The 72,089-nt window shown below is 35.1% G+C and overlaps 2 protein-coding genes across 2 annotated transcripts; both read right to left on the bottom strand.

Annotated features, from left to right (window-relative positions):
* Window positions 1–13,262: 13,262 nt before the first annotated feature.
* LOC134477580 (olfactory receptor 56B1-like) lies at window positions 13,263–14,222 on the bottom strand. Its single transcript, XM_063255680.1, has one exon. The coding sequence runs from the start codon at window positions 14,220–14,222 to the stop codon at window positions 13,263–13,265; it is 960 nt and encodes a 319-aa protein (XP_063111750.1).
* Window positions 14,223–57,908: 43,686 nt separating this feature from the next.
* On the bottom strand, window positions 57,909–58,886 carry LOC100726098 (olfactory receptor 56B1-like). The gene has a single exon (XM_003465330.1). The coding sequence runs from the start codon at window positions 58,884–58,886 to the stop codon at window positions 57,909–57,911; it is 978 nt and encodes a 325-aa protein (XP_003465378.1).
* Window positions 58,887–72,089: the final 13,203 nt, after the last annotated feature.

Below are 72,089 nucleotides of genomic sequence, written 5' to 3'. Positions count from 1 at the left end.
GAGTTTAATTTCCCAAATAGTTAATGACATCAAGCACATTTTCATGAACTTTTCGGTCATTGTGTATCTCCTTTGGGGAAAATATCTATTTCAGACCTTTTTTTCCCATTTAGAAACAAATGGAACATTACAGCTCAGATAGAAAAGTGATAGAACTGGATCCATGCTTCTGAGTAATAAAAACTGATACAAACGGATTAAATTTCCCAAACTAAAAGCTAAAACAATTTTTGACATGTTTGCTTGAGCCAGTTCTATTCACCCTCTTTTGAAAAGTGTCATCCAGCCAATTAAATAAGAGGAAAAGAAGTGATATACATTCATTCAAATAAGAAAGAAAAGCCTAGAGTTATCTCTGATCACTAACGCAATATCCTATATATAGAAAATGCTAAAGAATCAAAAATAATCTTATTACAAGTTATAAACATATTTAGAAAATTTTATTGTATAAGATTAACTCATAAAAATCAATTTTATCCCCATATACTACCAATAAGCATTCCATAAAAAGAAATAAAAAAGCAATTTCACTTAAAACAGCATCAATGGAGTATATGGAAATAGATTCATCAAAGACAGTGAAAGACCTGTCCACTATAACTAGCACACATTATTGAAAGAAATTAAAGAAAATCAAAATATGCTGAAAGTCATTTCATATTCAAGCATTGGAGGGTATCATATTTTTCCAGTGAATATGTTGCTCCAAGTTATTGACAGATTCAAAGCAAAGATTATCAGGTTTAACAACTTGTTTTTCAGAAAAGAAAATACTAAAACTCAACTTTAAATAAAATGTCAAGAAAGATGGTAGATAGATAATAGGCTACTACAAAGGCTCCCTGAGACAGTCAACTTAGAATTCAACATAATACAGCCTGGGAAGCCCGAACAGAGGGAGAGGAATTCTTTCATCTCAAGAAGAAACTAAAGTGAGAAGAACCAATCAAACATGCAGTCCCTGCCAGCGGTGCCACCTTGCAGCCCTGAGCACCTCTGGGCTGCCCTTGCTAGACCATGATAGGCCATCCCTTTGGTCCACACTCCAGCTGTGGCCTCTGACTCTGTTGCTGCTGGCTTGCCAGAGGCTGGGGTAGTGGCGTGACTTGGCGCCCACCAGCTGCCCCTGCCCCTGCCACTACTGCTACCATCACTGCCACCGCCACCACCATGGCCTCAGCCACCTCCAGGGATTTGGGCTGCATTGGAGCGCCAGGAGGAGGGCTCAATGTGCTGTTGCAGGCACAAACCAGACCTGCTGGGATGCATCGCCCTCTTCGCCCTCACTGCTGTTGCGAGGACCCGAGACTGTGGGCTTGTGCTGAGTGAGCCCCCACCCTCAGAGCGCCCTGAGGTCCCCAGGCAGGTGAGTGTGTCTTTCTCACCACCAGGCCCGCAAGGCCAGAGCCCAAAAGAGCCACTACCATGGGCGGAGCCCAGAGAATCTGCTTCTGAAAACACTTCTTCAGACAGTAATCAAAAATGCAGAATCAGAACTTTCCGGTTTCCTGCCATGTTTGACCAGCTTCAGGGAATTGGGTTTGCATGCCTGTGGCCCTGAACTCTAGACTGGGTGGCCTAGGGTGCGTGTAACCACAATGTCCCGAGCCCCTGGGAGAGAGTTTAAGATCTTAACTAGTGCCAGCAAAGGAACTTTATGGCTTCCTGGCACACTGAACCACCTAAGCAGGGCTTGGATCGGACTGCACCAACTTTCTCATTCCCTGGGGTGCTCAGCCACCTCTGGGGAATTGGGCCAGCCTGCCTGCACCCTGAGCTGGGTGGCCTGGGGTGAGTGTCCCCACACCATCCCAAGTCCCTGGAAGGGAGTTTAAGATCTTAGCTGGCACCAACAAGGGAACTTTATGGCTTCCTACTGCACTGAACCAGCTCAGGGCTTGGATTAGCCTGCACCAATTTTCTGGTTTCCTGCCATACTGAACTGGCACAGCAGGGCTTGGTGCTGCCTGCCCCACCCCCATTGACCTGATCTTCTCTCGATCCAAGGAACTGGGTGGCAAGAGTCCCAGAAGCTGAGAGCATAGAAGAGGATTTTCAACAGGCCCAGGAGAAGCCTTGGAATAATACTTGAAGCACGGAAATATAGGAAAATGACAAAACGAAAGACCACAGTACAATCTCAAGCCTCCAGCCCATCCCAAAAATCCTTAGGAGCCATGTACATAGAAGAAAACATATGCCATATTCCTGAAATACATGAAATAATAGCAACTGAAATAAAGAAGCAACTCCAGGAAGTTTTAAAGAAATTCAAATTAGAAATAATTTCCTAGGTAAAAGAAGAAATGATAAAAGAAATGAAAGAGATGCTGAACATATCTCAAAAGACACAGTTAAAAAATTGGAGGAACTAAATGTAAAGGTAGAATCCCTGGATGAACAATATAAGAAACAAACAAAATACATGAAACAGATGCAAAGAGATATACAGGAAATCAAAAATTCCATTGAAAGTTGTAAACACTGCCTCAATGAAAGTGAAGACAGAATTTCAGACCTTAAAGACAAGATTGTAGCTAGTGAAGAGGAAAAGCAAGATCTTTTAAAAATAACAAGGAATCAGAAAATAACAATTCAGCAACTGCAAGATGATGCAAAGAAAAACAACATGAGATTGATAGGGATAAATGGAAAACAAGGGGTCAATGTAAAAGATATCAAGGGGATATTTAGAGAAGTAATAGTTGAAAATTTAACAAACAAGAGAACGGAAACTGAAATCAGGATCAGTGAATCATACAGAATTCCAAATAGCCATAACCAAAATAAAACTAAATCCAGACATATAATAATCACCATCCCAGAAATCCAACATAAGAATAGAATATTAAAAGCTGTCAGAGAGAAAAGACAGATCACCTATAAAGGAAAAACTTATCAGAATCACAGCAGACTTCTCAGCACAAACAATAAAGTCAAGAAGAGCATGGAGTAAAGTATTTCAGATCCTAAAGGAAAATGATTTCCAACCTAGACTGATGTACCCTGAAAACTGCCCTTCAAGATTAATGGAGAAATAAGATACTTCCATGACAAAGAACAGCTGAACAACTTCATGAGCACCATGCCAGTGTGCAAAGAATACTGAAAGACAGTTTAGATACACTCGGGAAAAAATCACTAAGCAAGGAAAACAACTAAACAGAATGGAAACATAAACATACAACAGCAGAGAGATAACATACAACAACAAATCAATATATAATAGTTATAAACATTAATGTAAATGGTCTCAATGCACCAATTAAAAGAAACAGACTGGCAGAATGGATTAAGAAACAACATCCAACCACATTCTGTTTACAAGGAACCCATGTAACCCAAAAGGATACTCACAGACTGAAGGCCAAAGGATGGAAAAAACAATACTTCATGAAACAGGAACCCCCCACCAAAGCGAGGGTAGCTATTATGTTTTCAGACAATGTGAACTTCAAACCAAGAGTGATCAGAAGAGATAAAGAGGATCATTACATACTGGTTAGGAGAAAACTTCAAGAGGAAGAAATAACAATCTTAAATATATATGCACCAAATTCCAGGGCTCCAGTTATATAAAGCAAGTATTAATAGAAATGAAAAACCAAATTAGCGATAATGCAGTTATAACAGAAGACCTTAATAAGACCATTGACACCAAGGGACAGATCAACTAGACAGAAAATTAGCAAAGAAATAGCACAACTGAATCACACCTGTGAACAAATGGACTTGATAGACATATACAGACTGTCTCGTCCAACAACATCATAATGCACATTCTTCTCAGCAGTACATGGGACATACTCTAAAATAGAGCATATACTAGCCAGAGAACATATTTAAATAAACTAAAAGGAATTGAAATTATCCCATGCATGTTATCTGATCATAGTGCCAATGAAATTAATAATAAAAGATACTGCAAAATTCTCACAAACACATGGAAACTGAATAACACACTCTTGAGTAAACATTGGGTCCCCGGGGAAATTAAAGAAGAAATTGAACAATACCTACAAGCAAACGAAAATACAACTTACTGGAATCTGTGGGATGCAATGAAAGCTGTCATCAGAGGAAAATTTATTGAACTGGGTTCCCACATCAGGAAAACAGAACAAATACAAATAAAAAACCTGATGCTACACCTCAAACAGCTAGAAAAAGAAGAGCAAGTCAAGCCCAAAGCCAAATGAAGCAAAGAAATTATAAAAATCATAGCAGAAATTAAGGCAATAGAGACTAAGAAAACAATCCAAAGAATCAATGAATGAAAGAGTTGGTTCTTTAAAAGAATACATAAAATTGATAAGCCCCTAGACAACCTTATTTAAATAAGGGAAGAAAAAGCACAGATTCAAGCAATAAGGAATGAAAAAGGTGAAATAACTACAGACTCTTTAGAAATACAGAAGATCATCAACACCTATCTCGAAAACCTCTACTCTCATAGGTTTGATAATACGGAAGAGATTGACAGATTCCTAGATATATATGAAGTACCAAAGGTAGGTCAGGAAGATTTAAAACTGCTAAATAACCCAATTTCTATAAATGAAATTCAAAATATAATTAAGTCCTTACCTACAAAAAGAGCCCAGGCCCAGATGGATTCACTGCAGAATTCTAAAAGAAATATAAAAAAGACTTAAAGCTGACACTCCTCAAACTCTTCCATGAAATCGAAAGGGAAGCAATCCTTCCTAAGTCATTCCTGGAACAAATATTGATCTAGTTCCAAAACTGAGAAAGGCCCAACTAAAAAAGAGAACCACAGGCAAATCTCCCTAATGAACACAGAGGCAAAACTCCTCAATAAAATGTTAGCAAATAAGATGCAGCAAATCATCAAGAAGATTATACACCATGACAAGTGGGATTGATCCCAGAATTCAGGAATGGCTCAACATATGTTAACACAATAAATGTAATCCACCATATCAATAAAGCCAAAAGTAAGAATCACATGATCATTTCTATAGATGCAGAAAAAGCTTTTGATAAGGTCCAGCATTCATTCATAAGAACCTTACAGAAAATTGAAATAGATGGTCTTTACTTCAATATGATAAAGACCATCTATGACAAACGAACAGCCAGTATCATACTAAATGGCCAAAACCAGGAGCCCTGTTACTTGAAATCAAGCAAAATACAAGAATGTCCCTTATCCTATTTAATATAGTACTGGAAGTACTAATCAGAGTAATTAGACAAGAGAGAGAAATAAAAGTGGGAAAGTTAGGAAAAGAAGTTAAAATATCATTGTTTGCTGATGACATGACACTCTACATAGAAGATCCCCAAAACTCAATTGAAAGTCTCTTAGATATACTAAATACATTCATCAATGTGGCTGGATACAAAATCAATACTCAAGAATCAATAGCATTTCTATACATTTCTATACATTAGCATTTCTATACATTTCTATACACATTGAAGAGGGTCTCTGAAGGTGGAAAGACATCATTTGCTCATGGATAGGAAGAATAAATTTTGTGAAAATGGCCATCCTTCCAAAATTGTTATACAGATTCAATGCAATCCCAATCAGATGAGATCAGGCACGTTCAGAGTGGTATGGCCGTAGACAGCAATCCCAATCAAAATACCATCAACATACCTCAAAAATCTAGAGAAATCACTCCTAAAATTCATCTGGAACCAGAAGAGACCTAGAATTTCAAAGACAATTCTAAGCAGCAAAGGTAAGACAGGAGGCATCACAATCCCTGACTTGAAGTTGTACTACAAAGCAACTGTAGTAAAATCAACATGGTACTGGAATCAAAACAGATCTGAAGATCAATGGAATAGATTAGAAGGTATAATCACAAGAATGACAGTCTCTTTAATAAATGGTATTGGAAAAACTAGCTCTCTATATGCTGAAACCTAATACTAGACCCATGCCTATCACAATGTACTAAGTTAAAATCTAAATGGATCAAATATCTGAATATTAAAACAGAAACACTACATCTATTTGAAGACAAGTTGAGTAAAACCTGTGGGGGCTTTGGGGTAGGTGGAGAGATCATGAACAGGAATCAAACCGCAAAGGAAATATTTCCAGGAATCAACAACTAGGATCATGTCTTATTACAAAGTTTCTGCACGTCAAAAGAAGTCTCCAGCATTGAAAAGAAAACCCACAAACTGGGAAAAAATCTTAATGAACTCTCCCTCAGACAAAGGACTTCTGTCTAAATCATATAAAGAATTAAAAAAAAATCAGACCCCGAAATTTAAGGATCAAATCCAAAAATGGGCATCCAAGATGAATGCACAATTCTCAGATGAAGAAATAAAAATGGAAAATAAATACATGAAAAAATGTTCATTATCATTACTTATTAGAGAAATGCAAATTAAAACCACACTGAGATGCCATCTCACTCCTGAAAGAATTACCAGGATCAAGAAAACTACCAACTATGGATGCTGGAGAGGCTATGGGGAAAAAGGAACTCTCCTGCACTGTTGGTGGGAGTATAGACTAGTGCAATCATTGTGGAGGTCAGTCTAGAGATTTCCCAGAAACCTGGGATTGGAGGTTCCATTTGTTCCAGCTATTCCACTTCTAGGCATATTCCCAGAAGAACTGAAGACATTATACCACAGTGATATATGTGCACCCATGTTTATAGCAACACAATTTGTAATAGCCAGATCTTGAAAACCACCTAAGTGTACATCAATTGAGGAATGGATAAAAATGGTGGTATTTTTATACAATGGAGAACTACTCAACTATACAGAATGGTCACATTGAGATACTTATAAATAAATGGGTGCAGCTTGAAACCATACTCATAAGAGAAATAAGTCAAACTCATGTGTATAAATATCAAATAGTTTCTCTAGTTTAAGAAATGGGTAAGAATACATAAAAGTATGTGATAAATCATGGTTCCCCATTATATTGGTTTGAAGCCTTATAATGTTTTCATCCTTTAATTGGAATGGTTTTATTCTGGGTTGTTTGATTTTATTGTCTGTGATGATATGAACAGCTATTTTGAAGAAAACAAGACATTATAATAGCTAGTGATGATTTAATATGATCTCATTTTGAAGTCCCACCAAGCTTTTGTTCTTCTGTCTCCATTGGTTTACCATGTTGTACCATACTGGATTTTATTATATGTGATAGTATAAACATAATTTTTATAGACAAGGAGATAATATAGTATCCTTTATTTGTTTTTTGTTAATTGATTCTGAATACCCTGTAATACTTTCATTCTCTTGAATGGTTTTTATGTTTAATACTGCAGTATATAAAGGTATACTCAAGGAAAGAGACACTATGGTAGCTACTGTTATGTCGGATGGTCTTGTGAAACACAATGTTGCTTAAACTTTTCTGTTTTGAACTATTTTGTTATGTCCTCTTTTATATTAATCTTTTTAAAAATAAATAAATAAATAAATGAAATGTCAAATGATCCAAAATAAATAAAAGAAATTCATAAAGAACACAATTGCATAATTTATACTTTCTAGTTTCTAAATTTATTACTGTTATGCAAAGAGTATAGGGTTGAAATAAGGGTAAGTACATAAATTAATGAATAAACTCCTCATCTGTGGTAAACTTTTTGACCACAGTAAAGACATTCAACATCATTACTCACCAGGGAAATGCAACTAAAATCTACAGTGAGACTATATGTCACATCTAGTAAGAGTTCTGTAATTAAAAAAAATAAAGATAATGTGGAGTAATTGAAATTTTCATGCATTGCTTGCTGGTAAATAATAAAAATGTTGCATCCGCTATGTAAAATAGTTTGGAAGTTCCTTGAAAACCACACAAATATAATTATACAACTTATGAGTTTCCATTACAGGTGCATAACTAAAGAAATTTGAAAAGAGTTGTGACATAATATTTTAAACGGTGTGGCTCAAGTGAGTGATGGATGAGCCAGGAAGAGATCAAGTCAGCATCTCCCCTGAGCCTACCGGTGTGCGGGGCTGAGAATCAAACATTCCATCCTACCCCTCTCCCTGCTCCATTAGCAACTGGAACCAAAGGTGTGAGAAACTCTTGGGAGGTTAACCCTATGCAAATATGAGGGATTTCCTTCTATCATCTTTTTGAAGGCAAATATTGTTTACAGTGTTTTTCTTTGTTCTGATTAGTTGTTTTGCCCTCTTCAATATTCTGTTTTGATAGGTTTTATAATGTTCTATTTTTGGTTTGATTTTGCTACAACTGATTGAATGGACAACTGTGAAGATAATGAGATATGCTATGGTACCTATTGCTATTATTGCAGTATCCTGCTGTGAAGTTCTGTACCAATTTCCCTGCATTGTCTCAATTGGCTTTGTTCTGTCTTGTTTTGTTGTATTTTTACTACCTTCAAAATAAAATTTATAAAAAGTAAAATAAAAGGTAACTATGGCAAATTTTATATTATGTAAATTTTACCACAATGTTGAACGATGTTACAAATCTTTTTTCAAGAAACTGAGAATTTTTTTTTGCTTTGAATCAGGATTTCCCTAATTCATAAAGCTTTTGATTAGTATCAAGAATTCTGAGAAAGTTGATTCTGGCAGCTTTCCTTGGCCAAAAGGAGGGAATTGCAGAAATCATAAGGAATCTTCCAAAGGTTTAAAATATGCTCGCTTACACTCACAACTCACATGCACACACACACACAGACACAAATTATTGTCAGAGGGTCCTGCAAGTTGAGTGACAGACAGAAACTGAATATGCAAGTATTCTGATGTGAAATAATTATGTCTATGGCCTGCCTACCAGAGTTCTATTAAACCTAATATAATTTCAATGAGATTTTTAAGGTTAAAATTCTTCATATAAGTGATATTATGGGATACATTCTATCTATGTCCTCAGTAAGAAGTTAATTGAAGAAAGAAGTATCGTGGTAATAATGAGAAACATACAACACATATTACTGCAGGAAAGTAACAACTGCCCATTTATCTGAGATTTCAACTACTTGAAAACACTTGAGACTTATTATGACTTCTACTTTATTCACTGTTCATTAGGTTTTGTTAAAGAGCACTTGTATATTGTATTAGATTAGATTTTTACAGAGGAAGCTGGGAAACACACAGTAAGTTTGGAGATCATGCTAGTGATGTTGAATTCTTGACATATTTATTAGGAACACAGCAATCAGCAAATTCCATTATTTTGCTATATGCAATGCTTCCAGAAGGATTGTAGTAATTTTTGCCTAAATAGACAGATTTAATTATTTATTTTCTTCTCTTCATTTGGCAAATATTTACTTACAAACTGTGAGATTTTATGTGATTAGAACTTAAAAGGATAATTATGACTTAGTCTTCTAAGTGCTTGGTTCTCACCCAGTAGATAACAGGGTTCAAAGTAGGGAGCAAGAGGAGATAAATATAGGTCAGAACAATGTGGTAAAATAGAGGAATGGGCAATTCCCAAAGCAATGAAAAAAGATACAAAAGGTGGTTGGGTTATGGCTGTAAACAAAGGCCAGATATGGATAGTGCAGATATTGAAGGTCTTCTGTCAAGGGACTGCTGAGGAGAAGATGACCTTTGGCTGGTGGGATAGGCATAGAAGACTGATGTGCAGAATGTCAAATTCGTGGGCCAAGCTCTGGTGTAGATTATAAAGGGTCTTCGTATCTGGACACTCGGCTTCTATAACAGTGCTCACTCCCAGCTGCCATGAAGACTGAGAAGATTCGTAGGTTGGCACACCTCTAATTCATTTATTGCCACAAAACATGCATCATGGCAGATAACCTAAAGATATACAAAGGGTATAAAATGTCCTTAGAGCCAGGGATATAGCTCAGTGGCACAGCACCTGCCTGGCAAGTGCAAATTCCTGAGTTAGATTCCCAGTACCTAAAAACAAACAAAAAACAAAACAAACAAAAATAAAACCAAAAATGTCCTTTACAACACTATTTTTGAGAATCATGAAGTTAACACATGTGAAACAGAAAAAAATTGTAGCATATAAAGAAGATTGTATGGTATGCTATGCCACAGTTAAATACAGATTTTTGACATATTCTGAATATTACATATTCAGAATTTGCTATAAGTCAAGGAAGCAGTTTCCCCTTTACATGCTCCAAAAGATGCATAGCCCTACCAACATCTGGATTTGCTCTACTGATACTTTTTCTAGATTTTTGACCCTCACACTTGCAAGAGAATCAGTGTGTGTTACATTAGTGAGGTCTTGGCACTTTTTAAATGGCAGCAATAGAAAACTAACACAAATGCAAAATTCCGTATGAAAAAGTTACGGAGTACATCCTCTACATTTAAACTTGCCTACCATGTAAGATAGTACATTCTAATAGTTCTGTCCATAGTTTTAAAGAAACAAGTACACCAGAAGAATATGTGTTATATTTATCTGATTTGATTCAGAGATGAAAAAGAGAATTTTCCCTCTTGACATTTACTGAGCAGAAGCCAGAGATGATATTGTTCTGCATAGTGAGAATTTACCTGAATTCCTTGCAAATATTGAAGTGTGTGGAAAATATTTTGATTGCCACCAGGGTTCAAACTTAAACAAACTCAAAGTACTTTGCCTGTAATGTCTGTTTCATGATATTGTTGCAAAGAAAGCAACGCAGAACTCAGTGGTTTTCGTAAAATCCAGTACAAAATCACTCTACCTCCAACCACCCCTCAAAAAAAGAGATTCAGTGCATGGATTGAAATTCCTTTCTCTAACTCCAAGAGAAAAATAACATGACAGAGAGATGTGGTGGAGCAAAGGAGTTCACTATATGGAGGCCAGGAGGCAGAGCAGGCGAATGCTGCCAAGAAGAAAGGAAACAGAGTCATATACAGCCCATAAGGTCATGCTTCCATGGCCCACCAAGACACACACAGTGGTGCACATTGTTAGTGCCATGGACATTTCTTAAGCCAATCAAATTGACACAATTAATATTAACTTTTACAATGGGTGTTAAACTTGCTTGACATTTCTGAACTGATTATCTCCTCAAAATAAATTCTTACTTTTGTGCTAGAATCTCCCTTACTTCATGCAAATAATTATTTGACAATTTAATAATGGATATGTAATTATCATTTAACTATGATGTTGCATATTTACCAAGGATGCTATTTAGAAATTTTCTATTACTAGTCATGATACACTGTGAAGGAAGTTGCTTATATTATTTCTTCTGTGGGAACTTATTGATCCTGTGTATGTGTCTTCATTAACAAGAATATGATTTGGTTTAATAATGATTGACATATCTGGATAAAGGTGAATACTCTTTGGTTAGGTGACATATATGCTACTTGGCATGATTTTGGTTATCATTTCAGAATGTAGTTATACATAAAAACAACATGTTTTATACCTTAAATAAATGCAGTTGGCAATTATATGTCAAACTTTTAAGAAAATCAAAGGAATATCAGAAATACTATATTGTATATAAAGACATGATAATTATATTAAATAAATGAATCTGAAACCTGGAAACAATTCCCACAAAGGATATTACAGAGTTAATAAAAAGATCTAAATATGCAGTAAGGTTTAGATTATTCTAAAGTGTCAGTGCAATTTCTTTAAATTTGTAGACTATTTTACAGTGATGCAAATCATTTTCTTTTTTCCTAAGAAAATTCACACTGAAATATTTAAGTGTCGACAGACATGATGCCCATGATTTATTTTCAATTAGCTGAAAAACATTTCACAAATGCATATACATATGTACATATCAAAAGAGAGAGAAAATCATATAGTTATTGGCCCAAAATTCTTTAAGAATGTACAGAATTTCTTTTTTCATAGTTGCAATGTTTCTGTAAATTTGAAATTATATCACAATGCAAACTTATTTTAACCTGTATTGCACATAATTTTCCAGATAGTAAATTATTTTAAATGCTGCATAATTTTTTCAGGATTCTTTTGTATCGGAAAATTATCAGCCTCTATAGTGTGTTCCTCTTCATTCTAAATTATTACACATTCTGGCACATGGCCACTATTATAAATTTTGATATGAATGTAGACTACCATGAGGTCTGGGGGAAGACAAGGCAGTCCAGGCCTGCTGCAAAATGAGCAGGCCAGGAGCCTGGGGACTGCCACAGAGATGTGCATGACTGAGCTTCGCAACGGAAAATAAAGATGAATTCAAATATTTCCACAATTCTTTGTCTCTTCTTTAGGTTGCCCTAATCCCTAGCAAACTTCTCCAGTAAGAACTAGTGACAATATCCTATAAATGCCTCAAATATTTTAGAGCTTACTAAAGCATGTTAAAAACAGATCGATTTATTGTGTGTGAAGGTAAAGGACAATTTTTTAAGTTTTTATTTTAAAGAGATTAACATAAAAGAGGACATAACAAAGCAGATCAGAACAGAACAATTTAAGCAATGCAGTATTTCACCACAAGACCACCCGATATAAGAGTAGCTAACACAATGTAAGGACAACTATTTTGAAGAAAGGAATAGACCTTATGGTAGCCACTATTGATTTCCTGTTGTCTTGTTTTGAAGTCCTGTGTTGCTTGCATTGTTCTGCTGTTTTGTTTTGTTTTATTCTCTTTAAAAAAGACAGACCAATAGCTTTGACTGAAAAAATATGTTACGCCTTGTACTGTTTGTGCTACCTTTACTTGTAGGCATCTTTGACTATGTTCTTGTAAGCAAATCTAAACTGCTCAAGCTCTTGCACCACTGCAGGCTGTGCTAGCAGCAACAGAGACATAGTTTTAGCAGAGGTGATAGAGATTTACAATGGAAGCGAACAAGTCAGTCAGGGACTCAAGAAACACGCAAGTAGAATTCTGAAGAGATTTACTTAATTTAATATTAACTTGCTGTTAACTGAGTAGTCAGTAGGATTAATAAAACAGAAATGTATTTTAGGTAGCCAGAGACTAATATTGGAAAATTAACCCCTTTACCCTTGGGTAACGGAAAGATGGAAGTGTCAGTGGATGACTGCTGCTATTTTCTAAGCCTTTTGCTTGAGTTGCTACACAATCCTTCCATAGGCTTGCAACTATTTGTATATTTAACTCTTGCCAATTTTGTAGTAAGTGAGATGTGAATATTTTTTATTTATTTTGAAAACTCTAACAGCTGCCTATATATAAATATAAAAGGCAAAGTCAAAGGTATTCACTTATCTCTCTTCTCTTTGTGGAATTCTACATAGATGAAAGAAGCTGAATTTCAAGTGCCTCACAGTCAGTGTTTCATTTATATTATTTCTTTTTCAAACCCAAGCAAAACAACCTCCAGAAAGCTTCCCTCAGTTCTTTGGTTCGAAGTGCATAAACCATAGGATTGAGGGAAGGAGGGATGATGTTGTGCAGTACGTTGAGCAGAACTGGAATCAATGCAACCTTTGTCTCTGAGAGGTGAGTTATTGAAAGTACTACAACAGCAGTGTAGAAGAAAAGAATGAGGATAAGATGGGAGCTACAAGTGCTCAGAGCCTTGGATACAGCTTCAGGCGAGTTCAGTCTAAGTACAGAGCGCAGAATCAAGGCATATGACAACATAATAAGACCCAGATCACTCCCCATTCCAACCCATGCCAAAACCAATTGGCAAATGCTGTTTGCTCTCCTATCATCACAGGCCAGGCTGGTGACCCCAAGGTTAGAACACAGGCAATGTTCAATTTCATTCCTGAAACAATAATTACGCTGGGCTGCAAGCACAGGCACTGGAATGACAAGCAAACCATTTCTAAGCACCATAAACAAGGTGGCTTTTAAGATGAAGGAGTTGGATACAATTGATGCATAGCGAAGAGGGTGACAAATAGCTACATATCTGTCAAAAGCCATGCAGAGAAAGATACCAGATTCCATTCCAACAAAACAGTGAATGGCATAAATTTGAGCAAAACACTCAAGGAGACTAATGACCTTGGCATTGAACCAGAAAATGGCCAGGATCTTTGGCATGATGGTAGTGGCCAGCCCCATGTCCACTATGGAAAGGATACCCAGGAAAAGGTACATTGGCTGCTTCAGAGAAGGGTCCTGGAAGATGGTGATGAGGATGAGGATGTTCGCACCAATTGCTGAGAGATAGAGCAGAGCCAGTGGAACAGAAAGCCAGTGCTGCCAGCTGTGGATGCCTGGGAATCCCAGCAGAATGAACTCAGACACCTGGAATTTTGAGCTATTGGAAACTTTCAGAGATGCAGGCATATTTTCACATGAGGAAAATGTTTTCAAAGATGTTTATCTGAGTATAATCTTCATGAAACATTATTTAAAAAGTGTCTTTAGATAGTACATTTTGAAGGTACAATAAAATGGATTCTGTATCCCCCCGCCCCGTCATAGTTTTTAAAGATGATTCAGGTAGTTCTGGAGTAGTAGCAAGCAGAAAGTAAAACTAAAGTCACAATCATCTCTTCTGGGATGAAGCTTAGTGGTACAGATTTGCCTAGAGTGTACCAGGCTCCTGGAGTTGGTCCCCAGCACTGTAGCCAAAACAACAAAGGGGGATAGTAGAAGAGACAGAGAGGAGAGCCAGAACCAGAAAGGGAAAAGGTGAGGAAAAAGTTTGGGATAGGGACAGGAATGGAGAGGGAGAAGAGAGATGGATCATATTCAACACTGTTGATAAATCAGGAGAATTTAGGGTGAATATTGGATCATTATTTTTATTTTGTGCAGTTATGCCAGGTTTGAATTATGACACAAATATGGTTGACCTGTTTCCAATATTCTCTTCATCTTTACAGAAATTCTCTGGAATCATGTGGATATGCAAGGAGCTTCTTCATATATTTCTCAATTTTGGTTGATGCAACAGTTATTAACTAGAAAGAATTAGATACTTTGACTACAGAATTACGAGAAATTCAACTGTATAGATAAACATTTTTCAAAGTTATTTTACATGTCCATTAATGGTATACGTACACTGCCAAACATTTTTGTCATGAATTTTAAAGATTTTCAGGAATAAACTATACTGTAGATTGAGGGATAGACATATTTTCTTTGATATTCTCCTAAATGTGCACTTTCAGAAATGATGTGAAAGAATATCTTAACAGGAATTTAAGCAATATGGTTGAATTTTTCAACCTAAGGGGTCATGCCATGCTGACACATCTTTTGATTTTTTTTTCCTAGTTGAATCCTAGAGGATCTACAAAGACAGGATTTAGGAGTAAGTAATAAGATGCTTTTTAAAATTAGCGTGGTAAGAATATTTAACATGAGATGTACTCTCCACACAATTCATACCTACACAGGATAGTATTTTTAATAGTATGTACAATATTTTATAGCATATATGTAAAACTTATACTGTATAACTGAAACCCTATGATCAGTGAACAGCAATTTTATTCTATTTAATAAATTAGAATTTACTACCCATAATATTGAAGGAACTTTCATGGAATCCCCATTGTCATGTTGAAAATTAGACAGTATTTTTCATTATGCTTGGCTGCTTTTCATGTACTTTTTTATTTGCTGTAGTAGTCCTACCAGCCAAAACTGGAACTATCAAATCAGTCTGCTCTGTCTACAGGCAACCTTTTTACTTATCTTAGTAATGTCACTCATCTGTACACCTTCTGTTCAGTACTACTGTTTTGGTAGCGTGTTTCTCTGTGCTTATTTTCATTTTGCGTGTCTTCATATTTTTTCTTTTTCTCTACGATGTGATCTTTCTAAAATTAGTTTGCCTTGTTTCGAATATGTTGTATCTAAATACTTTGATTTGAATAAAGTCACAGTCTCTGAATTGTTAATTCATGAGAGTCCAACTTAGTATTTTCTTTTGGCTTTCGGAAGTGTATTCTGTGCTATAAATGCACAGAACATCTCATTATATTCTGAATATTTGCTTTTCACAGAAATTATTTACTTTGCAAGACTTTCACTCTTCATATTTTAACAACATGGCAGAATACCTATTAGAAACCAAGAGGGAATACAAAATGACAAATCATATTCTAGTTTTTAAATGTTACATAAAGTAAGGTGTAAGCAATCAAATTATATGTTATAATTTATTCTTGTTATTGTTAACATTAAATGTAAGAAAAGCTGAAAGAAAATAAAATTTTCCTGTAGTAATACCAACAATGTACAATTATTTACAAGTCAGTATATTTCTTTTCAGATAATCCTTACCATGTCCATGCTTGAGTAAACATATACCTCCTTATGATGCAATAAATCATCTTTTGCTTGTGATGAATCTAATTTGGCCTTGAAAAGCATAAAATTATCAAAACATAGCCATAACATACTTTAATAAGTTAAAGTCATAAAAGGGCTTGAAGATAAAGCTAGGGTCACTCTGGACTCTCAGATAGAGTTCCAAAGAGTTAAGTGAAATATCTCCATCTTAGGGGCTTGAAACCATGCAAGTCATTTGATAGTATTGCCCTGGTATTTCTATGAAACCTCAGTTTCTTACTTTACAGCATAGCATCGCATAGCCCTTTCTCTTTGAGCTTGCTCTGTTCTTCCTTTTTAAGCTATACTTTTTATTTATTTCTTTTATATTGGCAAATAATAGTTATGTATACAGCATTTGTGGGTATAAAGTGATACTACAGATTTTGAAAACAAAGTTAAGTAATTACATTTGATTAATTAATGCACCATCACCCCAAATATTTAACACTTTTTGTGATTAGAGTATCAGAAATTTATTTTCTTAATGAAATGACATGGATAGCTTGCAGTTATTAGTTATAATCAGGATTCTGTGTGATTTATCTTAACAAACTTTGACTTATTCCTCTGACTCTTCTTAGGCTTTCTTTCTTTGGGCTATAACCTTTTCATTTTTCTAATTTTGCACACTCTGTTAACCATCGTTCTAGTCTGTGTCTATGGTTCAATTGTCTTAGATTCCACATATATGTAAGAACATGAAATATTTGTCTTTTTGTGTTTAGCATATTCAGTTAGAGTAAGAATTTTAAATTTCATTCATGTTATCATAAAAGCCATTTTTTTTTTACTTTTTAAGGCTGAATGACATCTCAGTGTGCCTATGTGTGTCTGTGTGTGTCTGTGTCTTGTGTGTGCGTGCGTGTGTGTGTGTGTGTGTAGGCTTTACATTTTCTTTGTCCATTTTTCTAGTGATGGATCTTTAGGCTGATTTCATAAGCTATTATAAATAATGTTACAATGAACACGAATGCTCAGACATCTCTCTGATGTGCTGATTTCCAAACTTTTCATAAATTCTCAGAAGTGAGATTGCGGAATCATATGGCAAATTTAAGTTTAGTTTTATCATTTCTTTTTAATATTTTTCCTCAGTTGACATTCCTGTGATATAATTAGGATAAAGTTTGTTTTAGCTTACAGAAAAAGAATTATTTTTGCTATTTTAAATATTAGATTCTAGCATGAAAGAAAAATGTTTTCTATTAAAAAGTAGTTAACATATTAATATTATAGCTAACATAGAAGTTTCTTTAAAAGGCAAACAACTTCTCAATTATTGCATGAGCTTAACATTTTTAGAATTTACTCTTAACATCTTTGGCAAAGTCTTTACTATATCTGTATCTTGCTTCAGCAGAGAAAGAGTCATTCTCTTCGGTAGGATTTGCCAATGTGATACTAATTTTAGAATGAGGTAGCACTCTGACTGTGAGACTTAACCAATACAACCTTGACAAAACTTTAGAACTTACTGTGCTTGTTATGAAGAGATTAGTTCCGTCTGATATGTTTGCAGCAGGAGTTTCCTCCGGGGGAACACACAATACATTTTGATAAAGCAGCTTTAGGTTTAGAAGATGATATGTTCTCAGCAGAGTTATGACAGACAGATTATGAACTTCAGGAATTTATAGAGAGTTTCAAGCATTTTAGTGAGCTAAGAAAAACAGGCTTCCCTGAGCTGCGTGAGGAAAGAAAATCCAGAGTCTTTCTTTGCTGAGTCCCTAGGATGGTAAATCCCAGAAGTATAGCAAAGCGATTAACTCTGAGATGTATCCTATTCATGTCATCTGAAAATAAAAACAGGAAAATGGTCAAAACATATCTTCCATTTTCCTTTTTGAACCCTGCTGTAAGTGGTGCAATGTGAGCTTCTTGCCAGTTAGGTTACAGTTTTTGCAATTATGACCTATATATTCATGTGATAGTAAACTGCATGTGTTTGTCTGACTACATTTCATTTTGTCCTTTGACACATTCACTTTAACTTTTGCATTGTGTTAAGTAGTGAAGTCCATGTTTTCTGTATGGATATCAATGAATTTTCATGATATTTGTTGAAAAGATTTCTTTTCCCTATTGAGTTGTATTCGCACAAGTGCCATAAATAATTGCCTCCATGTGCATGCCTCTGGAATGGGTAATATGTATGCCACATGATTCATATATCTATTTGCACAGTAATATACATTATTTATATGATTATATCTTCATTTTTATTTATGATGCTCCAAATTTTCCAGTTTGAATCATTTTTTTCCAGATATTGGTGCTGTTTTCAATACTTTGTATTTTTGAGTGTGTTATACCAGTGGCTCTTAATCTTCTGATGATGCTTACTGAGATTTTGTTTGGCTTCATTGTACATATAGGTAAACCTTTGAAGAACTCAGCATATTAAAACCTCAAACCTAGAACTTCAAATCTATAAACATGATTTTCTACCTTCTTAAATTATCATACTGTACCTCAGCAGTATCTTGAAATATTATAATATAAACTATGTTAATTTATATCCAAGCATTTTATATTTTCTGATGTTATAATTAAGAAAATTTGTTTCGCTTGTTGATTACAAATACAGTTGAACTGGGCCTGGTGGCACATGCCTGTAACCCCAGCAGTAGGAAAGCTGAGATAGCAGGATTGCTGTGATTTCAAGACCACGATGGGCTACAAAGTGATTTCAGGGCCAACCTGAAATGCATAGTAAAACTGCCTCAAAAAGACAAAAAGAAATACAATGGATTGTTAAATGCATATCTTAATTGTGTAACCTTGCTAAAGGGTAATGTTTCTAATAGTTGCTTAGCATGTAATCGTTCTGAAATCTTCCATTTATTGTCCCTATACTTCCACCATTAAAACCTGTTTTGTCTGCAATAATCATACAAATTTTCTTGTATTTGCAAAAACAAAATATATCATTTAAAATTTTTAACTGAGGATAATTTTCTTTCCATTGGTTGCTTAGTCAACTTGTATTAATGTAATTACTGACAGGTCTACAATTTTTCTATATTTGTTTAAAACTAGTCCTGTCTTTTGTTTTTTTCACTTTTCATACAAATAAAATTTTTCTTTTGTTTTTTCACTTTTCATACAAATAAAATGGGTATTATTTTGATGCTAATTTTTTCCAATTCAGTTTTTGTTACTTAATGTTTCCTTTTGTTTCTTTTTTAAAAAATTTTATTTAAAAGGAAAAAGAGAAAAAACAAAACAAAACAAAGCAGTGTAAGGGTACAAGTAATACAGAGCTACAAAAAAAAAAAAAAAAAAAACAGTAAGAAATCACCAGTTAAAAGATTACACATTATCATCTTAGCGATAGTTGCTCAAGTCACAGTATCAAAACATACAAAGTGAACATTCAAACAGAGAGACTGCAAACAGTTGTGTTCAATGATACAACCAAAAACATTAATATGGTCAGCTATTTAACACTCTTAAACACACTTGCAATTGTATCCTTTAGAGCATTTTTCCCTCTCTTTTTTACAACAAAATTTACACAATTTGGGTTTTATTACTCCTTAGTTATTATTAGTTTTTTTTTGGAAGAGAATAAAGTCAAATATGGCAAAACAAAGCTGTCAGTCAAAACCAAGGATAGACATAGTACATGATGTAAAAACAGAGTACAAGGTTATCAACAATGGTTACCATAATGCCTCTTGTTTCCTTAAAAAGAATTGTCTATCTATTAGGTATTATAAAGTTGAACAAAACTGTAGAGAACAAGACCAATAAAACTTAAACATTGTAAACATTACAGGACTTCCAAAGTAAATAATAGTCAAACCAGAATGGGCATATTAGTGAATCTTATTGCCTTCAAATAGTTGCCTATTACCCCCAAACTTGATACTATCATACAGAATGGAACAGAGCCTAACCAGTCAAAACAAGATAGTGGGAGTATTACAGGACTTCAAAACAAGTTAATAGGAAAATAAAAAATGTTACTATAATATATCCTGCTAAATTTTTAATTTTTCCCCTTAATTAAAAAAACCATAAAAAATAACTAAATTTTTTTAATAAAGAAGGGAGAGATTGAGATAAAAGAGGACATAACAACATAACAATACAGGTCAAAGCATGACTGTTTCAGCAACTTAGTGCTTCACCACCAAATAATCTGATTTAATAGTAGTTACCATAGTGTCTGTTTTTTCTTTGAAATATTTGAATAAAACTTCATATACTATAGCTTCAAATGTTTCCATATCAAGAAGCCCAGAAAAGCCTTTCCAATTAATAACTGAAAACTTTATAAGGCTTCAAGGCCACACAATGTGGAATAATGATTACCACATACTTTTATATATTTGAATCATTACATACATTAGGGAAAGTATTCGGTATTCACACATGCAAGGTTGATTTATTTCACTTATGAGTATGGTCTCAAGCTCTGCCCATTTATTGATAAATATCTCAATGTGTTCCTTCTTTATAGCTGAGTAATACTCCATTGTATAGAAATACCACAACTTTTTTATCAATTCCTCAGTTGATGGACACTTGGGATGTTTCCAAGATCTGGCGATTACTAATTGTGCTGCTATAAACATAGGTGCACATATGTCACTGTGGTATGATGCTTTCACTTCTTCTGGGAATATGCCTAGAAGTGGAATAGCTTGAATAAATGGGACTTCCAATCCCAGATTTTTGAGAAATCTCCAGACTGATCTCCACAAATGTTGTACCAGTCTACACTCCCACCAACGGTGTAGGAAAGTTCCTTTTTCCGCACAGCCTCTCCAGCATTTGTTGTTGATTTTCTTGATCCTGGCCATTCTTTCAGGAGTAAGATGGTATCTCAGTGTGGTTTTAATTTGCATTTCTCTAATGACCAATGATGAACATTTTTTCATGTATTTATTTGCCATTTGTATTTCTTTATCTGAGAAGTGCGTATTCATCTCAGATGCCCATTTTTGGATTGGATCTTTGAATTTTGGGGTCTGAGTTTTTTAATTCTCTATATGTCTTAGACAAAAGTCCCTTGTCTGAGAGAGAGTTCACTAAAATATTTTCCCAGTTTTGGGTTTTCTTTTCACTATGCTGGAGATTTCTTTTGACATGCAGAAACTTTTTAGTAAGAAGTGGTCCCAGTTATTGATTCTGGGAAGTATTTCCCGTGCGGTTTGAGTCCTGTTCATGAATTCTCTATCTACTCCTATGTCTTCAAGTTTCTACCCCATTTGTCTTCCAATATGATTTAGTGTTTCTGTTTTAATATTCAGATCTTTGACCCATTTAGATTTTAATTTAGTACATGGTGATAGGCATGGGTCTAGCTTTAGTTTTCGGCAAATGGAGAGCCAGTTATTCCAGCACCATTTATTAAAGAGACTCTCGTTCTTCCAGTGGACCCACTTGGCTCCTTTATCATAGATAAGGTGGTGGAGTGTGTTTGTAGTTGTGGTTGTATCTTCTAATCTATTCCATTGATCTTCAGCTCTGTTTTGATTCCAGTACCATGTTGATTTCACTACTGTTGCTTTGTATTATAACTTCAAGTCAGGGATTGTGATGCCTCCTGCCTTGCCTTTGCTGCTTAGAATTGCCTTTGCTATTCTAGGTCTCTTCTGGTTCCTGAAGAATTTTAGGAGTGTTTTCTCTTGATTTATAAGGTATGTTGATGGTATTTTTATTGGGATTGCATTGAATCTGTATAACATTTTGGGAGAATGTCCATTTTCACAATGTTTGTTCTTCCTATCTATGAGCAAGGGATGTCTTTCCATTTTCTGAGATCATTTCAATTTCTTTTTTCAGTGTATTATAATTTTCCCTATATAGGTCTTTCACTTCTTTGGTAAGAGTAATTCCTAAATATATCATTTTTTTTTTTTGCTTGCTAATGTGAAGAGTGTGGTTTCTCTTATTTCCCTCTCTGTGATTTTGTTGTTAGTGTATAGGAATGCTATTGATTTCTGAGTATTGATTTTGTATCCAGCTACATTACTGAATTATTATATCTAAGAGTCTTTCAATGGAGTTGAGGGGGTCTTCTATGAAGAGTATCATGTCATCTGCAAACAATGATAATTTAACTTCTTCTTTTCCTATCTTTACACCTTTTATTTCTCTCTCTTGTCTATTTGCTCTGGCTAGTACTTCCAGTGCTATATTAAATAGGAGTGGTGATAAAGGACATCCTTGTCTTGTGCCTGATTTTAAAGTTAAGGCTTTCAATTTTTGGCCATTTAACATGATGCTGGCTCTTGGTTTGTCATAAATGGCCTTTATTATATTGAGGTAAAGACCATTTATTTCAATTTTCTGTAAAGTTCTTATCATGAATGAATGTTGACCTTATTAAAGGCTTTTTCTGCATCTATAGAAATGATCATGTGGTTTTAACTTTTGGCTTTATTGATATGGTGGATTACTTTTATTGATTTACGTATGTTGAACCATCCTTGCATTCCTGGGATGAATCCCACTTGGTCATGGTGTATAATCTTCTTGAGGATTTGCTGCATCCTATTTGCCAATATTTTATTGAGGATTTTTGCATCTGTGTTCATTAGGGAGATTGGTCTATAGTTCTCTTTTTTAATTGGGTCTTTCTCAGGTTTTGGTACTAGAATAATATTTGCTTCCAGGAATGACTTAGGAAGGATTGCTTCCCTTTCAATTTCATTGAATAGTTTGAGGAGTGTCAGCATTAGGTCTTCTTTGTATTTCTTGTGGAATTGTGCTGTGAATCCATCTGGGCTCAGCCTCTTCTTTTTAGGTAAGGACTTAATTACATTTTCAATTTCATTACTAGAGATTGGGTTATTCAACACTTTTACATCCTCTTGATCTCGCTTTGGTACTTCATATGTTTCTAAGAATCTGTCTATTTCTTCTGTGTTATCAAACCTTTGAGAGTAGAGTTTTTCGAAATAGGTGTTGATGAACTTCTGTATTTCTGTAGAGTCTGTTTTGATTTCACCTTTTTCATTTCTTATTGCATGAATTTGAGCTTTTTCTTCCCTTTTTTAAAATAAGGTTGGCTAGGGGCTTATCAATTTTATTTATTCTTTCAAAGAACCAACTCTTTTATTCGTTGATTCTTTGGATTGTTTTCTTAGTCTCTATTGCATTGATTTCTGCTCTGATTTTTATAATTTCCTCTCTTCTTTGGCTTTGGGCTTGACTTGCTCTTCTTTTTCTAGTTGTTTGAGATGTAGAATCAGGTTATTTATTTGTATTTGTTCTGTTTTCCTGATGTGGGAACTCAGTGCAATAAATTTTCCTCTGAGGATGGGTTTCATTGCATCCCACAGATTCTGGTAAGTTGTATTTGCATTTTCATTTTCTTGTAGGCATTGTTTAATTTCTTCTGTGACCCACTGATTACTCAAGAGTGTGTTATTCAGTTTCTATGTGTTTGTGGGATTTTTGCAGTATCTTTTATTATTAATTTTTAATTTCAGAGCGCTATGATCTGATAACATGCAAGGGATGATTTCAACTCTTTTGCATTGTTTAAATATGTTCTGTGAGGTAATAAATGATCTATTTTAGAGAATGATCCACGTACTGCTGAGAAGAATGTGTATTCTGATGTTGTTGGGTGGAACAGTCTGTATATGTCTATCAAATCCATTTGTTCACAGGTGTGATTCAGTTTTGTTATTTCTTTGCTCATTTTCTGTCTGGTTGATCTGTCCCTTGGTGTTGATGGCATATTAAGGTCTCCTGTTACAATTGTATTACTGATATTTTGAGTTTTCATTTCTCTTAATAGTTGTTTTATATAAGTGGGTGCTCTGGAGTTTGGTGCATATATATTTAAGATAGTTATCTCTTCATCTTGGAGTTTTCCCCTAATGAGTATGTAGTGATCTTCTTTGTCCTTTATGGTCATTGTTGGTTTAAAGCTCACGTTTTCTGCAAACAGAATGGCTACTCCTGCTTTTTTTTTGGATTCCTGCTGCATGAAGTACTGTTTTCCATCCTTTGACTTTCAGTCTGTGTGTATCCTTCTGGGTTTCCTGTAAATAGCGTATGGTTGGATTTTGTTTCTTGATCCATTCTGCTAGTCTGTTTCTTTTGATTGGTGTATTGAGACCATTTACATTAATGGTTATTACTGTTAAATGCTGGTTTTTGTTGACATGATATCTCTAAGCTGTTGCATCTTTATCTTTCTGTTATGTTTAATTATCTGCTTTGCTTAGTGGTTTTTTCCTTTGTGTATCTAAACTGTCTTTCAATAATTTTTGCAGGGTTGTTTTGGTCTTCATGAAGTTCTTCAGCTGTTCTTTGTCATGGGAGTATCGTATTTCACCATCAATTTTGAATGATAGTTTTGCAGGGTACATCAGTCTAGGTTGGAAACCATTTTGCTTTAGGGTCTTGAATACTTCACTCCATGCTCTTCATGACTTTATTGTTTGTGCTGAGAAGTGTGCTGTGATTCTGATAGTTTTTCCTTTATAAGTGATCTGTCATTTCTCTCTGACAGCTTTTAATAATATACTCTTGTGTTGGATTTCTGGAATGGTGATTATTATATGTTTGGGTGTAGTTTTATTTTGGTTATTACTATTTTGAGTTCTATATGCTACTCTGATCCTGATGTTGGTTTCTGATCTCATGCTTGGGTAATATTCAGCTATTACTTCTCTAAATTTCCCTTGACATCCTTTATGTTGTCTCCTTCTTTGTCATTAATCCCTATCAATCTTATGTTATTTTTCTTTGCATCATCTTGCAGTTGCTGAATTGTTATTTCCTGATTTCTTGGTATTTTTAAAAATCTTTCCTTTCCTGTTCACTAGCTGCAATCCTGTCTTCGAAGTCTGAAATTCTATCTTCACTTTCATTGAGGCAGTTTTTACAACTCTCAGTGGAGTTTTTTATTTCCTGTATATCTCTGTGCATCTACAGTATATATTCTGTTTGTTTCTTATATTGCTCATCTTGGGATTCTATCTTTTTGTTTAGTTCCTCCAATTTTTTAACTGTGTTTTCTTTAGACATATTTAGAATCTCTTTCATTTCTTTTATCATTTCTTCTCTTACCTGGGAGATTATTTCAAGTTTGAATTCTTTTGAAGCTTCCTGGAATTGCTTGTTTATTTCAGTAGCTATTATGTCTGATATTGGAGGTGTATGGCATATATTTTCTTCTACTAACATTGCTCCTAGGGATTCTTGAGATGGGCTGGAGGTTTGAGGTTGTAATTTGGTCTTTCATTTTGTCATTTTCCTATATTTTGGTGTTTCAAGTGTTATTTGAAAGCTTCCTCAGTGTCTGTTGGAAATCCACTTCTATGTTCGCAGCTCCTGGTACTCTGGCACCCAGTTACCCCAAGTCACTGGGCCTGTAGAACCAGTAGCCCTCTTCAGCCTGTTTAGAGTTCCATAATTCCAGATGAGCTGGGCTTCAGGGACACTGTGAGCCCACCTGCTTGTTTGAAGCTCCACAGTTCTCCAAGTGCAGCCAGAATGGGGAGGCGGATGTAGATGCCTCAAACCCAGTTATGCACTTCCCTGCACCTGGAATTCTGGAGTGTCCCGAACAGTTTGGGCTTGGGCCAGAGTGCACTGAGCACTTACTGCAGGCCAGGGGGCCTCTGGAAGCTGCAATGCTTGCCTGCTTGCTGAGAAATCCACAGTTCTCCAGACACATGGGGAGGCAGATGCAGGTGCCCCAGAACCGCCCAGCCCTTCCTCTGCACCCAGATGGTGAGGTGCAGGAGTCCCAAATATCCTGGGCTCCAGGGATAGTGTGTGCCTGCCTGCTTGCTGGAAATGGGGAGGTGGATGTAGATGCCTCAAACCCACTTATCCACTTCACTGCACCCGGAAGCCTGGAGGGTCCTGAACTGTCTGGGCTTTGGGCAGTGTGCACTGAGTACTTACCTCAGCCACAGGGCCTCTGGGACCTGCGATGCTCCCCTGCTTGCTGAAATATCCACAGTCCTCCAGACACACGGGGAGGTGGGTGCAGGTGCCCCAGATCTGCCCAGCCCTTCCTCTGCACCCAGATGGTGAGATGCAGTAGTCCCAAATAGCCTGGGATCCAGGGATAGTGTGCACCTGCCTACTTGCTGGAAACTCCACAGTTCTCCAAGAGCAGCAGGAATGGGGAGGCCTCCTTTTGTTTCAAAGCTGAACATAAACATTTCAATATATATTGATCACCTATTGAATTCCACTTAAAATACTATATTTATTTTTCTAAAAAATCTAGAAGGTTATAGCTCCATTAATCCTTTTTCTGATGTTTTGTGATTACTATCATCTATTTTAATTTTAAGCATATTTAATCATTACATGATCTTATTTCTCCATTTCTAAGAATATTTGTTCATAATTGCCCAAGTATTTTTTATCTTCAGTGTTTGCATCATATCTGCAGTTCTTTGCTTACATTAGTCATTTATACTATGAATAATATTCTTTAGTATTTTTTCTTTTTGCATAAATGTTTTCTTCATCTTCTTTTTTTGAAAGATATTTGAGTTACATATCAAAATCTAAGTTGAAAGAATTTTTTCTCAGCACTTCAAAACTATGGTTTTATTGCCTTCTGATTCCACCATTTAAATTGCAAAGTTGCCCACCAGTTTAAAGGCTGCTCTGCTAACAATAATGTGTAGATTATCATACCAAAACACCACTTCTATGTGCAAATTCTAAATATAAAATATCTAAACCTCCATAATGCAATATTTGTTTGCTTATGCCTTCTTGTGGTAAAAAACTAGCAGTATACTTTCTGATTTCATCTTTAAGAAGAAATTGTTGAGAAAATGGAAGCTTTTGATAGCAATGAGACTATATAGTGAAAGTTTAAAGAGCAAAATTACAATCAGAGAACAGGAAAACTTTATTTTTTGAAAACAAAGCAATTTGGATCATCTGGCTCTAGTCATTAGTTGTACTAGGTTCAATTTTCTAAGTAATTGCTCCAGCACCTCATGAGGTTTTTGTTTTTCTTGTGTAGACACAATACCTGATACCCAGAACTATAAGACTGAAAGGTTTATTTTTGGTTAACAGATTGTAGAGGTTTTAGTGCAGAGTCGGCTGTCTTGAAAGGAAGAGGGGCATCACAGAGGAGAAACAGTCCATGCCATGGCAGGCATGGATCAGCAAGCACTCAAGGGAGGAGGAAGAATATATATATATATATATATATATATATATATATATATATATATCCAGGCCATCCATACAGTGATCAACCACTTTCTACCATGTCTCATCTCCCAGAGTTGCACCCAACTCTAAACGCATCACTGGACTAATCCAATACAAGCATGTGAGATCCAGTGACTTACCAAGAGCCCCACTTATGAGTGCATTGGTTTTGGGAGAACATCTAGAGATAAACCATAACACAGACACTGAAAAGACTTGAATTATACAGAATATGGGATAAAAAATTCCTGTGCAGAGTGATTGGCATTCAAATAATTGTGATGCATTTTTAAAAATTCGTGAGGTTGGACCACACCGAGTGTGCACTTGACAAGGCCAGATGATTGTTCCTAGAAAGCCTCTTGCTTAAACTGACAGAGAAATCTGTGTTTTCCTTTTCCATCCCATTACAGACAGTGACTTTTTATCACATATTTTAAGATTTGATGTGCTTAACACCTTAAAACACAGCCTTGTATCTGCTTGGTTTTCACTCCATAGACAATAGGGTTCATGGTGGGAGGCAAGAGTAGGTAGATATTAGCAAAAATGATGTGGCAAGATGGAGGAATTGTGTGATGTCCAAAGAGATGGGAAAAATGAGAAGAAAGCTGGTCTATAGGAGAAAACTATGGCACAGATGAGGGCAATGCAGATGCTGAAGGCCTTCTGCGGAGCATCCACTGAAGAGAAGTTGACCACTGCCTGCAGGATCATGGTATAGGAGACTGTGATGCACAGAATGTCAAAGCTTCCAGTAAGGAGGGCGACCAACAGACCACAGATAGCATTGACCCTGGCGTCACCACAGGACAACTTGGCCACAGACATATGTAGGTATGAGGGATGATATTGCCTCTGCAATAGGGCAGGTGCTTATTGAGGAAAGTAAAAGGTATAACGAGCAAAACTGCTCTTAGGAAGGTGCAACACGGACCTTAGAATCCCAAAAAACATGATAAGAATTTAACAGTGGTTGTTATTCTGAATATCGTTACCTTCAAAATGGTTGCTTGGGAATAACAAACCAGTAAAATGGAACAAAACACTGGATTTCAAAAATAGGACGAAAGACAGTCCTCCACAGTTGCCACAATGCACACTGCCATGCTCCAAATAGATACCCAAACACCAGCCCCAGGCCTACAAAGTCAATCAAATAACACAAGCATCAAGATATTCTTTACACTTCAGCTGCTATCATTCCACCCTGAGTCCCTAAATCAGGCAGCTGCTCACCAGAGATATGGGGAAGGCTTCTTCTGGTTTTTCAGCCCATGCCCTAGCCCTAGCCTGCTCACCAGAAGACATGGCTCAGCTCCTTGGTGAGTCTCTTCCCACTCCCCAACAAAATACAGATTTCCAAAAGTTAAATATCTGATGAAAAATCACTTGCAATATTGGGAAGATTAACTTTGGAGATGCCTCCAAAAAACTTTAGCAATTTACACCGACTATTTTTTCTGCTTAAAAATGCAATTACTGTGGTCAGGTGAGGTGGCACATGCCTGTAATCCCAGCACTTGGGAAGCTGAGGCAGCAGGATCATTGTGAGTTTGAGACCACTTTGTGCTACAAAGTGGCTCAAGGCCACCCTGAACTCATAAAGACAAAATAACTAACTAAATACCCAGCTACTATCTGAACAACTACTTTGAAGGTAACCGTATATAATAAATTAACCATTGTTAATCTTCAATTATTCTGTTTTCAAGTTCTGTATTGTCATTTTTATTTTTGTTTTAAAATTTTAAAAATTGCAGTTATTCTGTTAACTTTTATCTATCATATTTACCTGTCTCTGTCAGTCTGTATTTTCCAGTTCTTATTTTCTTCTTCCATAAGAATACCATGTTCTGCTTTATGGTCTTGAAATTTGCTGTTCTTTGTTGTGCTCATGGTCCCTACCAACTCCCCCTTCAGTCTTCAGTCTCATCAGAAACATCAGCGTGTTCATGGAAAAGGATGGATAACCACCCTTGAAAGTCACAGTAACATGATGTTGGTAGGAAAGTAGCAGATTTGTAGCATGGGATGTGTTAGTTGATAGAATCCATCTCTGTGATTATTTTAACATCATGGTATCATAAATGTTTGTGAGATATATTCACAAAATACAGTGAAGGCTTAAATTTTAAAAAGAAGTCATTTTGCCATCAATCCCCTCAAAACATTCCCTCTCACTTTAAATCCATTTACCTCATAGATATCTATGAGACATCTCATAGCCCATCTTTGTCACTTTCTGTAGAGTTCTGGTAGTTCTCTTTGTGAGAGTTTTTAGTGGTGCTGACGTGGCTGCCTTGATGTTCTGTATTAATTCAAAATGTCTGCTTTTGATGCTCATTTTGACCTTCAAGAAGAGTCAAGAGTCTATACTGTATCTGTCAAGACAGTTGGATAAATATGACCCGTAATGTGTTTATTTGGCAGCAATGGCTACAAATATTTGGAATCAACTCAGGTTATCAAGGCATCATGCACAGGGACACTTGTAACACTGGATTTCCTGAATACAGTACTTCAAGGCAACAACGAGGCAAATTTTGACTGTGTTCAAAGTTTGTGGAAGTATTATTACTGGATTAGTGGTGATGTATTTATTTATTGAAATAATTTTATTGTTTTTACTTTTACTTAAATGTTCAGTATTTTGAAAACTGCACCTCCTTAATCCTTGAAAGACCCATAAAGAAACACAGCACTGAATATTTGGATGTTGAATTCATATTTATATTTGAAAGAACAAACTAGACTTTACAGATAGATATTTAAATGCCAATAAATCTTTCAAATGACTGCACAGAATCAATCAAATGAATGAAATTCATAGTAAATTTTAAAAATTATTAAATTTATCCACATATTTATATCTGACAAAGTAAAAATGTGTGCCTCATAAATCAGCACAAAATGTAAGTATCTAAATAAAATTCCCATTGTAAAATATATAAAAAAAACAAGAGAAAAGGAAAAAATCATGCCAGAAAAAACAATTAAAAAGCAGATGTTTCAAAAATCATAAGCAGAGAATCAGAAACTTTGGAAAATACCAACCACACAAACATATTAATATATACTAGAAAAATTGGAAGGAAATATCAGTATAAGTCAAATTAGAAACCAAGAGTAGTAAATGTTGGCTCAGTTTCGCTTTTAGAATCCATAAATAAAATTTTTGGCAGACGGTAACAAAAGATCATGGCAGCAAGTTGTTGCTATGCCTTTTTAAAAACAGTTTTCATCAGGTAAATTATAGAAAATGTGTAAATTTTATTCTAAGCTGTTTTGGGGGGCTTCATTTAATCATATTTTATGAGCGTCTCTTCAGTTTTCTATTTAACAGACAGCAAAAGGCTTCATAACCAGAAGATAAACACAGCCCTTTATTTATATTATGGATATTAACATGAGTTAATAAAATGAAAGTAGGGCAGGGCCCATCACTGAAAGTATGCTACAAAGCTGTTGTGATAAAAAGAAAATGGTATTGGGGAGGAAAACTTCTGAGGCTCTATGGAACAGAACAGGTCATCCAGAAATAACTCAATCACCTTCTCTTTGACAAAGAGACTGCACACCTCCATAGGAAGAAAGATGATTTCCTTGATAAATGTCCAGGGTAAACTCAATTTCCATATACTGGAGTTGAAACTTAGATCCATTTCTATCACCATGAACTAAATTAAAATCAACATGGATCTAAGATGTAAATATGAAAGCAGAAACATTTAATCTCCTGGAAGACAGAACAGATAAAAACTCTTAAAAATATAGGTACAGGTAAAGACTTTATGAATGAAGCCCTAATTACACTGGAAATATTTGAAACAATCAATAATTGGAATACCATCAGAGTAAAAAGCTTGTGTACAGAAAAGGGAACCACCAACGGAGAGAAGACACAACCCACATGGTGGGAAAAATTTTTACTAGCTAGTCCTCACACAAAGGAATGATATCTAGAATATGCAAATAATTAAAAAATCAATCCCCCAGTTTAAAGACTCAGTCCATAAATGGGCAATGGAAATGGGTAGATACTTCCTGGAAGCAGCAGTACTGGCAGGAAATAAATACATGATAACATCCTAAACATCTCTGGTCATATGATAAATGCCAACCAAAACAACACTGAAGTTACATCTCACTTGAGAAAGCATGATTATTACCAAGAAATGCTGGTGAGGCTGTGTAGGAAATGGAGCTTTTCTCCACTACTTGTGTGAGTAAATACTGGTACAACCACTATGTAAATCAGTATAGAAATTCCTCCAAATCTAAAACTACAAGCTGCATTTGACCCAGCTATTCCACTTCTTGATACTTTCCCAAAAGTTAAAATATTATATCACAGTGATCTATGAACACTCAGGTTTAGAGATCACATCTTGGAATAGCTAAATCTTGGACTCATTTTCAAAATTATTGCTCTTTTATTTTTTATTTTTGTTAGTACATGCTTGTAGTATGTCATGATTATGTTCATTACAGATTGTGGGTATATAGATCTATCTATCTATCTATCTAGATATAAGATGTGAGATATATATATATATATATATATATATATATATATATATATATCTTAATGTTTTTATGTCCCCTTTCTTCACGTTCTCTCCCTCCAACTCTTCAAAGTGTAAAAGAAGAAAAAGGAAACGAGAAAAGGGACTGTCAGTCCAAATTCTATAGAACAATATATAAAGAGTTTACAGAATGAAAGACCATTCAGGTACTTGAAATAAATGATCAGACATGTTAGGGAGAAATTATAAGGATACAATCTCTGTGAAGTACAAAGGAAGGGTTTGTGATGAAGGATCAAATCAGGTACATTTTTGTCAAAAGAATACTGATAAAAATCACAGAATATAAGCAGCATGCAGTGAATAAATATTTTTGTTCATGTGCTAGAAATCAGTGAGAAGTGCCTGATTTAAATGAGTGCTATCTTGATGATTTCAGATTGGCTTGGCATCTGGAGTCAGCTACCACGGGCCAGGCAGACTAGAGTAGAATAGTCTCACTGGAGATCCTCACTTCCGCAAGTTCAGTCAGATATTCTCAGCCCAAACTTCTCAGGATGCCCCTGACTGGTTCAAAGACAGAAGTGGAAAACATATATATGTTTGCAAGCTTTTGCTTGCACCATTTGTTAATGGCCATTCAGCAACGCAAGTAATAGAGACAAGCTCAAGACAATAAGAGGAATTTCACTCATAGGACAAAAGATTTAAGTAGAGGAAAGAATCACTAGTTGGTGGTCAGAGATGCAATTGATCCAGCACAGAGACTGAGTTAATAAAGCATCAGAAAGTATTTGAAAAAATGAAGTTGTGAATGTGTATCTTGAATTTAAGTGCAAAGAAGTCATTTGTAAGGTAGTTGAAATACAAGAATGCACAGAGTTAAATTTAACAAGTAGATTTGGAACAGAATCACTAAATTTACAAAAACCATGTCTCTGATACAGAGGAGAGTATTATATTAGTTTCTTTTAAAAATGATTGAGAAGTAAATATATTTAAGTGTATGCAAGAGAAAGCAAGCAAAAGATATTCAGTGTCAGCATATAATACTGCATTGAGTCTTCACCAAAGCAGAAGGCCTATGAAATTAGTAGTATTTCTAAAATCAAAATGCTATTTGAAGGCAGCAGGAGTGAATGAACTACCTTCAGCATTTCAGAGAGGTTCCATTAGATGAAAGTATAGAGTGACCTAGTCAGTTTAACATGGCAGGTGCTGGAGAAAATGACAAAAACTGTTCAAGATAAAGGGTGTGTAAGCAAACTATGGGAAGTACCATTTTGCGTAGAGGAAGCTAGTGTTGACTATTGTTTTATAAAGTTTCCTTTAAATTGTTTAGGGAAAGGGATGATACAGGAAAGTAATTACATTTGGGGGTGGAGAAGGTTACTTTGTAGGATTTTAAAGTGAGGACAGTGGAAAGAGACAACACAATCAAATAGAAAACCTTGAGTACACATACACTGAATCAAGAAGAAGACAGGATTTCTCATTATTTGCTCAGGGACATTAAATACTGAAATTTACAGTCCTTCTGAAAGTGTTTTGGTGCAGACAGCACAGTGTAGCCAGAAAAACCTCGATGGGAACCAGGAAGCCCCTATCTCCCCCACCCCTAGGAATTCACCTGTGATGCCATATTCCCGCCCCTGGAAATTTACCTATGGCGCCAAACCTAGGACCAGTGGGCTACCTGTGCATCCCTAATGCCCTCCTTAAGTTCCACCCCAAACCAAGGCTACTTACATACCCCCACGCCACATGTCTGCCAAAGAGATTGCCAGATGCCTACGGTATGGGGTGCTGGTCATCTCTCTCCATGTTCTCAGAATAAAGGCCGCTGTTTGTTTTACACTTCTCATCTTTTGGAAATATTTTTCATCTTTTGGAAGTAATCCTATCACCTTCCACATTTAATGTTACTGCTAGGTTCTTAACAGAAAATCACTATTTTCTGAGGCACGGAATCCCACCCCATCTAGGGGAACTCTCTTTGTCCCCTGAGACCAGCATGCTGTTCCCTGCTGGGACCAGCAAATGGGACTTAGGCAAGGAATCCTGCCCCAGGAATCCCTCCCTGGTCTGGGGGAACTCTCTTCATTGCCTGGGGACCTGCCTGCAGTTTCCTGCTGGGACCAGTGAATCTGGTAGGCACAGAATCCAGCCCCAGTCTAAAGGAACTCTCTTTGTTGCCTGGGGACCAGCAAGCAGTTTCCTTCCAGGCCCAGCCAGTTGGGCCTAGGCATGGAATCCTGTCCCAGTCTTGGAGAACACTCTTCCTTGCCTGAGGGGCCAAGGCACGATTTCCTGTGGGCCCAACCTATTGGGCCTAGACATGGTCTGGGGGAACTCTCTCCCTCACTTGGAACAACACTTGAAGCTCAAAACTATAGGAAAATGACAAAATGAAAGCCCAAAATGCAATATCAAACATCCAGCCCATCCCCAAAAATCCTAGGAACCACATGCATAGAAGAAAACACATTCCACATACCTGAAATACCTTAAATAATAGTAACTGCAATAAAGAAGCAACTCTGGGAAACCTTAAAGGAATTCAAACTAGAAATAATCTCTCAGGTAAAAGGAAAAATGATAAAAGAAATGAAGGAGATGCTGAACATATCTAAAGAAGACACAATTAAAAAATTGGAGGACCTAAACAAAAATATAGAATTCCTGGATGAACAATATAAGAAACAAACAGAACACATAAAGCAGATGCACAGAGATATACAGGAAATCAAAAACTCCACTGAAAGTTGTAAAAACTGCCTCAATGAATGTAAACATAGAATCTCAGACTTCAAAGACAAGATTGCAGCTAGCCAACAGGAAAGGAAATATCTTTAAAAATAACCATAAATCCAGAAATAACAATTTAACAGCTGCAAGACAATGCAAATTGGAACAATGTAAGTTCATTAGGGATAAATGTAAAAGAAAGGGACAACATAAAGGATGTCAAGAGGATATTTAGAGAATTAATAGCTGAAAATGTCCCAAACACGAGATTAGAAACTGATATCAAGATGAAGCACATAGAACTCCAAATAGCAATAACCAAAATAAATCTACACCCAGACATATAATAATGAACATCAAGAAAGTGAGCAAAAGAATAGAATATTAAAAGCTTTCAGAGAGAAAAGACAGATCACCTATAAAGGAAAACCTATCAGAATCACAGCAGACTTCTCAGCACAAACAATAAAGTCAAGAAGAGCATGGAGTGAAGTATTTCAGATCCTAAAGCAAAATGATTTCCAACCTAGGCTTATTTACCCTGCAAAACTGTCCTTCAAAATTCATGGAGAAATAAGATATTTCCATGACAAAGAACAGCTGAAAAACTTCATGATCCCCAACCCAACCCTGCAAAGAATACTGAAAGACAGCCTAGATACATTTAGAAAAAAAACACTAAACAAAGCACACAATTAAACAGAGCAAAAAGATAAAGATGAAGCAGAAAAAGATAACATGTCAACAACAAACCAGTATATAACAATTATAACCATTAATGTAAATGGTCTCAATGCACCAATTAAAAGAAACAGACTGGCAGAATGGACCAAGAAACAGAATCCAACCATATGCTGTCCACGAGAAACCCATCTAACCCAAAAGGATACTCACAGACTAAAAGTCAAAGGATGGAAAACAATACTTCATGCAACAGGAACCCCCCCAAAAAGTGGGTGTAGCTATTCTGTTTGCAGATAACCTGAATTTCAAACCAATAATGATCAGAAGGGATAAAGAAGGACACTACATACTGGTTAGGGCAAAACTTCAAGAGAAAGAGATAACTATCTTAAATACATATGCACCAAACTCCAGAGTACCCTGTTATATAAAACAAGTACTAACAGAAATGAAAAGCCAAATTAGCAGAAACACAATTCTAACAGGAGATCTTAACACACCATTGACACCAATGGACAGATCAACCATACAGAACGTCAACAAAGAAATAAAAGAACTGAATCATACCTGTGAACAAAAGGCCTTATTAGACATATACAGAGTATATCACCCAACAACAGAATACACATTCTTCTCAGCAGTACATGGGTCATTCTCTAATACAGACCATATATTAATTCACAGAACATATTTAAATAAATGCAAAAGTTTGAAATTATGTCTTGCATGCTATCAGACCATAGCGCTGTGAAATTAGAAATTAATGATAAAAGATACTGCAAAATTCTCACATACACATGGAAACTGAATAACACACTCTTGAATAATCAGTGGGTCACAGAGGAAACTAAGAAGAAATTAAACAGTACCTTCAATCAAACACAAATACAACTTACCGGAATCTGTGGGATGCAATGAAAGCTGTCCTCAGAGGAAAATTTATTGCACTGAGTTCCCACATTAGGGAAACAGAACAAATACAAATAAATAACCTGATGCTACACCTCAAACATCTAGAAAAAGAAGAGCAAGTAAGCCCAAAGCCAAATGAAGGAAAGAAATTATAAAAATCAGAGCAGAAATCAATGCAATAGAGACCAAAAAAAAAAAAAAAATCCAAAAAATCAACGAATCAAGAAGCTGATTCTTTGAAAGAATCAATAAAATCAACAAGCCCCTAGCCAACTTTATGAAAAAAAAAAGGATAAAAAGCTCAAATTCATACAATAAGGAGTGAAAGAGGTGAAATTACTACAGACCCTATAGAAATATAGAAGATCATCAACACCTATTTTGAAAACTTCTACTCTCAAAGGTTTGATTACACAGAGGAAATAGACAGATTCCTAGAAGCATATGAAGTCCCAAAGCTAGGCCATGAAGATGTAATACTACTGAATAACCCAATTTCTATTAAAGAAATTGAAAACAGTTAAATCTTTACCGACAAAGAAGAGCCCAGGCCCAGATGGATTCACTGCAGAATTCTACAAGAAATACAAAGATGACCTACTGCCAACACTCCTCAAACTCTTCAGTGAAATTGAAAGGGAAGCAATCCTTCCTAAATCATTCCTAGAAGCAAATATTACTCTAGTACCAAAATCAGAGAAGGACCCAACTGAAAAAGAGAACTACAGACCAATCTCTTTAATGAACACATATGCAAAAATCTTCAATAAAATATTGGCAAATAGGATGCATCAAATCATCAAGATCATAAACCCCGACCAAGTGGGATTCATCCCAGGCATGCAGGGATGGTTTAACATATGCAAATCAATAAATGTAATCCACCATAATAATAAAGCCAAAAGTAAGAATCACATGAACATTTCTATAGATGCAGAATGTCCTTTGATAAGATCCAACATTCAATCACGATACGAACCTTACAGAAAATTGGAATAGGTGGCCTTTACCTCAATATAATTAAGGCCATCTATGACAAACCAACAGCCAAGATCATACTAAATGGCCAAAAATTGAAGGCCTTTACTTTAAAATCAGGCACAAGACAAGGATGTCCCTTATCACTGCTCCAATTTAATAGAGTAATGGAAATACTGGCCAGAGCAATTAGACAATAGAGAGAAATAAAATGCATAAAGATAAGAAAAGAAGTTAAATTATCATTATTTGCAGATGACATGATACTCTATATAGAAGATCCTCAAAATTCCATTGAAAGACTCCTAGATATAATAAATTCAGTAATGTAGCTGGATACAGAATCAATAATCAAAAAATCAATAGCATTCCTATACACTAACAACAAATTCACAGAGAGAGAAATAAGACAGGCAATACCCTTCATACTAGCAATCAAAAAATGAAATATTTAGGAAATACTCTCATGAAAGAAGTGAAAGACCTATACAGGGAAAATTATAATACAATGAAAAATGAAATTGAAGATCATCTCAGAAAATGGAAAAACATCCCTTGCTCATGGATAGGAAGAATAAATATTGTGAAAATGGCCATTCTCCCAAAACTTTTATACAGATTCAAAGCAATCCTGATAAAAATACCATCAACATACCTCATAGAACTCAAGAAATCACTCCTAAAATTCATTTGGAGTGAGAAGAGACCTAGAATAGCAAGGACAGTTCTAAGCAGCAAAGGCAAGGAAGGAGGTATCACAATCCCTGACTTGAAGTTATACTACAAGACACCTGTAGTAACATCAACATGGAACTGGAACCAAAGTAGAGCTCAAGATCAGTGGAATAGATTAGAAGACACAACCACATCTATGAACACACTCAACCACCTTATCTTTGATAAAGGGGCCAAACATGTTCACTGGAAGAAGGACAGTCTGTTTAATAAATGGTGTTGGAAAAACTGGCTCCTCACATGCTGAAAACTAAAACTAGACCCATGCCTATCGCCATGTACTAAAATAAAATCTAAATTGATCAAAGATCTGAATATTAAAACAGAAACACTAAATCTATTGGAAGACAAATTGGGTAAAAACCTTGAAGATATAGGAGTAGGTAAACAATTCATGAACAGGACTAAAACCACATGGGAAATACTTCCCAGAGTAAATAACTAGGATTGACTCTTATTAAAAAGTTTCTGCACATCAAAAGAAATCTCCAACATAGTGAAAAGATAACCCACAAACTGGGAAAAAATCTTAGTGAACTGTCCCTCAGACAAAGGACTTCTGTCTAAAACATATAAAGAATTAAAAAAAAATCAGACCCCAAAATTCAAAGACCCAATCCAAAAATGGGCATCTGAGATGAATAAACAATTTTCAGATGAAGAAATGCAAACGGTAAATAAATACATGAAAAAATATTCACCATGACTGGTTATTAGAGAAATGCAAATTAAAACCACACTGAGATTTCTTCTCACTCCTGAAAGAATGGGCAAGATCAAGAATACCACCAACAATAAGTGCTGGAGAGGCTGTGGGGGAAAAGGAACTCTCCTACACTGTTCGTGGGATTGTAGACTAGTACAACCACTGTGGAGTTCAGTCTGGAGATATGTCAAAAAGCTGGGACTGGAAGCCCCATTTGACCCAGCTATACCACTTCCAGGAATATTCTCCAAAGAACTGAAAGCATCATACCACAGTGATATATGTTCACCCATGTTTATAGCAGCACAATTTGTAATAGCCAGATCTTGGAAACAACCTAAGTGTCCATCAACTGAGGACTGGATAAAAAAGTTGTGGTATTTTTATACAATGGAGTACTACTCAGCTATAAAGAATGGTCACACTGAGATATTTATAAATAAATGGACACAGCTTGAGACCATATTCATAAGTGAAATAAATCAAACTCACATGTATAAATACCAAAGTTTCCCTAGTGTAAGAAATGATAAGAATACATAAAAGTATGTGGTAATCATGATTCCCAATCATATTGGTTTGAATCTATATAATGTTATCACTCATTAACTGCAATGGTTTTAACCTGGGTTATTTGATTTTAGTATCGGTGATAGTATGAATAGCTATTCTGAAGAAAACAACACATCATAAATGCTAGTGATTATTTAATATCATCTTGTTTTGAAGTCCCATCAAGCTGTTGTACATCTGTTTCCACTGTTTCTTTCTTTTTTTTTTTTGTCTTTTTCCTTTTTATCGATACCAGGGATCAAACTCACAACTGCCTGCTTGCAAGGCAGGCGCTTATGCCACTGAGCTAAATCCCCAGTGACATATTACTATATTTTACTGTATGCGATAGTATAAACAAAATTTTTTATAGGCAAAGAGATAATATAGAAACCATTGTTCGTTTTCTGTTAACTGGTTCTAAATACCCTGTAATTTCTTCATTCTCTTGAATAGCTTCAGACTGACTTGATATGCTTTATGCTATAGTATATGAAGTTGTACTCAAATAATTCAAGGAAAGATGCTCTATGGTGACTACTATTATGTTATATTATCTGGGGGTGAAACACAATGATGCTTAAATAGTTCAGTTCTGACCTGTGTTGTTCTAATACAATGTCCTCTTTTACCTCAATCCCATCCTTTTTAAAAAATTAATCTATTTTTTCTTACTTTTTTTCAATTAAAGGAAAACTGAATTAAAAACTAGCGGGATATATTATACTAACTTTTTGTTTTCCTATTAACATGATATGATCCCCAGTACTGCTCTCCCCATCTTGTTCTGTCAGATTTTACTATAATCTATTTTGTTTGATAGTATCAAGTTTGAGGGTATAGGCAACCACTTTGAAGGCAATAAGATTCACCAGGATGCCCATTATGCTTTGACTATTATCTTCTTTTGAAATCCTGTAAGGTCTCCAGTATAGGTTTTATTGGTCTTGTTCTGTACTGTTTTGATCAATTCCATTATACCTGATGATATAGGCAGCTTTTAAAAAATAGCAAGAGGTACAATGGTAACTATTTTAGATCACCTGATATTCTATTTTTACGTCATGTATTATGCCCATCCTTTTGTTTTAACCAAATCTATTTTGTTTAGCTACGTTAGGTTTTATTCTCTCCAAAAAATAATAAGAATTCTAGGAGTAAAAAAAGCCCCCAAACTGTAATTGTTATTAAAAAAGAGAGGAAAGGAAGATGGTCTAAGGAATATAACTGCATGTGTGTTTGAGTGTGTAGGATAGATATCCATATTACCGGACTTTTGTTGGATCATTGATCGGTACTGTGTGCAATCTCATTGTATGAATGTTCACTTTACATGCTTTAATTTTATAATTTGGACAACTATTTCAAAGATGACAATATGTTACCTATTAAGTAGTTATATCTTACTGTATTTTTCCTTGAAATTCTGTATTATTTGTACCCTTTTACTGCTTTGTTTTTTTTATTTTATTTCTTTCTTTTTTCTCTTTAAATTAAAAAAATCACTATGTTCTTCAGTATTTTTTCTAAACACTAAAACGTTATAACCTTGCAAATTTAAGAGAGTGTAGTTTATTTCTTTACTTTCACTGTCAAATAATAGCAAAGCATAATATTAATACTTAAAAAACTTAAAAGGAAGCACTACAAGATACAAAACCACAATGTCTGTCTCATAAATCAGCAAATTTTGTAAAACATATCATAAGTTTTAGAAAATAAGGAGAATTCAAAGAAAGTAGGACAAAATAACACAGTAGATAAATCATATTTTTAAAGTAGAGGTAATTTATTTGAAACAATCTACAAATTAGTTATAATTCAGAGTGATATTGAATGAAATGTAATGCAATTTAAAAGAGATGCAGAAGAAAAATCATATTCAAATGTGCACCAAAATTTTCTGGATAGATACAAAACATAATAAAACAACAAAAACTTACTAAATCTAGTGAGATAAAATTTCAAACACTGCAGAAATAAAGGCAAAATCTTGTCAGATCAAGGTCCCTTGAAAATAATAAAAGGCTTAGTACAATGCGGTTTATCCTATCGTGGAGCACCATTTTTTTTTCAAGGTTTGGTAAAGTTTCTTCAGAACAAGTATCACAAAGAGCAAACTGATTCTTTGTCTTACTTTGTAATACTGGGAAAATTTTTAAAATGGGTTGGTTACCTAAATCATATAAAGAGCTTATTTGCTGATGTTTAACTTCTTCTTTATCATCAGTGATTGGTCTTAATAATGTTAAAGTTAATAAAAGCCTTGAAATATGCATTTTGAAAAAAAAACTTTATTACATAATGATTATGTTTATATGAATACCAACATCAACGTCATTTTTTTTTGTGATCAGGAATAGAAATCTGCATTTCAGATTTGCATACAGCAATATATCCAGACATTATTTAAAACTTACAAAATGTAATCACTCACATATATCCATACATGTACTTATAAGTACACATGTACACATATATACATATTTATATATGATTTGTTACTAGAAAATAAAGTTTGAGGCTTTTTGACAAATGTTTGTCTAGTATCAAATAAATTGTCACAAGCCAATGAACAAAAGACTAACTATTCATTTTTGCCATACTATAATTCAATAATCTTGACTAATCTTGACTAATGTAGCTATGTGGTAGAAGCAAACAGGGAAATTAGAGAAAGCATAGGAATCTGTAAAGCAGAAGTAGAAAATATATTTCTGAGATTTCATGTGTTGTATGCTGATGAATCCATTTTCTAAATATAAGATAATCACTAACCTGTTTAGATCTCTTGTGCTTTTGTAGATAGTTTAATAAAACTACTGTGTTATACAGCATTTCAAGTTGAATACATTCATAAATATTCATAAGAGATCCACCCTTATTCCAAAGTAATATAGTATCAATACAAAATAAAGTTAGATTTTCTGCCCAAAGTCAATCTGAAATGATTTCAGTACAGCATAATATAAGTGTTCTAACAAGGATAATGTACTCTTAAGTTACCTATGGGCATAGACAGATATTCAAATACTAACATTAATTCATGAATATAATTTACAAAGTATAACAAATGTCACTTAATGTCTGTTTTCCTTTGTAAAATCCATTGGCAGTCTTCAAGATCCATTTTCTTCTCCAAATATGAAAGTAGATTCGTTCAAGTTGGTGCTGCTATCCAAAATGAACAAAACACATTAACACTTTAGTCTTTTTCCAGATGAGCCAAGAAAGTCTTTGGACATTCTGAGGCACAAGAAAAGGGCAGGCATGAGTCTGGGATACTCTTTACTTACTGTGCTCCCCCAATCTTTATCTCAGGGGTGATTTACATCTAACTTTCATCACAACAGTATTGATGATTTCTATTTATATAGGAAAGTGACAGAAATATTCAAAATATCAGAAAAGTTAAATTAATCCATCCTCTGAGAATTAACCTTAAAATTTGTTTTAAGAAAACTTAATCTTTTGTAACATTCATGATTTCAAACATGGTGAATGGAATCACATTCTTATTTCTGAGACAACCACAGCTATTCATATGCAATAGCAGACTCTCTCCCTTTACATATTACTGCCTTAAAAATAACTGTCATGACCCTCCCCTTTGTAGGTCTTTTAATACCTACATTCTGGAATGCAAAACACTGAGATGAAAGTAGTCTGGTTCAGGTGTTCAGAGTCTCCCTCCAAGAAACACTACAATATTTGCATATGCATGACCCTCAATGTCTGAATAACATAATAACTTCTTTTGACCTGAGCATTTAAAGGAAAATTTGTGTTAAATATCTCAAGAGAATACTTCAGAACATCAGAAAAAGGTGCTGGTATAGGAGTCAACATATGAAATGAGGAAAAAAGTGCAAGATACACACATGGTGATTTCACATTATATGTTGTGAATCTCTACCTACGTGTTTGCCTAACAGCATGTGTGCATAGAGGCACAAAAATAAACACTAACTTTTCATGAAAAATTTGTGCTTTGCACAATTACAGCAGTTGTATTTCATTCTGTGTAGTGCCCAGTAGCATGAAATTAGAGAGTTATTTTTCATTAAAAAAAAGATTAAAATAAAACAGGACATAACAAAACAGGTCCGAAGAGAACAGTTTACACGACATAGTTTTTCACCCCAAACAACCTGATATAACAGTAGCTACTGTAGTGTCTCTTTCCTTGAAATATTTCAGTATACCTTCATACATGATAGTATCAAACATAACAAAACAGTGTAAAACCATTCAAGTGAATGGAAGTCTTTCAGGGTATTCAGAACCAACTCACAGAAAATAAACAATGGTTCCTATATTATCTCCTTGTCCAAAAAAATTTTGTATATACAATCACATCTAATAAAATACAATAAGATACCGCATAATAAAACTGATGGAAACAGAAGAACAAAAGCTTAGTGGGACTACAAAACAAGATCATATTAAATCAGTACTAGCTATTACAATGTCTTGTTTCCTTCAAAATACCTGTTAATACCATCACAGACAATAAAATCAAATAACACAAAATGAAACCATTCCAAGTAATGGAAGAAAACATTATAAGGCTTCAAAGCAATATAATGGGGAATCATGATTACCACATACTTTTATGTATTTTTATCATTTCTTAAACTAGGGAAACTATTCAGTATTTATACATGTGAGTTTGACTTATCTCACTTATGAGTATCGTCTCAAGCTGCATCCACTTATTTATAAATATCTCAGTGTGATCATTCTTTATAGCTGAGTAGTAGTCCATTGCATAAAAATACAGTATCTTTTTATCCATTCCTCAGTTGCTGGACACTTAGGTTGTTTCCAAGATCTGGCTATTACAAATTGTGCTTCTATAGACATGGGTGCACATATATCATTGTGGTATGATGTCTTCGGTTCTTTTGGGAATATGCCTAGAAGTGGAATAGCTAGAACAAATGGGACCTCCAATTCCAGCACTCTGAGAAATTTCCAGACTGACCTCCACAATGGTTGTACCAGGCTACCCTCTAACCAGAAGTGCAGGAGAGTTCCTTTTCCCCCACAGCCTCTACAGCATTTGTTTGTAGTTTTCTTGATCCTGGCCATTTTTTCAAGAGATGGAATCTCAGTTTGGTTTCAATTTGCATTTCTCAAATGAGTAATGTTGATGAACATTTTTTCATGTACTTATTTGCCATTTGTATTTCTTCATCTGATAATTGTGTATTCATCTCAGATGCCCATTTTTGGATTGCATCTTTGAATTTTGGGGGTCTGATTTTTTTTAATTGTTTATATGTTTCAGACAGAAGACCTTTCACTAAGATTCACTAAGTTCAATAAGATTTTTTTTCACACTTTTTGGGTTTTAGCTAACATCACTAAGATTTTTTCCCAGTTTATGGGTTTTTGTTTCACTATACTGGATATTTCTTTGACATGCAGAAATTTTTAATACGATGTGATCCCAGTTATTGATTCTGGGAAATATTTCCCTTGCAGTTTGATTCCTGTTTAGGAATTCTCTACCTACCCTATGTCTTCAAGGTTTTTACCCAATTTGTCTTCCAATAGATTTAGTGTTTCTGTTTTAATATTCAGATCTTTGATCCATTTAGATTTTAATTTAGTACATGGTGATAGGTGTGGGTCTAGTTTTAGTTTTCGGCATATGGAGAGTCAGTTTTTCTAACACCATTTATTTATTTATTTATTTAGGTCTTTTTCCTTTTTATTGGTACCGGGAATCGAACCCACAACTGCCTGCTTGCAAGGCAGGCGCTTATGCCGCTGAGCTAAATCCCCAGCCCCTCTAACACCATTTATTAAAGAGACTGCCATTCTTCCAGTGAACATGTTTGGCCCCTTTTTCAAAGATAAGGTGTTTGAGTGTGTTTTTAGTTGTGGTTGTATCCTTTAATCCATTCCATTGATCTTCAGCTCTGTTTTGGTTCCAGTACCATATTGATTTTACTACAGTTGCTTTGTAGTATAACTTTAAGTCAGGAATTGTGATGCCTCGTGCCTTGCCTTTGCTGCTTAGAACTGTCTTTGCTATTCTAGGTCTCTTCTGGTTCCACATGGGTTTTAGGAGTGATTTGTCTAGATCTATGAGGTATGTGGATGGTATTTGTATTGGGATTGCATTGAATCTGTATAAGAGTTTTGGGAGAATGGCCATTTTCATAGTATTTATTCTTCCTTTCCGTGAGCAGGGGATGTCTTTTCATCTTTTGAGATCCTCTTCAATTCCTTTTTTCAGTGTATTATAATTTTCCCTATATAGATCTTTCACTTCTTTTGTGAGAATAATTCCTAAATATTTCATTTTCTAGGTGCTATTGTGAAGGGTATGGCTTCTCATTTTTTTCTATGTGATTTTGTTGTTAGTGTATGGAAATGCTTTTGATTTTTGAGCATTGATTGTGTATCCAGCTATATTGCTGAATTTATTTATTATATCTAAAAGTCTTTCATTGGAGTTTTGTGAGTCTTCTATGTAGAGGATCATGTAATCCACAAATAATGGTAATTTAACTTCCTCTTTTCCTGTCCTTACCCTTTTTTATCTATCTTGTCTAATTGATCAGGCTAGTATTTCCAGTACTACATTAAATAGACATGGTGGTCAGGGACATCTTTGTCTTGTGCCTGATTTTAAATTCAAGGCCTTCAGTTTTTGGCCATTTACTGCCTGTTGGTTTGTCATAGATGGCCTTTGTCATAATGAGGTAAAGACCATCTATTCCAATTTTCTGTAAGGTTCTTATCATGAAGGAATGTTGGACCTTATCAAAAGCTTTTTTCTACATCAATAAAAATCATCATGTGATTCTTACTTTTGGCTTTATTGATATGGTGGATTACATTTATTGATTTACATATGTTGAACCATCCCTGCATACCTGGAATGAATCCCACTTGTTCGGGGTGTATGATCTTCTTGATGATTTCCTGTATCCTATTTGCCAATATTTTATTGAAGATACTTGCAACCATGTTCACTATAGATTGGCCTGTAGTTCGCTTTTTTAGTTGGGTATTTCTCAGGTTTTGGTACTAGAGTAATATTTGCTTCCAGGAACGACTTAGGAAGGATTGCTTCCCTTTCAATTTCATTGAAGAGTTTGAGGAGTGTTGGCATTAGGTCATCTTTGTATTTCTTGTAGAATTCTACAGTGAATCCGTCTGAGCCTGGCCTCTTTTTGTAGGTAAGGACTTAATTCCATTTTCAATTTCATTAATATAAATTGGGTTATTGAGCAGTTTTACATCTTCTTGACCCAGCTTTGGTACTTCATATGTTTCTAGGAATCTTTGCATTTCTTCTGTGTTATCAAACCTATGAGAGTAGAGGTTTTTGAAATAGGTGTTGACAGCCTTCTATATTTCCCCAGATTATGCCTTTTTTAGGCATAATCTTTATGTGATTTTACCTTTTTCCTGCATTATTGCATTAATTTGAGCTTTTTCTTCCCTTTTAAAAATAAGGTTGCTTAGCGTCTTATGAATTTTATTTATTCTTTCAAGGAACCAACTATTTGATTCACTGATTCAACTGCTTTCTTAGTCTCTATTGCATTAATTTCTGCTCTGATTTTTATAATTTGTTCCTTTCTTTTGGCTTTGGTCTTCACTTGCTCTTCTTTTTCTAGATATTTGAGGTGTAGCATCAGGTTTTTTATTTGGATTTTTTCTGTTTTCCTGATGTGGGAACTCAGTTCAATAAATTTTCATTGCATCCCACAGATTTTGGTAAACTTAGCCAGTTGTATTTTGTGTTTTCATTTGCCTGTAGGTATTGTTTAATTTTTTCTTTAATTTTCCCCTGTGACCCACTGATTGCTCAAGACCGTGTTATTCAATTTCCATGTGTTCATGGGATTTTTGCAGTTTCTTTTATCATTAGTTTCTAGTTTCCTGGCTCTATGATCCAATGACATGCATGGGGTAATGTCAAGTGTTTTGCATTTATTTACATATGTTCTGTGTGTTAGTATATGGTCTATTTTAGAGAATGTCCCATGTTCTGCTGAGAAGAATGTATATTCCGATGTTGTTGGGTGGAAAAGGCTGTATATGTCTATCAAGTCCATTTGTTCACAGATGTGATTCAGTTCTGTTATTTCTATGCTGATTTTCAGTCTGGCTGATCTGTCCTTTGGAGTGAACAGTGTGTTAAGGTCTCCTGTTATAACTGTGTTATTGCTCATTTGGTTTTTCATTTCTATTAATACTTGATTTATATAACTGGGTGCTCTGGAATTTGGTGCATATATATTTAATATTGTTACCTCTTCCCCTTGAAGTTTTCCCTTAAACAGTATACAATGACCTGTTTTATCTCTTCTGATCATTTTGGTCTGAAGTTCACATTGTCTGTAAACAGAATAGCTACGCCTGCTTTTTGGGGGGTTTTTGTTGCATGAAGTATTGTTTTCCATCCTTTGACTTTCAATCTGTGAGTATCCATTTGAGTTAGATGGGTTTCTTGTCGACAGGATATGGTTGGATGTTGTTTCTTGATCTATTCTGTAGTCTATTTCTTTTAATTGGTGAATTGAGACCATCTATATTAATGGTTATAACCATTATGTATTGGCTTATTGTTGACATGTTATCTTTCTGCTGTTGCATCTTTATCTTTCCATTCTGTTAAATTGTCTGCTTTGCTTAGTGGTTTTTTTCCTAAGTGTATCTAACCTCTCCTTCAGTATTCTTTGCAGGATTCGCTTGGTGATCATGAAGTTATTCAGCTATTCTTTCATGGAAGTATCTTATTTTTCCATCAATTTTGAAGGCCAGTTTTTCAGAGTACATCAGTCTGAGTTGGAAATCATTTTCTTTAGGATCTGAAATACTTCACTACATGGTCTTGACTTTATTGTTTGTACTGGGAAGTCTGCCATTATTGTGATAGCTTTTCCTTTATAGGTTGTTCTGTCTTTTCTCTCTGACAGCTTTTAATATTCTATTCTTATGTTGGAATTCTGGGATGGTAATTATTATATATCTGGGTGTAATTTCATTTGGTTATGGCTATTTGAGTTCTTTATTATTCATTCATCCTGAAGTCAGTTTCCATTCTCATGTTTGGGAAATTTTCAGCTATTACTTCTCTAAATATTCTCTTGACAATCCTTTATGTTGTCCCCTTCTTTTTCATTTATCCTATCAATTGTATGTTGTTTTTCTTTGTATCATCTTGCAGCTGTTGGATTGTTATTTCCTGATTCCTTGTTATTTTTAAAAGATATTTCCTTTTCTGTTCACTAGCTCCAGTCTTCGAGATTTGAAATTCTATCTTCACTTTCATTGAGGTGTTTTTGCAACTTTCCATGGAATATTTTATTTCTTATATATCTCTTTGAATCTGCTTCATGTATTCTGTTTGTTTCTTATATTGTTCTTCCAGGAATTCTATGTTTTAGTTTTATTCCTCTAAGTTTTTAACTGTGTCTTCTTTAGATATGTTTAGCATCTGTTTCATTTCTTTTATTATTTCTTCTTTTCCTTGGGAGATTATTTCTAGTTTGAATTCCTTTAAAGCTTCCCAGAGCTGCTTCTTTATTTCAGTTGCTATTATTTCAGATATTTCAGGTGTATGGCATATTTTCTTCTATGTACATGGATTGTAAGTTTTTTTGGGATGGGCTGGAGGTTTTAGATTGTATTTTGGTCTTTCCTTTTGTCATTTTCTTATATTTCCATGTTTCAAGTTTTATTCCACAGCTTCCCCTGGACCTGATGGAAGTCTGCTTCTATGCCCTTGGCTCCTCCACCTCTGGCCGCCCATTTCCCCAGATTAAGAGAGGATCACTGGGGGTTGGACTGGCTGGCCCAAGACCTGTGGAGGCAGTCAAGTGTGGCAGTTAGCTGTGAAGTTCCTTAGAAGGTGGGAGCAATGATCTCAAGCTCCTGGGGCTTGGGATGGTGCAGGGACCCTTACCTCCAGCTGCCCAGTTTCCAAAATTGAGAATGCAGGCAGGCCCAAGATCTCCGGAGCTGGCCAAGCATGGCAGGAAGCTGGGAATTTGGTGCAGGCAGGCCCAAGACCTGATGAATCAGTCAAGTATGACAGGAAGCTGTGAAGTTACTTGGCTGGTGGTAGCAAAGATCTTAAACTCTGGGGCTCAGGATGGTGCGGGGCCACTCACCTCTGGCTACCCAGTTTACAGAGGGCTCAGGTAGACCCAACATCTCTGGAGCTGGCCTAGCATGGCAGGATTGTGGGAAGTGGGTGCACGCAGGCCCAAGACCTGCAGAGCTGGCTGAGTGCAGCAGGAAGCTAGGAAGTACCTTGACAGGAGCGGGTGATGATCCCAAACTCCTGGGCTCTGGATGGTGTGGAGACACCTCACCTTTGGCTACCCATTCTCCAGAATCAAGGGTGTAAGCAGGCCCACGATCCCCAGAGCCAGCCGAGCATGGCAGGAAGCTGAGAAGTTGGTGCAGTCGTACCCAAGACTCGCCGAGCTGGTCAAGTGTGGCAGGAAGCCGTGAAGTACTTTGTCCAGTGGGAGCAATGATCTTAAACTTGTGGGACTTGGGATGGTGTGGGGACCATCACCTCCAGCACCCAGCTTCCAGAATTGAGGGTACAGGCAGGTCTAAGATCACCGGAGCCAGCAGAGCATGGCAGGAACCTGGAAGTTGGTACAGGCAAGTCTAAGACCAGAGAGTTAGCCGAGTGCCAGGAGTGATGATCTGAAAATCTCCCAGGGCTCAGGATGGTGTATGAACTCAGCACAGTTGCCAGCTGAATTTCCCAGTTTGGGAGACAAGTGGAGAGTTCTTTAAGTGTAGTGTGCTTCAATCACTCACAAAGACATCTACGTTTGTTCCTTTATTCACTTATTTTCATTTATGTTTAGTTTAAATTACATTTCTGAATTCCTTGTCCCTCCTAAGCTGGGCTAGGAACTCAACAAAGGATCAAATCATGTGAAATCTGATCTTTGTCAGTTTGCTTCTTAGTGAGATTGACAATGACTCTTATAGCTATGTAGAAGTTCCTTAAAATATCAATATTCCATGCCCAGTGGAGCACATGCTGTGATTCCAGCTGCTATGATAATGCAGGAAGTTTGTGAGTTCAAGCCCAACCTGGGAATTTAGCCAAACTCTGTCTCAATATAAAAGCAGTTAGGGATGGCATCAAGCTCCCTGGGATCAGTCCCCAGTACTAAAACAAACACACACACAAAATTTTTTTAAGGTTTATAATGTCTACATATTAAGCTATGAATAAATAAATGCTAACCATTGTAATAATAATGACAGTGATAAGAAGCAAATAGATAAAATTACATTTAAGTTTATAATGTAGAAGTAAACATATATATTTCTTTCTGGGTTCTCATTATCTATCACCTATTTATCATCTGGCAATCTATCAAGTTGCTGAAAATATATTCCTTATGTATGTTTTTATATAACCCAGAACCATATCTTCTTAAAAGGCAAATATTATTATTTCTCTACAGAGTTTCTTTATAAGTAAAGATGCAATGTGCATGCAGAGAAAAAATTTAGCATAACTAATTACTTCTAAAATATCACCACACTAACCATATTAATCATTTAAATGTAAACAATTCAGTGATTTCTAATACATTCACAATAGTGTGAAACTATCATCACTCTTCCAAAAAATTCCAACCATCTCAGATATGAACTCCATATTTATATCCTATTACAACTAGTCACCAACCCTTGGTAAACACTAAATTGCTTTCCGCTCCATGGACACATTTCATATGGACATTTTGCATAAAAAGAGTCACACAATATATTCTTCTTTGTGCCTGGCTTGTTTAGATTAGTATAATGTTTCAAGAATTATCCATGTCATATAGCATGAATCAGTTTTTCTTCTTAAATTGAATTATTTATTATTTAGGCTTATTGAGACAGGGTCTCACTAGACAGTTCAGGCTGGCCTTGAGCTCACTTTGAGCTCAGGCTGTTTTCAAATTATCAAAGATCCTCCTACCTCAGCCTCCCAAGTGGAGGGATTACAGGCATGCACCATCACACTCGGTTTAATAATTCATTTAATAGGTACTTGTTTTTGTTTACATTTTCAGAAATGGCTGGTCATAGAGTTGCTTCCTTTTGAATAATAATAATGCCATTAACAACTGTAAATGAATTTTATTGGAAGACTTCTCTTGTTCTATTTGATATAGAGACAGTGTCACTGAATGATATGGTATTTTTCCAAATAATTTTTTGAGTTTCTGTAATGTCTGACACATCATTTTATGTTTTGCATCATTTTATGTTCCTATCAGCCAACATGAACCAACTCTTGACATTTGTTGTTTTTTTTTTTCTTTTTATTGTTTCCCAGCTAATGAGAGCCTAGCGGATCCTATTCTCATTTTTTGATTTTAGTTTCTCACATAGCTGATGACATCAAGCACATTTTCCTGAACTTGTTGGTCATTGTGTATCTTCTTTGGGGAAAAGATCTATTTGAGACTTTTTTTTCCCATTTAGAAACAAGTGCCATATAACAACTCAGAAAAATGACAGAACTAGATCTATTATTTTGAATAATAAAAACTAAAATAAGTGGAATAAATACCACAAAATTAAAAGCTACAACAGTTATTGATATAATGCTTTCTTGAGCCAGTTTTAGTCAATATTTTCTGAAAGTTGTCATCCATGCAATAAGAGAGGAAAAGAAGTAAATTACATTTAAACAAGAAAGAAAATCACAAAATTATCTCTATTCATTGATGTACTATCCTATATGTAGAAAACTCTAAAGAATCAAAAATGATATTATTGTAGGTTATAAGAATATTTAACAAATTTTATTATATAAGTCAGCTGATAAAATTCAAGTTTATGCTTATAAACTACCAATAAGCATTCCATAAAGAGAAATAAAAAAGCAATTTCTCTTAAAACAGCAACAATGGAGTAAATGGAAATAAATTCTGCAAAGACAGTGAGAGACCTATCTGCTGAAAACTAGAGTGCATTGTTGAAAGAAATTACAGAAAATTGAAACATTCTGAAATTCATATTCATAGATTGGAGGGTGTCATATTTTTCCAGTGAAAATGCTGCTCCAAGTTATTGACAGATTCAAAGCAAATACTGTTAGGTTTAACAACTTCTTGGTCAGTAAAGAAAATACTGACACTCAAATTTAGATAAAATGGTAAATAATCCAAAATAAATTTAAGAAATTCATAAAGAATAATAAAATTGCATGATTTATACTTTCCAGTTTGATAATTTATTACTAAGTTATGCAGAATATGGGGCTGAAATAAGGGTAGGTACATAAATTAATGGAATAAACCCCTCATCTCTGGTAAATATGTTTGACCACAGTAAAGACATTCAGCATCATTACTCACTAGGGAAATGCAATGAAAATCTACAGTGAGACTACACGTCACATATAGAAAGAGTCCTATAATTTAAAACAATAAATAAGATAATGTGGAACGATTTAAATTTTTATACATTGCTGTAGTAAATATATAAAGACACTGTGTAAAATAATTTGTAAGTTCCTTGAAAACTAAACAAATGTAATTATACAACTTCAAAATTTTCCTTACAGGTGTATAACCAAAGGAATTGAAAGCAGTTATGATATAATATTCTAAAAGGTAACTATGGGAAATTTTTATATTATGTGTATTTTAACACAATACTGCTAAAATCTTTTCTCAAGAGATTGGAGATATTTTTGCTTTGATTCAGGATTCCCCTAATTCCTAAAAGCTTTTGATTAGTATCAAAATTTCTGAAAAGGTTGATTCTGGCAGCTTTTCTTGGACAAACAGAGCTAATCATTAGGTTTTGTTAAAGGGCATTTGGTGTACTTTATTAGATTAGATTTTTACAGAGGAAGCTGAGAAACGCACAGTAAATTTGGAGGGCATGCTGGTGATGTTGAATTCTTGACACATGTATTAGGAACACAGCAATCAAAAAGTTCCATTATTTTGGTGTGTGCTACAGGAATGCTTCCAGAAGGACTTTATTAATTTTTGCCTAAATAGACAGTTTTTTAAAAACAAAACAGACAATGGATAGAAATACTACATACTTTCAAAGGAAAAAGTAAACAGTAATAAATCACCTCCCAAAGTTCTTCCTATGAATACCCAAGCATTTTGAGAAATAATTTTTATCCTAACTTAACAGAATTATTGCTACTGGATTAAAATACATGGCAGATGTGTATAACTTCCTTAATCATACCCTACTGGTATATAAAGAAATTCTTTTAAAGGAAGTGTTATTCTAAATAAGCACTGCTGTATATGTCCAATTCTGGTACATAATGCCTGACACCTACAATCTAAATAAGGAGGGGTCAAATTTGCAATGCATCTTCAGCAGATTCAGGTTACAGTCTGCTAATTCCAAAAGAGAAATACCCTGACAGAAGGGTGTGACAAAACAAAGATAATCAGTCTGTGCTGGCCACAAAACAAAGCAGGGGGAGGCAACATAAAGCTAGAGGCCAGGATCATACATAGCACCAAAAGTCACGCCTCCATGTATTCAGACATAAAGAGAGTGTGCTTTGTGAATCTTGTTGGTATTTATTAAGCCAATCACATTGACACAATTAAAGTTGGCCATCACATTCCACCTCTTGTTGAATAGTTGCTCAAATATGTCTGTCTAAAGCAATGTGTAGAGCTGGGCATGGTGCTGTAATCCTAGCATTTAGGAGCTAAGGCAGAAGATTAACCGCTAATTAGAAGCCATCTTCAGCTACATAGTAAGTATGTAGTCACTACTCACAGTTGTTGGTGAAATCCTGTCTCAAAAAGAAAAAAACAATAATATTTAGTCTCCACTCTTTTTTTTTTTTTTTTTTTTTTGGTCATTTTCTTTTTTATTGGTACCAGGGATCGAACTCACGACTGCCTGCTTGCAAGGCAGGCGCTTATGCCGCTGAGCTAAATCCCCAGCCCCACTATTTAGTCTCCAAATACAATAATAAATTCATAATTCCACTTAACATGATAAAAACATCCTGCATCCAATTGAAACACAGTAATTACTTCCAGTAATTTCAGTGATTCACTGTACAAATCAAAAGTTCCCTGTGAGACTCTAGGCACTCCAAATTGTGAACGACTATAAAAGAAACAAAAGACAAGTAACACAGTCTTACGATATAATGACACAAGGTAAACATTCTCTTTGCAAAAGGAAGCTCTTAATCCAGCAGAGCAAGCTTTCAATCCAGTAAACACAGGGTACTGTGATGTCAATTCTAGAGGGCTAAGAAAATCCACCTCGACGACCCTGATGGATGCATTCTGCACAACTTCACTTTTGGGCTTGTTCCATTCATTGCTTGCACCTTTCCTTAGCAAATTTCCACATTTTTGGCATACCTAACTTTCTGGGGTCTCTATCCACTTGTGACTTCATTGTCATGTACACATCACAACCACTGTTTCAGAGGATTTTGGCCTGATCTCCCAGGCCTCCTTTGCCCAGGACTTCCTTTGATATCTGGGTTGAAGACTTCCGATCCCTCCATACATGGATGACGTGATGGTCTACTGCCAGGAGCAGCAGCAGTCAGGCCACCTTGGTCCTTAGTTGCAGTGGCTTCTGAGTGCCTGACTGACTGAGAAGAGCAAATTGGACCATTGAAAACCAAATCTGTAGGAGACCCTGCTGGAGCAAGTGTAATAGGGAAATGAAGTATGCTCTGCATACTTGCCCTGCTCCCAGTGTTTAGGTTATTCCTATTTTCTAAGATGCCTACCTAGCATCTTTCTTCTCTATACATGAGGATACTTAGTTATTTTTTAATAACATTAATCTCTTCAGCAAACATCTTGCTTGGCATCTTCTACTTTTAGTTTTTTACTGAGAAAAATTTGAAATTTTAAAATTTTCTTGCCTGCTTCTTTAACAGAAATAAATTAATTTAAAATTATATAAAATTTACAACCATTTTTCTCCAGTGTGTAACATGTGTATCCTCTGGTCCAATTTTCAAAAGAATCCTCATTCTTAAGTAAAATCCACATTATTATCAATATTCTGATCCTCTAACATGTGACAAGATTGATTTATTAAACTCTACTTACAACCTTGTGGGCTTTATTCACTCTGATTCTCTAACTTGTTTAACATGCTTCTACAAACCAATTCTAAATTTTTCTGAATCATGTGGTCAGGTACACTCAAAACAACAAACACTGTTCTCTCCTACCAATTTTCTGTATGAGTCAATTTTCATTTCTCTGGGACAGTAGAGAAACTAATCTGTTCATTCAGGAGATTCAGTGCATGGACTGACTTTCCTTTCTCTGGCTCCAAGAGAAAAATAACATGACAGAGAGATGTGGTGGAACAAAGAAGTTCACCTCATGGAGGCCAAGAGGCAGAGCAGGGAAATGCTGCCAACCAGAAAGGAAACAGTCATATACAGCACATAAGGTCATGCTTCCATGGACCACCCAGACACGTATAGCGATATGCTGGGCTAATGCTCTGGACATTTCTAAAGCCAATCAAAATGACACAGTCAATGTCAACCTTTCCAATGGGTGTTAAACTTGCTTGACATTTTTGACCTGAATATCTCCTCAAAATAAATTCTTAATTATGTACTAGAATCTCCCTTATCTCATGCCATTACTTATTTGACCTTTTAAAAATGGCTAATTGTCATTTAACAATACTATTGTATATTTACCAAGGATGCTATTTAGAAATTTTTTATTACTAGTCACAATACACTGTGAAAGTAGTTGCTTATATTATTTCTTTTGTGGGAACTTGATGATATTGCATATGTGTCTTCGTTAAAAGAATGTGATTTGGTTTAATAATGATTGACATATTTTGGAGGAAATTGAATACTCTGTTTAGGGGATAGATATGATATTTGGCACAATTTTGGTGGTAGAAAACAGCACATTTTACACCTTAAATATATGTAGGTTACAACTGTAAGTCTAACTTTAATTAAGCTGATAAAAACAAGATCAAAGGAGTATTATAAATACTACATTGTATATTAAGACATGATAAACACATTAAATAAATGAATCTGAAACCTGGAAACATTTCCAACAAAGGATATTACAGATATTTTTAGACACTTAAAAATACAGTATAGATTAGATTATTGTAAATAGGCAGTGCAATTTCTTTAATTTTGCTGACTATAAGACAGTAATATAATTGATATTACTTTTTCTTAGAAAATTACACTTGAAGTATTTAAGTGTGAACAGACATCATGTCCATGATGTATTTTCAAATAGTTGAAAAAAATTTCACAAATGAATATACATAGATACATATCAAAAGAGAGAGACAATCATGTAATTACTGGCCCAAAATGCAAATATTCCATGAATCTCTATAAAGAATATACAGAATTTCTTATTCTACAGTTGTTACATTTCTGTAAATCTGAAATTATATCACAATAAAAGTTATTTTAACCTATATTTGAAGTAATTTATCAGATAGCAAATTGTATTAAATGTTACATAATTTTTTCAGGATTCTGTCCTATCTGCCAGTTATCAGCCTCTATAGTGTGTTCCTTTTTCATTCTGAATTAATACATATTCTGGTATACAGTCACTATTATATATTTAGATATGAATTTAGAGTACCATGAGATCTGGAGGAAGACTAAGCAGTCCAGGCCTGCTACAAAATGAACAGGCCAGGAGCCTGGGGACTGCCACAGGAGTCCATGTGACTGAGCCAAGCAATGGAAAATAAAGACACATTCAAACATTTCCATGATTCTGTGTCTCTTCTTCAGGTTGTCCTAATCACAAGCAAACTTCACCAGTGAGAACTAGTGACAATATCCCATTAATGTCTCAAATATTTTAAGGCTTGTTCAAAGCATGTTATAAAACAGAACAATTTATTGTGTGTGAAGGCATGGACAACTATTTTGAAGAAAGCAGTAGACATTATGGTATCTACATTGATTTCCTGTTGTCTTGTTTTGAAGTCGTGTGTCACTTGCATTTGTTCTGTTCTGTGTTTTTTTTAAAATGTCTTTAAAAAAGACAGAGCAATAGCTTTAACAGAAAAAATAAGCTATGCTTTGTACTGTTGTGCTACCTTTAAATATAGACATCTTAGTCTCTGTTCCTCTAAACAGACTCTGAACTGCTCAAGCTGCTTGCACCACTGCAGGCTGTGCTAGTAGTAACAGAGGTAGACTTACAGCGGTGATGGAGATTGACAGCAGAAGCAAACTAGTCAGTCAGGGACTCAAGAAATACTCAAGTAGAATTTTGAAGAAAATTTAATCAATTTACTATTAAGTTGCTCTTGAGTAGTAAGTAAGTTTAATAACACAAAAATGGATTTTAGGTACCTAGAGACTAATATTAGAAAACCTTAACTCGTTTTCCCTCATGTAACAGAAAGATGGAAGTATCAATGGATAATCAAAGCTATTTTTCATCCCACTTGCTTGAGTTGCTACATGATCCTTCCATATGCTTGCAACTATTTGTATATTTAATTCGTGGCAATTTTGTAGTATCAGTGAAGATTTCAGTACTTTTTTCCCTTCATTTTGAAAACTTTATCTCTTGTCTATATACAATATATAAAAAAGCAAAATCAAAGGTGTTCACTTTTCCCTCTTTGTGGAATTCTACATGGCATGAAAACGTTTCAATTTCATGTGCCTCGTGTTGAAGGTTTCTTTTGAAAACCCAAGCAAAACAACCTCCAGAAAGCTTCCCGAAGCTCTTTGGTCCTAAGTGCATAAACCATAGGATTGAGGGAAGGAGGGATGACGTTGTGCAGTACATTGAGCAGAACTGGAATCAATGCAGCCTTTGTCTCTGAGAGGTGGGTTATTGAAATCACTACTACAACTGTGTAGAAGAAGAGAATGAGGATAAGATGGGAGCTACAAGTGCTCAGAGCCTTGGATGCAGCTTCAGGCGAGTTCAATCTAAGTACAGAGCGCAGAATCAAGGCATATGACAACATAATAAGACCCAGATCACTCCCCATTCCAACCCATGCCAAAACCAATTGGCAAATGCTATTTGCTCTCCTATCATCACAGGCCAGGCTGGTGACCCCAAGGTTAGAACACAAGCAATGTTCAATTTCATTCCTGGAACAATAATTACGCTGGGCTGCAAGCACAGGCACTGGAATGACAAGCAAACCATTTCTAAGCACCATAAACAAGGTGGCTTTTAAGATGAAGGAGTTGGATACAATTGATGCATAGCGAAGAGGGTGACAAATAGCTACATATCTGTCAAAAGCCATGCAGAGGAAGATACCAGATTCCATTCCAACAAAACAGTGAATGGTATAAATCTGAGCAAAACACTCAAGGAGACTAATGACCTTGGCATTGAACCAGAAAATGGCCAGGATCTTTGGCATGATGGTAGTGGCCAGCCCCATGTCCACTACAGAAAGGATACCCAGGAAAAGGTACATTGGCTGCTTCAGAGAAGGGTCCTGGAAGATGGTGATGAGGATGAGGATATTCGCACCAATTGCTGAGAGATAGAGCAGAGCCAGTGGAACAGAAAGCCAGTGCTGCCAGCTGTGGATGCCTGGGAATCCCAGCAGAATGAACTCAGACACCTGAGATTTTGAGCTATTGGAAACTTTCAGAGACGCAGGCATATTTTCACATGAGGAAAAATGTTTTCAAAGATGTTTATCTGAGTATAATCTTCATGAAACATTATTTAAAAAGTGTCTTTAGATAGTACATTTTGAAGGTACAATAAAATGGATTCTTTATCCTGTACCCTATAGTTTTTAAATATGGGTTAGGTCATTCTAGAGTAGTAACAAGCAGAAGGTAAAAGTAAAGTCACAATTGTCTCTTCGGGGATGAAACTTAGTGGTACAGCTTTATCTGGCATGTACCAGGTTCCTAGAGTTGATCCCCGGTATGTAGCCAATAAAACAGAGGGAGAAGAGGAGTGTAGAAGAAGAAGAGGAGCACGAGAGAGGGAAAGGGACAGCAGAAAGTTGGGACAGGAACAGGGATGGAGAGAGAAGGGAGAGAATGGATCATACTCAACATTGTTGACAAACCAGGAGAATTTAGCATAAATATCAAATCATTATTTTTATTATCTGCAGTTATACCAGGTTTGAACTATGACATGAATATGTTTGGCCTGTTTCCAATGCTTTCTTTATCTTTTCAGAAATTTTCTGCAATCAAGTGGATATACAAGGTTTCTTTGTATTTTTCTCAATGATGGTTGACACAGTAACTAGAAAGGATTAGATGCTTTAACTTCAGAATTGTGAGAAATTGAAATGCATACATAAATCTTTTTTATAAGTTGAAATCCATGTCCATTAAGGTTTTAGATAGATTGCCAGTTTGTTTTATCATGAAGTTTGAAAGATTTCCAAAAATAAACTATACTGCAAATTGAAGGATAAACGTATTTTCTTTGATATTCTAGTAAATGTACACATTGAAGAAGTATGTGAAAGAATATCTTAATAAGAATTTAAGCAATGTGGTTGAATTTTTCAATCTAAGGGATCATGCCATGCAGACATCTTTTGATTTTTTTCCCTAGTTGAATCCTAGAGGACCTACAAAGACAGGATTTAGGAGTAAGTAATAAGATGCTTTTAAGATTAGTGTGGTATGCATACTTAACATGATATCTACTCTCTACAAAATTTGTACCTGCACAGGATAGTATTTGCAGTAGCATGTACAATAGTATATAGCACATCTGTAGAATTTACCCCGTATAACTGAAACTCTATGGTCACTGAACAGAAATATTATTCTATTTAGTACATAAGAATTTACTATCCATAATATTGAAAGAATTTTCATGGAATGCCCATTGTCATGTTTAAAATTAGACTCAATATCTTTACTTATATTCAACTGCTTTCATGTATTTTTTTAATCACTATAGTAGTCCTACCAGCTAAACCTAGAACTATCAAGTCAGTTTTCCCTGTCCACAGACAACCCTTTTCCTTATCTTAGTAATTTCACTCATTTGTACACCTTCTGTTCAGTACTACTGCTTTGGCAAGCTGTTTCTCTGTGCTGGTGTTCATTTTTCAGTTCTTCATACTTTTGCTTTTTGTTCATGGTGTGCTCTTTCTAAAACTAGTTTGCCTTGTTTAGAATAAGTTTCATCTAAATACTTTGATTTGAATAAAGTCCCAGTCTCTGAATTGTTAATTCATGGTTATGATTCTAGCCCAACTAAGTATGTTCTTTTGGTTTTAATTCCATTGTATTCTGTACTAAAAATGCACAGAATATCTCATTATATTCTGAATATTTACTTTTTATGGAAGTTATTGACTTTGCAAGACTTTCCACTCAAAATTTTAACATCATGGCAGAATAGCCATTTGAATTCAGGAGTGAATGCAAAATGAAAAATCATATCTCAGTTCTTAAATGATGCATATAAGCAATTGAATTATAACACTTACAATTTTTTATCTTACATTAAATATAGGAACAGCAGAAAGAAAATAAAATCTTCCTGTGGAACACCAACAATACTTTACAGCTAAATGCATTGCATTTCCAATACTTCTTACAATACCCATGTTTGAATAAACAGATAACTCTTTGATGGAATAAATCAATTTTTGTTTATGAAGGAAAGCATGAAATTATCTAAACTTAGCCATAACATACTTTATTAAATTAAAGTCATAAACAGGCTTGGAGATAAAGTTAGAGTCACTCTGGGTTCTTAGATGAGAGTTCCAAAAGTCGAGTGAAATATCTTCCTCTTAGGAGCTTGAAACCATGCAAGTCATTTGGTAGTATTTGGCCTGGTGTTTCTATGAAATCTCAGTTTATTATTTTACTGCATAATACTGATAGCCTTTGTCATTGATGTTGCCCTGTTCTTTCTTCTTAAGCTATATTTTTTATTTGCTTACCTTATTTTGGCAAATAATATTTGTATATACAGTATGCATGGTATAAACTGATACTATAGGTTTTGAAAATGGGGTCGAATAATTAAATTTAATTAATTAATTTACCCAGCACACCAAATATTTAACACTTTGTGATTAGGGTATTAGAAATGTATTTTCTTAGTGATATATAAATGTACAGCTCTCAGTTATTGACTATATTCAGGATTCTATGTGATTTATCTTATCAAGCTTTGAGTTATTGCTGTTACCTTTCTTAGGCTTTATTTCTTTGGATTATAACCTGTTCATTTTTCCAATTTTCCTCACTCTTATAACCATGATTCTACTCTGTGTCTATGCTTCAATTATTTTAGATTCCACATATATGTAATATCGTATAATATTTATCTTTCTGTGTTTAGTTTCACTCACGTTATCATAAAATGTAGGTATTCTTTGCTTTTTAAGGCTAAATAACATCTCAGTGTGCATGTCTCTTGCTCTGCGTGTGTGTGTTGTGTGTGTGTGTGTGTGTGTGTGTGTGTGTGTGTGTGTGCATGTTTGTATGTGTGTGTAGGCTTCACAGTTTCTTTGTCCATTCATCTGGTGATGGATCTTTAGGTTGATTTCAGAAGCTGACTATTATAAACAATGTTACAATGAACACCAGTGCTTGGATATCTCTCTGATATACTAATTTCAAAACTTTTTGTAAATACCCAGAAATGAGTTTACTGAATCATATGACCATTTTATGCTTAGTTTTCTCTATTTTTTAAATATTTTTCCTCCATTGGTATTTCAAATTATAGCATATGGATAATTAGGAGAAAGTAAGTTTCAGCTTACAGAAAAAGAACTGTTTTTGCTATTTTAACTATTAGATTCTAACATGAATTAGAAACGTGTTTTTCTATTTCTAAAAAGCAGTTAGCATAATAATATGATAGCTAATATGGATGTTTTATTAAAAGAAAAGTATCTTCTTAATTACCACATGAGACTAGTATTTTTAGACTTTACCTTTAACATCTTTGGCAAAATCTTTAAGTTATCTGTATCTTGTTTTAGCAGAGAAAGAGTGATTCTCTTCTGTAGATTTTTCCAATGTAATACTAACTTTAGAATGAAGTAGCACTCTGACTGTGAGATTTAGCCAATACAACTTTGACAAAATCTTAGAACTTACTGTGCTTGTTATGAACAGACACTTTCAGTCTGATATGTTTGCAGTAGGAGTTTCCTCCTGGGCACACCCAGAACATTTTGAGAAAGTAGCTTTAGCTTTAGAAGATGATGTGTTCTCAAAGGAGATATAACAAACAAATTATGAACTTCAGGAATTTATAGTTTCAAGCATTTCAATGAGCTAAGTAAAGTAGGCTTCCCTGAGCTGCATGAGGAAAGAAAGACCCACAGAGAATGCTGAATCCCTAGGACAGCAAATCCCAGAAGCATAGTAAAGCAGTTAACTCTCAGATGTATCCTATTCATTTCATCTGGAAATTTACCTAAGTAGAAAAAACCAGGAAAAGGATCAAAACATTTTCTGCATTTTGTTTTTTGAACCACGCTACAACTAGTGCAATGTGAGCTTCTTGCCACTTGTGTTAGTTTTTGCCATTTATGATCTATGTCTTCAAGTGGTAGTAAATTGCATGTGCATGTTTAACTGGATTTCATTTTTTCTTTGACACATTCACTTTAACTTTTGCACTGTGTTAAGCAGTAAAGTCCATGTTTTCTGTATGAATATCAAGTAATTTTCATCATATTTATTGAAAGATTGCTTTTGGAAATTAAAAACTTCATTGAGACCTGGAAAATCTGCTTTAAAGAAACTAAGGATAGATTATCCAACTGGAAGACAGATTTGCAATGTGTGATCATGAAAGGAAAATTTTCTTAAAAGTAACCAGGAAACAGGTGGTAAGAATACAAAAGCTAGAAGAGAACAAGAGGATCTATAACTTGAGAATAAGGAATGTGTATGAAGTAGCAGGGGCACAAACAAAGGAACTACAAAGTTAATTCACAGAAATAATTAAAGAAAACTTCCCAAGATACGAAAAGGAGATGAGATTCAGATGTATGAGGCATGCAGAACTCCAGTCACTTACAACCAAAACAGAGCTACACATATAATAATCAAGATCCCAGAAATTCAACAGAAGAACAGAATATTAAAAGCCATCAGAGAAAAGAAACACATCACCTATAAAGGAAAACCCATCAAAATCATAGCAGAGTTCTCGACATAGACCATCAAATAAAGAAGAGCTTGGAGTGAAAAATCCCAAGCCCTGAAAGAAAATAACCTCCAGCCCAGGTTGATGTACCCTGAAAAACTGTCTCTAGAAATTAATGGAGAAACAAGATGCTTTCAAGACAAAGAGGAACTGACAGAATTTGCAACCACCAATCCACCTCTACAGAGGATACTAAAGGACGAGAGAGAGAGAGAGAGAGAGAGAGAGAGAGAGAGAGAGAGAGAGAGAGAGAAAGAACCAGGATTCCAGGAACAGTGACAGAGAGGCCTCAGTGAATACAACAGAAAGTAGAATGAAGGAGGAAAGCAGAGGAAACCAGAGAGTAATAAGGGCAACTCTATCAGTATTTGTAGATAGGTTGGAAAGACAGGCTTTAATAGGTAAAAGAATACAAAATGAGATCAAATCCAGGAAGGAGAAGGTTCAGAATCACTTATGTAAATAGCAGGTTGCCCCCCCAATCTAAAACCTGAGGGTGTTGGTGAGACCCAAAAATGCACAGTGCACCTGGGGGAGTGAAATGAGAGGGATAGTCTTTTAAACAAACAGAAGAGGGTATTGTTAATAGTGTTCCAGAATTTAAAACCCACATTACTCTGCCTAGGTCGATTTTATTCTGTCTCAGTTTGTCTACTTGCACTAGGTCTGAGGGCACAGACAGCTTTCCTCAAAATAGCAGGATATAGTACAGTAGTCATCTTTAACTTCCTACTAACTTAATCTGGAGCCCTGTATAACTTACATTGCTTTATCATGAATGATCTTAATTAAATCTGGTTTGTTTGTTTGTGTGACTGCTGCTTGGTATCCATAGATTTTATTCAAAACTGTTATGATTGATAGTATCAAGTCTGAGAGTATAGTGTCAAGTATGAGAGTATAGACAACTACACTGAAGATGACAAGATTCACTATGATCCAATTCTGGTTTGATTATTACCTGTTTTTGAAGTTTTACACTATCCACAAAGTTGTGTTTTTAGTAATAGCTATGTACTACTATATTCAATTATACCATGTCTGATGATATAGCCAATTCTACTGAAGATAACAAGATACAACACAGTAAGCATTGTAGAACTCCTTGTAAAGTGGTTTTATATGTCTTTTTCATTCCATGCGTTTATTGGAATATGTATTGTTTTGTCTTGCTTTGTTTCATTTCACACTCTAATATGGAAAAGATAGAAATAAATGTTAAGACTCATGCATGTGTAGAACCCATAAATAGCTTATAAGAACTGATCTAATAACGCATGATGAAATGAACAAATACTTGAAGAAAAAGAGACACTACAATACCTAGTGCTGATCCCAGAGTGTCATGATGTGAAATCCAGCAATACTATTATTCTTTGTTCAGAGTGATTTTACTTTGCTATGGTTTGTTTAATCTCAACCTAAATGAAGATATGGATAACTGCATGCATGTTGAAGTGTACAGGATTGATAACCATATTACTAAGTTTTTGTTGAATAGTTGAACAGAGCTGTTTGCAGTCTTGATGTTTGAATCTCCACTTCGTATGTTTCACTTTTGTATCTTGAAAAACTATTTGAAAGAGGACAATCTGTAATCATCAATTAGTGATTAATTTCTGTTTATTTTTTCTTTGAAATTATGTGTCATCATGGAAACTGAATAACACACTCTTGAGTAATCAGTGGGTCACAGAAGAAATTAAAGAAGAAATTAAACAATACCTAAAAGAAAATGAAAATGCAGATGCAACTTACCAGAATTTGTGGGATGGGAAAGCCATCCTCAGAGGAAAATTTATTGCACTGAGTTCCCACATCAGGAAAACAGAACGAATACAAATAAATAACTTGATGCTACACCTCAAACAGCTAGAAAAAGAAGAGCAAGTCAAACCTAAAGCCAAAAGAAGAGATGAAATCATAAAAATCAGAGCAGAAATCAATGCAATAGAGACTAAGAAAACAATCCAAAGAATCAACGAATCAAAGAGTTGGTTCTTTGAAAGAATAAATAAAATCGATAAGTCCCTAACCAACCTTATTTTAAAAAGGGAAGAAAAACCTCAAATTCATGCAATAAGAAATGAAAAAGGTGAAATCACTACAGACCTGATAGAAATACAGAAAGATCATCAACACCTATTTTGAAAACCACTACTCTCAACGGATTGATAACACAGAAGAAATAGACAGGCTCTTAGAAACATTTGAAGTACCAAAGCTAGATCAAGAGGATGTAAAACTGTTGAATAACCCAATCTCTGTTAATGAATTTGAAAACGTAATTAAGTCCTTACCTACAAAGAAGAGCCCAGGCCCAGATGGATTCACTGCAGAATTCTACAAGAAATACAAAGAAGACCTAATGCCGACACTCCTCAAACTATTCAATGAAATTGAAAGGGAAGCAATCCTTCCTATGTCATTCCTGGGAGCAAATATTACTCTAGTACCAAAACCTGAGAAAGACCTAACTAAAAAAGAGAACTACAGACCAGTCTCGCTAATGAACACAGATGCAAAAATCCTCAATAAAATATTTGCAAATAGGATGCAGCAAATCATCAAGAAGATCATACACCATGACTAAGCGGGATTCATCCCAGGAATGCAAGGATGGTTCAACATACATAAATCAATAAATGTAATCCACCAGGGCTGGGGATTTAGCTCAGCAGCATAAGCGCCTGCCTTGCAAGCAGGCAGTCGTGAGTTCGATCCCTGGTACCGATAAAAAGCAAAAAAGACACACAAAAAAGTATAAATGTAATCCACCGTATCAACAGAGCCAAAAGTAAGAACCACATGATCATTTCTACAGATGCAGAAAAAGATTTTGATAAGGTCCAACATTCATTCATGATAAAACCCTGCAGAAAATCGGAATTTATGGTCTTTACCTCAAAATAATAAAGGCCATTTATGATAAACCAACAGCCAATATCATACTAAATGGGCAAAAATTGAAGGCCTTCATTTAAAATCAGGAACAAGACAAGGATGTCCCTTATCATTGCTCCTATTTAATATAGTACTGGAAATGCTAGCCAAAGCAATTAGACAAGAGAGAGAAATACAAGGCATAAAGATAGGAAAAGAAGAAGTAAAGCTATCATTATTTGCAGATGACATGATACTCATATAGAAGATCCCCAAAACTCCATTGAAAGACTTCTAGATATAATAAATAAATTTAGTAATGTAGCTGGGTATAAAATCAATACGCAAAATCAATAGCATTCCTATACACTAACAACAAAGTCACAGAAAGAGAAATGAGAGAAGCCACACACTTCACTCTAGCAACAAAAACGTGAAATATCTAGGAATTACACTCACGAAAGAATTGAAAGACCTGTACGGGGAAAATTATATTACACTGAAAAATGAAATTGAAGATTACAGAAAATGGGAAAACATTCCTTGCTGATGGATAGGGAAAATAAATATTGTGAAAATGGCCATTCTCCCAAAACTTTTATACAGATTCCATGCAATCCTGGTAAAAATACCATCAACATACCTCATAGAACTCAAGAAATCACTGCTAAAATTCATCTGGAGTGAGAAGATACCTAGAATAGCAAAGACAGTTCTAAGCAGCAAAGGCAGGGCAGGAGGTATCACAATCCCTGACTTGAAACTATACTACAAAGCAACCATAGTAATAACAACATGGTACTCGAACCAAAACAGAGCTGAAGATCAGTGGAAACAGATTAGAAGATACAACCACAAATGCAAACACACTCAACCACCTTATCTTCGATAAAGGGGCCAAACAGGTTCACTGGGAGTACGACAGTCTCTTTAATAAATGATGCTAGAAAAACTGGCTCTCCATATGTCAAAAGCTAAAACTAGACCCATGCCTATCACCATGTACTAAAATAAAATCTAAATCGATCAAAGATCTGAATATTAAAACAGAAACACTAAATCTATTGGAAGAAAAATTGGGTAAAAACCTTGAAGATATAGGAGTAGGTAGAGAATTCATGAACAGGATTCAAACCACACGGAAAATACTTCCCAGAATCAAGAACTGGGATCACCTGTTATTAAAAAGTTTCTGCACATCAAAAGAAGTCTCCAACGTGGTGAGAAGAAAATCCACAAACTTGGAAAAAATCTTAGTGAACTGCCCCTCAGACAAAGGACTTCTGTCTAAAACATATAAAGAATTAAAAAAAAATCAGACCCCCAAAATTCAAAGACCCAATCCAAAAATGGGCATCTGAGATTAACAAACAATTCTCAGATGAAGAAATACAAGTTGCAAATAAATATATGAAAAAAATGTTCATCATCATTGGTCATTAGAGAAATGCAAATCAAAACCACACTGAGATTTCATCTCACTCCTGAAAGAATGGCCAAGATCAAGAAAACCAACATCAACAAATGCTGGAGAGGCTGTGGGGAAAAAGAAACTCTCCTGCACTGTTGGTGGGAGTGTAGACTAGTGCAACCATTGTGGAGGTCAGTCTGGAGATTTCTCAGAAAACTAGGACTGGAAGCCCCATATGACACAGCTATACCACTTCTAGGCATATTCCCAGAAGAACTGAAAGCATCATACCACAGTGATATATGTGCACCCATGTTTATAGCAGCACAATTTGTAATAGCCAGATCTTGGAAACAACCTAAATGTCCATCAACTGAAGAATGGGTAAAAAAGTTGTGGTTTTTTTTTATACAATGGAGTACTACTCAGCTATAAAGAATGACCACATTGAGACCTTTATAAATAAATGGACGCAGCTTGAGACCATACTCATAAGTGAAATAAATCAAACTCACATGTATAAATACCGAATAGTTTCCCTAGTGTAAGAAATGATAAGAATACATATAAGTATGTGGTAATCATGATATCTAATCATATTGGTTTGAAGCCAAATAATGTTTTTACTCATTAACCGCAATGGTTTTAACCTGGGTTGTTTGATATTAGTATCTATGATAGCACAAATAGCTATTTTGAAGAAAGCAACACAACATAAAAGCTAGTGCTGATTTAATATCGTCTTGTTTTAAAGTCCCATCAAGCTGTAGTACATCTGTTTCCACTGATTTTAACATGTTATATCTTACTATATGCTATAGTATAAACAAAAAACTTTATAGGCAAAGAGATAATATAGAAACCATTGTTTGTTTTCTATTAGCAGGTTCTAAATACCCTGTAATTCTTGCATTCTCTTGAAAGGCTTCACACTGTCTAGATATGCTTGATATTATATCACGCAGAGTTGCACTCCAGTAATTTAAGGAAAAAGGCACTATGGTGACTACTATTATGTTAGATTATCTGGTGGTGAAACGCAATGATGCTTGAATTGCTCAGTTCTGCCCTGCATTTTTCTATTACAATATCCTCTCTTGCCTCAATCTTCCCCCTATTTTTAAATTAATCTATATTCTCTCATTTTTTAAATTAAGGGAAAACTAAATTAAAGAATAACGGGACATATTATAGTAACTTTTTTGTTGTCCTATTAACCTGACTTGAACCCCAGTATTGCTCTCCCTATCTTGTTCTGTCTGATTATTGTATATTCTATTTTGTTTGATAGTATCAAGTTTGAGGGTATAAGCAATCACTTTAAAGGCAATAAGATATACTATGATGCCCAATATGGATTGACTATCATCCTTTTTTTTTTTAAGTCCTGAAAGGTCCTCAGTGTATATTTTATTGGTTTTGTTCCGTATTGTTTTGATCAGTTCTATTATACCTGATGATACAGACAACTCTTTTGAAAATAGCAAGAGGCACAATGGTAACCACTTTTGATCACCTGGTATTTTAGTTTTGTATCACGTGCTATGCCCACCCTTCTGTTCTGACTCTGTTTTGTGTAGTCACATTTATTTTTATTCTCTTCAAAAAAGTAACAAGAACCATGAGAGTAATAAAACCCTAAAAGTCTAATTGTTACTGTAAAAAAGAGAGGAAAGTTATGTGGACTAACGGATATAACCGCAAATATGTTCGAGAGTGTAGGACGGAAAACCATATAACTGAGCTTTTGTTGGGTCATTGAATGGAACTGTCTCCAATTTCACTGTATGAATGTTCACTTTATATGCTTTAATTTAGTGATATGGACAACTGTTTCTGGGAAGATAATGTGTAGCCTGTTAACTGGGGATTTCGTATTGTATATATTTTTTCTAGAAATACTGTATTATTTGTACCCTTTTACTGCATTGGTTTTTTTTTTTTTTTCATGTCCTTTCTTTCTTTTCTTCTCTCTTTAGATAAAAAACAAAAAACAAAAAAACCCCAAAATTTATAGGCAGTGACTTTTTTCCCACTATATAATTCTAATTTCTTATGACTCACATAAATAATTCTTCTTAATAAACATTGCCACAAATGTGTATGTATATGCATAAGAATTTCTCCCCGTTGTGGTGGCACATGCCTGTAATCTCAGCTACTCAGGAAGGGGAATGAGGAGAGTTCATGTTCAAGGCCAGCCTGGGCAACATAAGCCAAATGTTCTCAAAATTTAAAAGGAATGGGTATAGGAGAAATGGGACGGAGGGTGTAGCTCATTATGAGACCTTGCGTTTGGTCCCATGATCAATTTTTTGTCATCCATGATGATGGCAAAAAATAAAAGAAAGAATTTCCTGACAGATGCCTCCGACTAACTCAGGGACCCTTATAGATTCATAAGAAGAAGGCAAAAGTAGACAGGTGATGATTGAAGTCAAACATGATCCCTGTGATTTATATTTATTATCCATATATTTTTCCCTTATCTGTGACAAGGTAGTGATTTATTCCTGACGTGCACCATTCCCAAACTGAACAAACTTGCATGGTTAAAACCACTATTCATAGAGAAGCATGGATATTATAATAATTTAAATTGGAGTATAGTACCAAAGGTGGGAAATAAGTGTTTCCATTTGTGTCTGTACCATTTCTGATATTATATTTTAATTTAAATACAGATAATGGAAAGAACATTCCTTTCTAGGGAAAAACAGTTATTATTCATCTCAAATCATTTTTTCTGTTTTAAATGAGATTCTCCTGTCACGGTTACCTAGATTATTATATTCAAGTACCTTAATTATTGAAGACAAAACAAAGAGGTAAATTATACCTGGTCTGAGTTCCAAAAAGTGTGTTCAGACATTACAAGTTGTTGATCTGCAGACTTTTGCCCTGTACTACACGAAAAATGAATGTTATATGTCCCAAATATCCCAAGAGAACACTTTCAAGCATCAGATAAATATTTCTGGAATTAGGATAATCTCCAGGGTGCCCCTGATGACTGACAAACATGTGTATAATATGTGTGAAGAGAGTATCTCTATATGCATGTATATACATATGAATATGTATGTGTGATTTCTGTACATGCATTAGAAATAGAATACTTTAATAAAAAGTACTGATTTAATTACTGCAGGTGCAAGTTCCTTTGCAATAAAGTTTTGCAAAATTTCTGGGGCACCACACTGAATGCATTTAGATAGTGTGAGTGAGTTATTTATATAGTCCCTTATTAAATACTTTAAAATTACAATTTAAAGATATTTATTTATCCTGCTATTGAAGTAGTATGTATTTTAAATTGTTAATAATGTATATGTCCAGGTAAATTCTTTAAATAGAAATGGAATAATTGATTATATAAATAAAATTAAATACTTTTCCAGGTGGGAGTTTTTTTAGACTACATAGAATTCTATCAAGTAGACTAACATAATTTACTTATTTTTGTATCTTTTCTATTGTTTGATTTTTTTACTTCAGAACAAACAGAGTAAACATAATTTCTCATAAATCACATATTACATCTCAGATTTTATCAGTTGTCCAAAATGAATTCCTACCAGTATGTGAATCCTTCTTCTATTATGTCAAGAAATTAATAGATTCTGGGATGTAGTTCAGTGTCAGAGTGTTTGCCTAGTATGTGTGAGATCCTGGGATTAATTAAAAAGACCAAGTTTATCTTGAGCTTGTCTATAACAATTTGATTTGGTAAACTGATATATAATTGATAGTAAAATGAGCAACACTCCTCTTAGGCAGGTGGTGAGCCCGGATCTTAGAATCACAAAAAACATGATAAGAATTTAACAGTGCCTGTTTTACTGAATATTGTTACCTTCACAATAGTTGCTTGGGAATAACAAAGCAGTAAAATGGAACAAAACATTGGATTTCAAAAATAGGACAAAAAGAAATCCTCCATGGTTGCCACAGTGCACACTGCCATGGTGCAAATAGATGCCCAAACACCAGCCCCAGGCCTACAAAGTCAATCGAATAACAAGCATCAAGATATTCTTTTCACTTCAGGTGCTATCATTCCACCCTGAGTTCCTAAATCAGGCAATTGCTCCCCAGAGGTATGAGCAAGGCCTCTTCTGGTTTCCCAGTCCATGCCATAGCCCTAGCCTGCTCACCAGAAGACATGGTTCAGCTCCTTTGGTGAGTCTGTTCTCACTCCCCAACCAAAATACAGATTTCCAATAATTAAATATCTGATGAACAATCACTTGCAATATTGGCAAGATTAAATTTGGAGATGCCTCCAAAAAATTCTAGCAATTTACACTGACTATTTTTTCTGCTTAAAAAATGCTACTACTGTGGTCAGCTGACGTGGCACATGCCTGTGATCCCAGCACTTGGGAAGCTGAGGTAGGAGGA

This window comes from Cavia porcellus, unplaced genomic scaffold (genome assembly GCF_034190915.1).
Source record: "Cavia porcellus strain 051 isolate PalLab524CR breed Dunkin Hartley unplaced genomic scaffold, mCavPor4.1 scaffold_9, whole genome shotgun sequence".
Classification (NCBI taxonomy): domain Eukaryota; kingdom Metazoa; phylum Chordata; class Mammalia; order Rodentia; family Caviidae; genus Cavia; species Cavia porcellus.
This window is presented reverse-complemented; position numbering and strand designations above follow the sequence as displayed.

Bases quoted from the DNA above. Each gene is read 5' to 3' on its own strand.
- LOC134477580 (XM_063255680.1), bottom strand. From the start codon at position 14,222: ATGCCTGCATCTCTGAAAGTTTCCAATAGCTCAAAATTCCAGGTGTCT.
- LOC100726098 (XM_003465330.1), bottom strand. From the start codon at position 58,886: ATGCCTGCGTCTCTGAAAGTTTCCAATAGCTCAAAATCTCAGGTGTCT.